The sequence below is a fragment of the Malus domestica genome, chromosome 03 (assembly GCF_042453785.1).
Source record: "Malus domestica chromosome 03, GDT2T_hap1".
In the NCBI taxonomy this organism is placed as follows: Eukaryota; Viridiplantae; Streptophyta; class Magnoliopsida; order Rosales; family Rosaceae; genus Malus; species Malus domestica.
Window position 1 is genome coordinate 11,301,056 of NC_091663.1, and position 50,777 is coordinate 11,351,832.

Here is a 50,777-nt window from a genome sequence, read left to right on the forward strand (position 1 = left end):
TAATCTAATCTTCTAAATATTAAAAAAAAAAAAAACTTGAAAACGCAGAACCCCCCCTCTCTTCTTCCTCTCTGTTTCTTCTTCTCCGCCCACTCTTTCTTTTCTCCCTCTCTGCTCTCTGCTATCCTTTTTCACTTTTTCTTCAGCCTTCCTCCCCTCTCTCTCTCTCTCTTCTCGGTGCGGCATCGTTCCGTGGTTTGAGATTAACCATTCAAAAATCAGAACTTTGACCGCATTCGTAAGCACCCCAAACCCACCAACCAAGCACTGAAAAAATTCAAAATTTGAATACATACCTCGTTGTTAGAGCCGACCGACGAGCCGACGAGAGGAGCACTGGGTCCGGGTTTTTTGGGGGGGGGGGGGGAGAGGGGAGAGGTTTCGGATCTGGGTTTGTTTGGGGGGGGGGGAAGTTTTCTGGGTTTAGTTGCAGATTTTTTGGGGGTGGATGTTTCCAGGTTTGCTTGCGGCGTCGCGGGGGGGGGGGGGGGGGGGGGAAGAAGAGAGGTTGCGGCGCCAGGGGGGGGGGGGGGTATGTGGGTTTGTATGCAGAGAGCAGAAAGGGAGAAAAGAAGAGGTTTCGGATCTGGGTTTGTTTGGGGGGGGGTAAGTTTTCTGGGTTTGGTTGCAGATTTTTTGGGGGTGGATGTTTCCAGGTTTGCTTGCGGCGTCGGGGGGGAAGAAGAGAGGTTGCGGCGCGTGGGGGGGGTATGTGGGTTTGTATGCAGAGAGCAGAGAGCAGAGAAGGAGAAAAGAAAGAGTGGTTGGTGTTTTTCTGTGTTGGGCGGAGAAGAAGAAACAGATAGAGGGAGAAGAGAGGTGGGGGGGTTTCTGCATTTTCAAGTTTTTTTTTTTTTTTTTAATATTTAGAAGATTAGATTAAAAAAAATTAAAAAATTAAAAAAAAAAAAAAATTGCCACGTGGCAGCCTCATCAGCACAAATGTGGCAGCCATGTCAGCATTTAACAGACTAATGGATGGAAAATCTAACGGAGGTGTTATTTTGAAATAAAATGGTACTGGATGTATGAAAGTGAAATGTTTTAAAGTTGTTGTATGGGGTTGTAATTGACCTCAAACCTGAGGGGCTACTATGTAATTTACTCTTAAATTAATGAAAAAAATGTTGATTAATTTCAGGATCTGAGTTCTCTAAAATAAGTGTGATGCCGGTTTTCTGAAATAAGTATGATTGTTGGCTTGGCAGTTCATGAGTTCAATTAGAAGTTTTCATAAGAAAAAAATTAAAAATAAAAATTTAGTCCTAACTAGTCCGATACTGTACCAAATGTTTCACAATTCTAGTATTGCTTAATCCAAGCCAAGCCAATTCAATTTAGAAACTAATTCAGTCCGAGATAGTCTTGGTACAACAATTGCATTTTTATAGTACTTCTTAGTCCATGCCAAGTCAATCCAAATTAATTCCTTAAACTAATTTAGTCTGAGATAATCCGATACAACAAACTCATCCTAAAATCACTGCTCTCAACATCCAATCGGTCCCCCCCCCCCCCTCCCGCTATCATGCGACGTTGTAGTTGGCTCGCACAATAGACATGCGCCAACCACATCTTTACCCATTCGCTTCCGCATCCACGGCGTCGAACAACCGACTCTAATATTAAAAGTCCTTGAAATCTCAGCATAAAAGTATTCCCCCATTCTCGGCCTCCACCCATATGTGCAAATCCAAAATGTCAGTCGACGCCGCCCAGCCAGTCTCCACCCCTCGCCGCACCCTACGCACCCAGCAATCCACTCAATCCACCCACCCAACTTCCGCCGCCGCCGCCTCCTCCTACTTCGAACAGCCTTCCACCTCCAACACCCACAGCGGCGGCCACAACACCTCCACCACAAGTTACAAGCTCTCTTCCTCCACTTCCTCCTCCACCTCCTTCTCCAACCTCAAAGACTCCCTCCCCGTCCCCGAAAACCCCATCGTCTACGACTTCTCCGAACTCTGTGCCGCCACCAACAACTTCCTCTCCAAACGCCTAACCGACACCTCCACCCTCTCCTGGCGCTGCAAACTCCGCGGAAAAGACGCCGTCGTTTTCCAGCGCAAGTTCCGCGTCAAGCTCTCCGCCGCCGAACTCAAAAACCGACTCTCCACCCTCTGCCGCAGCCACCACACCTCCATCATCAAGCTCCTCGGCGCATGCATCTCAACCGACCATACATTCCTTGTCTACGAATTCGTCCACGGCGCCAGCCTGGCCGCCTGCCTGCGGAACCCCAACAACCCGAATTTCACGGTCCTGTCCACGTGGACCTCACGTATGCAGATCGCCACCGATCTCGCTCAGGGCTTGGACTACATCCACAACAACACCGGCCTCAACGTCAATTTGGTCCATAACCACATCACAAGCGGCAGCGTTTTGGTCACCGAACCGCACTACAACGGCCGCATCTGCCATTTCGGGGCCGCCCAATTGTGCGGCGAGACCGATTCCTACACCCGCCAAAACTCTAATCCCAGACCGGGAGACCAAATCGAAGGCCCCACTTCGAGATTGAGCAGGTCCGACAGCCGGAAAAACCAGTTCGAAGGCGTGAGAGGGTACATGTCCCCGGAATTCCAAACCACCGGCGCGGCGACGCAGAAGTCCGACGTGTATGCATTCGGGATCGTAATCTTGGAGCTTTTGTCGGCTCAGGAGCCGTTCAAGTACAAGTTCGATAAAACTCGGGGCGATTTTATCAGAACCTCGGTGGTCGACTCGGGGCAGGCGGCGGTTCTTCGCGGAGGTCTGAGGACTTGGGTGGATAACAGGCTCCAGGACTCGTTTCCCGTGGAGGTGGCTGAGAAATTGACACGTTTGGCATTGGAGTGCGTACACGTGGACCCTGATCAACGGCCCAGCATGGAACGCGTGTCGGGGAAGATCTCCAAGCTGTATTTGGAGTCGAAGTTTTGGTCCGACAATGTGAGAGTTCCGGCGGGGATTTCGGTCTCGCTTGCCCCGAGATAAAACGCTGTCGTTTTGGTCGAAGAACAATATTCTAATTCTGTACTTTTGTAATTAGGGAATAGGGAATTTGAGAGCGACATAAGTGATTATTTTGAACATTTAAACGATGAATTTCAGTGATTTGATAACGATACGAGTGGGTATATGTTTTTTTTAGTTTTGAGTTTGAATATTTGATACACTCACAAATATGTTATCTCAGTCTAAGAAGTCGGCTACGATTAAAAAATAAGAAAATTAATGAAAAATGTTTAAAATTTTTTAGTTTTAACGATAAGGATAAAATAAAAGGTAAAGTGAATAGTACCAAGATTGACTTTGTAGTGTGTTAAAGTGAACAGTACCATGAGATTTTCATTAAAATTATCTTAAAAATTTTAGTTGTGGATTGGATGGATCAAGAATTTTGGTTTTATATTGAATGATGTGGAATACATGCTACGAAATTTTTTTTTTTTTAATTTATATTCTCGTAATCAAATATAAATCGATATATTAACATTAACAACTAAAGAGAAAAAGTCATATTACCTCCTAATCATCCGATTTTATGTACCTTTCTCTTTAAACACATACGCAACCATCTCATTTGCTGCTTTGTTGCACCTCGAAAGAGAAAACTTAGAGACAACAAACTTTATAACTGTGACTTGCCACCAGTTGTCCTTTTTTTAGAGGAAAAACAAAAACAAACAATCGGAGAAGGTTAGTCCATGGACTGCGTTTACAATTTTGTAAAGTCAAAAGCTTAAATGAAATCTACGAAAATTCAAACGTCGAACGTCAAACAACATATGTAGGAAGGGGTGTGATTTTCACACACCCTATTTTACTTCTTACACACCTTTTTAATTTTTAACCGTCGGATCGGATGAATTGAAGAAGATCAACGGACATAAATTATCAAGGGTGTGTGAGAAGTAAAATGGGGTGTGTGGATAGCACACCCCATGTAGGAACTCGGCCAAGTTGACCAACCGGCAATAATAAGAGCCAACCGGCAATAATAAGCGCTGACCAAATGACAGTGACCACAAGAATATGTCAAAACTGAGTTGCATGCAGGGGCGGAATCATTTAAGCCACTAGGGTGGTCTCCGATTCATGCATGACATGGAGGAAATGGACCCCTCTTTCCCTGTCGATTGTCGATCGATGATCAGAAAAACAACATTGTATTATGCTATGTGTGTGTAATTGTGAGCTGTTAATGCATTAAAAATTGAAATTCACATGCATCTATAATTGCAAAACAGATACCAAATTAGAAGAAGTGCAACATAAGAATAGAAAACATAAGCTGTGATACCACGCAGAACCATGGAATTCAATTATTGTATTGATAGCACATAGTCTCTTTATTTTTAGTCCATCTTCCCTGCTCCACACTAAGAAACATTTTCGATTAACTTCGTCGCTTCAAAAGAAGTCCAAGCTACAAATATACAAACGATAATTATTCAAGCAGGGAGTCCTGAATTGAAGCAGCTCATCTTAGATTATTTCTGTCTGCTATCTTTTCGAGTATATTTCTCCTCCATACACACTCAGGAATAAAAGAGAGAAGGAGATATGGGATCAACTACACCCCCCCCCCCTCCCAAACAAAAAAAAAAGGTTCTAACGTAAAAAGTCACGTCTGTATATGTTAGTAAACGTCGAGAGATTCATGAATCGAAATGATTATAATGCCTAGTCCAGGTAAGACAAGTGGAAGTGGTATTCAACTAATGGGTATAATGACCAATATATCCATAATCCAACCCTTGATTTATTCATATACACACTTGGTATACGTGATAGTCAACACCAACTGAAGAAAAATTAACCAGGGACTTGATTACATGGCCAATATGTACTGAAACTCAAAATCATATGGAATTTTCTCAACAGTGGTAGTAATCTTGCCACTGCCAATTTGACCCCTGAAGCAATCCACCATTGATTTTCGCAATGACCCGGATGTTGGTAACTGGTGGCAAACCCACTGAACTAGTGAGTCCACATCCACAGCAAAATCAAGCATGTTTCCTAGCAGTAGTTCTGGGAACACAATTTTCTTTGAGCTGGTCACCACAATTGATGCTTGCAGGTACTCCAACTTTGATCTCTCCAACTCAGCTACAACACCGTCAGCTGTGTATATCCTCACCTGAAAAACGTAACATTAATTTCCGGAAAAGATGGTAGCATTAGTACATTAATCAAATGCAATGTTGGAACATTTATATCAATTGTACAGCGGGAGAAGAACGAGTTCCACAACACAGTGCAAATGTAACATTAGGATCCATGGACTCAAGACCGTAGAGTTCGCGGATGGCTTTATCATCTTTCTCACCATTCCGAAAAGCCTGTGGAAAATGACATGATATGAGAACATACTACTACAGTATAAACCAAGCATTTGATCATAAGATCAGTCATATTTACCTCTTGCATGCTGGAAGGTGCTGGCTTCCTCAAAATGTAATGCTCTATGGATTCAGCATTTAAAATCTTACCCCCTATGTTCAGAGTTGCCTGAATCAAATATTATTTGTTATTCGTAAAGATTAGTAAGGAAATAAACTTTTGAGCCAATATATCTAAAATATTTTTCCGCCAGTCAATGCCTATACTTTCATATATATACCAATTTGATGCTTTATTTCAGCTAAAGCTCGGGGATTACCTTGTTCATCAATGCGAATAATTTTTCCACGGACGAAGGCACTCCGTACTGGAGAAAACCCTGGAAAATTAAAAAAAAAATTCAGTAATCCAGCATGAGAGCTTGAACAGGATTAGGCACACTTCAGACTTGCATCTCTTAATTGAACGTTAATAAGCAGAAGAAAAAAATGGCATTTTTTGTATACATACATTCATTATACAAGCATTGTAAATGTTGACCCAGAATGCTAGCTTCTGTTGGTATGTCAAGGACCCCAAATCCACCACCTGGAGATAGTTCATCAATACCCTGATGCACAAGGACAATAGGGAAATAATATTAAAAATTCATGATATGAAACCACGTGATAGTGTTATGATCACAAAGACGAAAACAACTAGTTACGTACCTTAATTTTTTTAGTAAAGGAATAGAGTTGGATGCTGAAATGGATTTTGGATCCATGGAGATTGAAGTGAAAGTAACCAAGTTTTTGTAAGGGCCAATGTCTCTTGGAATACACTCTTCCACATTGAAGATGCCATAAGGGTCTTGTTGCCTTGACTCCTTTTGTAACAAAAGGTTTGACTTCGCGTTTGCGCCAGTATCGTCCCTGAAGCTTCTTGAGGTTATGGAAGAGTTGACAGACCTGGAAATGGGGCCTGACTTCTCTATTTCCATTGTTCTTGTTGTTCTAAGCAGCCTAATGTATATGAAGTTTAGACACTTCATGATTTCCTCAGAGAGCTTGTTTGGTTGCCAATTCTGGCTGATCTCTTCTAATTGTGTTGGAATTGGTACAGATTTTGGTGGCAGTTCTGAAGTAATCCCTGGATTACGTTCCTTTAACTAAACAGAAAAACAAAGCCATGCATCAATTAATTGGTGATACTTCAGGCATGAAATTTTGAAATGAAATGAATTAGTCTCATCAAATTAACATTAGTAGCTCACGTTTCCAAGCATAATAAACTAAAAGTAGGAATAATAATCTTTGGGTGCAGCACGTTATACATAATCTCCCTCTCAATACGTGCCTGTATACTATCAGTAAGATCTACATGCATATTATAACAGAGAGTTGTCACATATAACTGATGCATACAATCCTTTTGAAATTATAAAGACAGAATAAAAAGGAATGTAACAAGTTAGGGCGCACCTTGGGTGACGGATGTCTAGGAGCTCGCAAGGGCGAGGGTGCCCTCAAGGGTGAGGGTGCCCTCAAAGATCCATTGTTTCTCGGAAGCTTATTTTGAAATTTAACATCCTCATAGAAATAATTTTCTTTTTGATCAGAAAACCCTCTCGAGTATCCGATTTTTTCGTTTGGACTGAGGTCGTTAAGGTGATCATAATCACCTTTGATAGCTTTACTTATGAAATGCAATGCCTTGGTCTCATGATACCCCATTCTCTGGCTCTCATTGTTAACACTTCTGTGTATGGGGCTTGGCATTGCTACATTTGATGCACGAGGAATGGGGTTACTAATTAGGTTTCCGTGTTGCCATTGGTTTGATAGTTTTGATTCCTTTGTAGCTTCTTGTTCATGCTTCAATCCGAGTTGAAGTTGGCTAATTTGGCCTTCAAGTCGACCAATTTCTCCTTCAACCATAGCTAGCTCTGCCAAAAGCTCCTTCATCTGCGTTACTCATAGAGGAGAGTATTATATTTACTCTTTTATGAACAACGTAGTTACATACTAGTAGAACTATGATCCCAATAAAGTAATTATACCAGTAGAAGTTAGAACAATAAAGTAGCTTCATTAACAACTTATTTTTTTGGTAGATGTGTATATGCAATGAGCCTTAGTTGAGTCAGTTGAGGGATTCCTTAATAATTTTGTTTGAGGGACGCTTTTGTAGAGCTCACTCCATTGCATTTCAACAATTTGTACTATTTAATTTTTAGGTTTTTTTTCCAAAGATCATCTTTACAAAAATTGATCACCCAAATCAGACATACGGGTGATTTTATATCTTCTCATAGCCAAATCAGAATCCAAAGATTATCTCTGCAATGCTTAGTTTAAATGGTGGTCATCTTAGTGTTTTTTGAAGCACCGTATTCGTATATATTTTTCTTATTAATTATAATCGAATCTTAATCATTTTGAATTTATCAATTTGTTGCGAAGAAGATATATGATTGATGAGTTAATACATATGCAACATATATATGCTGACAAATTGTAAATCATGACCATTTAGGTGGAATCATATATAAATGTCCAATGTCTAATCTTGACTTAGGATCTAACCATATAAGATGCATGCCATGCGACATACAAAGCTATTCTTTAATTAATGTGTTATAATTCTTAACATCTGTAGTATAACTTTGTATAATTTGTCTAACTGTCAAAAAATCCCATGCATAATAGTCAGCCGCATGAGGTAGCTTAAAAGGAAGAAGATAAATACCTTGGGAGGAAGAAATCTTGGGATAGAAATAGCAGAATCACCATTTTTCCGATTGTGGACTTGGTCCAAAACCTCATGTACTTTCTCTTCCTGATGAAGCATTCTTTTAAGCAAAGAAACCTACAAAATAAATAAGGAACTTGTCAATATGACTCTCTCATCATGATCTAGAAGATGAATGATACGTTATATGACTCCTAAACTTAGAGCATGAGAAAAGTTTAAGACCAAAATTTAGATTATGAAAAAAATTTAAACTCCTAAACTTCTTTTTTATACAATGATATATTTACACTAAAGAGTGACGACTTAATTAAGGGGTATGCTTTTCTTTGCTGTAAAATGCTGGTAGGGGATTCAATTAAGGGTTATGGTTCTCATTTATTGCTTCATGCTTTTGGGTAAGAACTGCTGTCAAAAGTTACACTTCAATAGTATGTGACAGTTACAAAAAATTTTAATTTGGTTTCCTTGACAAAGAACATGTCCTAATTAAATTGGCCTTGGGAATCCAATGGATATTAAATACATATTCTCTTTGAAAAATATGGCTCCCCAGCTGGAAGAACCAAAAGTTTGAAAGATAAACCATGAAACCTTGAAGAAATATAATGGTAAATAGTTATGGATGCCTGAAAATGATGTGTTCAAAACATGATTCACCCCTATCAGTTTTAGCTATTTTTCTTATCCTAGTACGTAGATCAGGAAGGTGACCCCATCACCCTATGATTGCAAATTTTATGGGCTAGTGTCTGGTGAGATATTATTTCGAGTGGTGTTATCTACACACTCACTTTCACTTTTTATATTTTTTTTCAGTTTTCGACCATCAAATCAAATAAACCAAAAAAGATCAATGAACAAAATTAATAAGGGTATGTGAATAGAATTATCCATTATTTATACAACCCAACAAATACCCTGACAGAGGTGGGTTTTATTATTGAATGTGAGATGAGATGGTGCAAGTGTTAGCAAGCATGTTAATTTTGTATGTCTTTGCAACTCTTATTATGTGTAAATATATATAATAAATACTTGCTTTGAGTGCCAATAACTAAGTCGAGAGAATTTTTTATGTAATTGGAATATGAGCTAGTACACCACCATCATAATATAAGTAGAAGGTTGACATATTTTAATGCTCGTTCACTTATATTATGACAGGTAATATCCCACTCGTGTCCCGAGTATACATAAACTAGTAGTGCCGCAAAATTGCTAGATACTCTTTGTTAAAACAACTTTAATCAAATATTAATATTCAGAGAAGGACTAGAATCCCATCCTACGTACCTCTCTTTCAAGCTCCTCTTTCCTTCGTTGCCCAGAAAGTTTCTTTTTTCTCTGCATTTCCAAATTAATAAACTCTTATGCATAAGAAATTGATCATGAAATAGCTAGCTACAAAGAGTACAACTCATGGCTAACCAAAATAAACAGGAAAATATTACAAATGATTTACATTATGCAACATTTTTTTAACAACATCATCAAGCGTCATAGATTCATATGGAACTTACAATCTCCGACGGAGTGCGAACGGACAAGTCGCTGGGGCTCGCCATGAACAAAACCTCAGTGCAGCTCAGTTTGAGCCAACTCCAACGCTTACAAGAGGCAACATAAAGCCAAGAGGGTAAGATGTTGTTGGCAGTATTTTTTGTGAGGTTTTGAATATGTTCAAAGCAGTGTTGGTGTGAGGACTTAATAAGCTTAGTGCCAAAGCAAGGGTGGCAGCTACTGGTTGTTTCTGCTGTTGACGTTTGGTTTGATGAATGGAAAGAACTTTGAGGCGTTGAAGAAGAAGATGAGAGGGAGCTTTCGGGCTGATGATGATGATGATGATGAGGTTGATCATGTTGTGGGTGGGACATCATGCAGGGAAAATAAGAGGGGCTGGTGTGGTGGTGGAGTGAGAGGTACGTGGGAGGGTTTTTGGGTTTGGCGTAGCTTGCAATTCTGGCTTTTGGGGGAGGGTTAGCGGTTATACCTTACAATTACAAAGACCTAAAGCTCTTTATATAATTATAGCAAACAGTAAATACAATTATGTATGAATGATCATTAACAATAACCTTCACTACCATATCTTTTTTATTTTCTTCTACTATATATAGATATAGAGGGATGAACTCGAGACTTCGAATGTAAATGTGAATGTTTTTACTAATTGAATTATACGTTTTTGTTACTTTTAGCCATATTTAAAAGAACGAATTTTGTAAAATCTGAGATATATGAATAGTAAGATGTCTAGATGCTTATGTTGTCAAATTGTTATTGTAATCCTCCTTAAAATAATAGAATTAGAAGGGATGAATTTCTATAGCTAATCCTCTTCTAATCCCTCCAAATGAAAATCCCTTCACTTTTACTTTAAATATGCCTTGAAATTTGAGAGTTCTCCATTGCAATCAAATCTTGTGTACTAAACAAGCTCTAATATACTTGTTTTTTGTTATCCGAAACAGATGAGAGAGACAAATATGACCCTCGTACTATGGGAAATTCAAACTAAGACACCTTATGGATGTACATGTATTAGCATTCTCACGCATGCTAAGCATGGACGGATGACCAAAGGGATGGCGGGATCAGGAGAAATTTGTTAATCCAACTGCTTTATCTTGCTCATTTGTCTGTTAATTGTAGGGCCTATTTTATGGTATGAAATACTAATGATTGTAAAATCAAATCATCACAAATCCATGTAATGAAATTTCTAGAGGGCACTTCCCCTTCCAAGAAATAATTAATGACCCTCTCACTCCCTCTTTAATAATTAATGTGATCGGTGTATAATAATGTAGATCAAAACAATCCCTAGAGGAGGAAGGGTTAAGTTTAATAATGTGGATCAATACAAACCCTAAACCCTGACATGGCCATCACTACTTAATGTGATTGGTGTTTAAAACCACAGTTAAGTGGTGGTGATGGTTTCGCATCCTAGCGTATTTCAAATCTAGTGAGTTATCTAAATCCAGACACCAAACAAAGTCGAGTCCCAACTCATAGTTTGACAACTAACACCAACCATGATCATTACTATGTACAATGTTGTTGACCATAAGATTGTTTAGGCCAATTACATTAAGTTTGAAACAATTACCCAGCATTTGGATAAAGAAAATGAACTTAAAATTCAAAAAAAAAATATTAAATTAAATTAACACGCAATAATTCTTTTATTTAAATTCATAAGTAAAAAGTTCAAAAAATTGCGCACAAGAATAAACCTAAAATTTCACGAGTTTTAAGATGAAAAACAAAAAATCACGTGCGACACCGCCAACATCACAACCACCTTGCTACGGCCATCACCACCACCATATTGGATGTTCCACATTCTCCTCTTTCTATACATGGTGGTGCAGAGGGCTCAGCACCAAAAACAATCCCAACTTCCCCTCCCCCCTCCTTTGAAGTGTAAAGTGGACTCCTCCATCAAACCAAAACCAACCAAAAGATTGTTCTCTTCTTTCCCAAGTGGTTGAGCTCCACCTTCACATGAATCTTGGAGCCGAGGCCCGAAACTCCGAGTTTAGGCCTTGAGTCCTAAAAACCGTGGATGGACCCGAGCCCCACGCTCGGAGCTCATATTCAAATGTTCATCCAAACATGATAAAACTTTTCAACAAACATTTCCTTCCTCAATTTATTCCTTGATTGCATTCCCATTCACATCTCACTCTTTGCAACAAAACACAACAAAACAATTGTATATAAACATTTTTCACGGTACACAGTAAAACGTCACGAAATTTCAAAAACGCAGAACCCTTGGATACAAATCATATAGAAACATCAGATGCGTAACATAAAACATTAGGAGGAAGAGCTACACTGAATAAATAAAATGCCTCTGTTATCTAAGCCTACAGATTGGAAAAGCTACCTAAAGAAAATGCCACATTTACTCTTATCTACAGGTTGCCACTATATTAGTTCTGTACACAACAATCTTGTAAATCTTCGGTCTTCTTCTCAATATGTTTACAGACTCCAAGAGTCAAGTAGTGAGACAAGCGTCTTGGAAAATAATTTTCCATTTATGCACAGAGGGAAGGGGTTGAAAGGATCAAGACTGATTTTACTTCTTTTGCAAGAGTACCATTAAAAAGTACGCAATCCCTCGAAAAACAATACCGGTGATGACGAGGAAGATTATACTACGGTTCCAATGATTGAGATCATAACCATTTTTCATAAGTGAACCGCATCGCGTTATTAGCCACACTCCAGAGTACCTAAAAATAAAAGAAAGCAAGAGGCTATAATATCTTCTCGAAGGATGATGCAGAATAATTTTGTAGAAGTAACAGGTTATTTCAAACCTTTTGGCATTTGATATGACAAAAGCTTCCAAAGCCCACTTAGTGTAGCACAAATCAGCTATTCTTGAAACAAATTTGTTCTCGTTGTAGTTTGCGATCAGAGTCAAAACGACTGGAAGAAGTACTGACCACTGCATGACACAACCAATGGCTCAAAACCAGAAAGGAAAAAAAACGCATGCAGATACATTAACACATTCCATTAATAATTTCCGATGTGAAAAAATTCTTACCAGTTGGGCTGGACCAGGTGCCAGGTAGATGGACAACGCATAAGCTATACCGGTTACACAGTATACCAGACAAATCAAAACAATGTAATTATCTATGATAGATGATCTTGGATTGTTGAAGAAATAGAACATAGAAAGATACACAAGAGGCTTAATGATTGTATTGAAATGGTCAACTGTATCCTTTGAAAGAAAGTACGCCAAGCTACTCATGCCAGAAGAGCTCTCTCTCCAGTAGTGCAACTTATCCAGTCCAAACGTTCTCAAAGCAGCAATCTTGCACAGAAGAGCTGAAATGCAAACAAATTAGGAGGGGTGAGAACTAAAATATGTCTTGGTAAAAAGCTATTATTTGAGGACACGAACATGAGTAGTGATTTGACATGAATGTGGGTATCAAACACGTCAATTTCCAAACATACATAATGGCAAGCAAATAGATATAGGGTAATGTTCTTTTCACAAGCAATCCAGCCTTACTAAGAATGTTGCAGACTGTCAATTGAGATCATATGTCCAAAGGGCAGAGAGAAACTATAAAAATATAATTTACTTACTGTCTTACAAGAGAAACTATAAAAATATAATCTAATGACTTATGTGAGATTTGGGTACAAGTTTAGGGACTATTACTCTATATTAGTCAACAAATTATTTTTGGGAACTTTAACGAAAAGCACCAGGTACTGTTCACTTTAACGAAAAACCACATTTTTACACTAAAAAGTCAATCCTGGTACTATTCACTTTATCCTTTATTTTGTCCTTATCATTAAAACTCAAAGTTTTCAAGCCCTTTTCATTAGTTTTCCTATTATTTTTTACTCAACAAATTATATACATCTAAATAGCATGTCCCAGACTTCCAGTAACTGCTCAAAGAGGCAAGTTGATTATGAAAACATCCTAAACCATAAAGTAAAATCACAGTTTAAGGAAGCGATGCATAATCCAGCACAAAATAGTTTACTTACAAACTGCTATGACTGTGTATGTATAACCGAGTGCACCAAAGGTTTCATCGCTCACTTTGGCAAGTGTTCCTAAGCAGATTCCAGCTAGCAATAAAATAAGAAAATCTACAGCTTGTGTTCTAGATTCTCGTAACCGCTGCTTACCTCCCCTGTAAAATCCAGAAATACAACAAATCAAGTTGAACCATTAGAAGCAATATAATCTTAATAGCAGTTAGAAGTTGCAGGAAATAGACTCTGCTGAGGGTAACAGTTACACTGTGACAGTGGCAAGCCTATGGATACTTCATTGTTAATTGTCTAAGCCTTCACAGATAATTAATTAATATCGTCTAAGCATCTTGATTCTTTTTCAAGTATAGTGGAAAAGTAAAGATGATAAGTGCCATCCTTACTAGCATAATATGTATGTGCAACAGTGCAAAGAATTATCCCCACCCGCTCTTTGGTTATCCTACAGCTAAATGTCCCAAGGTCTTAACTTCTCTTACATAATAAAACTCAACACGTTGATACGACACTCATCATATCCATATGGTTGATATCTATAGAAAAATAAAAAAATTTGTGCAACCAAAATACTAAAAAGGGAATATCCACCTTCCGAGGAAGTATCTATATTGCTGGAACACGCCAGGGGTAGTCCGCTCAGATAAGTCGTTTGACTTTAAAAAATTATGTTGTATAGCGTCCTTATTCACCTCAACATGACACTTAACATCCTGCCAAAAGTCTCCAGAAAAGGACTGTCCCTCAGATCCAGCGTCTGGAGTACTTCCTCCATGAGCTGAACTTTCACCAGCTGATGCAGCCATCCCATCAACACTCTGAAGCATATCCATAGGAACTGGGTACCCATTATGAAGCATCCATCTAACAGGTAGTTGCTTATAGGTCACCCCTGTGGTTGTATTTGGTTTTACTATGCCTTCCAAAATATCAATGAAATAGTCTGGAGGGTTGACACGCTCAGGGACAGTAATCCCAAGACTAGCAAAGTACTCTTCAACTTTCTTCACTGATCCATGATACACCGTAAGTCCCCCTTTAGCCAGAAGGATCAAATCATCAAACATCTTGAACAAGGTATAGCTGAAGCACCCAAAAAAATACAATTAGGAAAACGAACTACTTAAAAATGACTTCCAATGAAATTCAAATATTACTTTTCCTTCAATGGTCCACAAAGTTTGGTACCCCAATTTCCAAGACGTGTTTTATGTATGCTCATTCTTTTTCAAAGATTTGTAGTAAACGTTATGAGTTCTCACTTTCCTTCTCTGAGGAATCAATCTCATCCTAAGCATTTAGGAGTACAAATTGTAGATTAAAAAAATTAATATAAAAGTAAAAGTTAGCATACAAATAAGTGTGTCCTCAAACTATAACCAATTGTCTTGTCTACCCACCAAAGAAATAACTTTGACAAGAAATCAAATTTAAATAAAATGATTTCCGAATCGAAATGTATCTGAGTGTGATCCAAAATGTAGGGACACATTGTGAATTTTTCATGTAAAATAAAGGCTTTGTGGTCTAGGATATATGTGAACCATTCAGAATGCTCTGAAGGATTTAAGAGACCATCAAGGAAAACCATGCAAATGTTAAAATAAACAAATTACCTCAAAATGTGCATTCTAGTACTTACGACAAGTTATATTACCTAGGTTGGTGGACAACCATGCAAATGTTAACTCCTTCAAGAGCCTCACGTCGAAGAGCTTTTAGTAATAAATTAGAAGACGAACTATCCAAACCCGATGTAGGTTCATCTAAAATTAGAAGTGATGGTTCCATGACCATTTCTAGCCCAACATTTACTCGCTTTCTTTGACCTCCAGAGATACCTCGCTTCTCCACCGTTCCAACCAGGGAATCCCGCACTGCCTGCAGGCCCAAGGATTCAATAACTCTTTCAACAACTAAGACCTTTTCTGGTTTAAGCAGATCAGCAGAGAGTCTACAATAACCAGAAAACAGAAGAAAAGGATAGTAGAAGAACTAAGGTCAGTACCAGTAAAAGAATGTCATCAAGGACATAAGAAAGAGATAAAATAAAAATGAGAGATGCTAAGAGACTCTTGAAGTGAGACTCTCCATGGACTCTCTGCCACGTCACAATTTAACGTTAATTCCCATGCCAACGTTATAAAACATTGTGCCAAAAAAATATGAGGTGGCAAGGAGTCCATGGAGAGTCCCACCTTTGAGAGAGTCTCCTTAGCATTTCTCAAGAAAAAAGGAACAGAAAAGAGAAGAACAGTCCAAAACTGATCAGTGTCTTTGATATTGCCTAGTAAGTGGCTCTGTAAGCCTTTTCGACCAAAAAAAAGCGGCTCTGTAAGCCTAAGTTCAATAGAATTTTGATCATATTTTGTGGTTGTTCCCAAAAATAGCAGACATGGTATGCACATGAAATTCAAACAAAAAATGAAAAATATGTATTAAAAAAACGTTTAGAAGCTTAAAAGCTTTACTGTATCATTTAAGAATCCATACTTTGAGTTAGTTGTTGACTCCACATCATTATTTGGTAGGAGGTGGGCAACTATTCGCAAATTCACTTCAGAATTAAGAATCATTACACCAGTGCTACTTCAAGATTATTAGAGTCCTATTATTTCTTAAAAAATGGACCTAAAGAAGGGAATCAAGAATTTTGTTGGATACATAGATTGTTGCTTCCAGAGATTGAAGTTGTGAATCATAGGGCTTAATGAAGTAATTAAAAACCAAACAAAAACCAATAGATGCCCACACATATAAATGCTAGTCCGTAATCTACTTTCACAAGATCATTTTGGAAGCATTGTACTTGAAATGTCAATGTTCGAAAACCACCCTGCATCATCAGATTGACAAATAAGAGGCGAATAGGAATGGGAAATTCCAAACCCAAAGACCTCTTCCAACCAATATCATGTTAGACAACCATTGAACCCAACGTTTTAGCTGATAGAGAATGGACCAACCATACAAACAAAACTAGTGGCAACTATGCAAACAAAATGTGCATACCTGCATCTTGCGCTAAACCAGAGATTCTCTTCAACTGTCAAATTTCCATGCACAATATCATCTTGTGGCACAAAACCAATGATTTTCTTGTAACAATGGATAGATTCCATCTTTCCATTTACAAGTATCATACCACTCATTGTGCACCCCCTCACTTTTCCAACCAAGGCAGAAAGAAATGTTGTTTTTCCAGCCCCAGATGGACCCATGACAGCTGAAACCCGGCCAGGCGATATTTTCCCAGTCACACACCTCATAAGATGTTTATTCTTCCCTTTCAACGTGAGAGTTAGATCTTTAAAAGCAACCTCAATTGGAGGTCTCTTGCTGATTTCAATATCATTGGCCATTTGTATGACCCCAGAGAAGGTTAAGTTTGCATTCTGCTCCTGTAATGCCTTTTCCTTCTCAATTTGGCCATATGCATACTTGAAAATTTGACTCTGAGTATGCAACTGCTTACCTTTCGGTGCTTTCGGTGCTTTTGGTGCTTGCTTTTTAATGTTTTTATCTCCTATTTCTAGATTGAAGCCTTCATGACTATTTGGGTCTCCCTCGATTGCATTTATCATTTGTGTGAGGTTGCTTTTTTCCTTCATCTTTCCTTTGGATGTTCCAGCTGATTGCTCACCTATCCCGGTTGGCATAGGTGGCAAGGCACCATCTGATCCAGGTTTAGCCTGTCCGAATCCTTTCAGCGGGTCTGACTTGGTAGATTTTCTGCGAGAAAATGTACGTGAAAACTGTGTTGACAGTCCAACTGCATGCTTCTTGGCAATGTCTTTCGCAGATTTCCATTTTTCACGTGCTTGTGCATTTTCTCTAACACTTTGAACTGCTTTTTCCCTGGATTCCGCTTGTCTTTTTTCTCGGGTGGCGAGAACTTGGTCAGAACAATTATATATAATGAGAAGGATGAAAATTAATCCAGCCTGCATTCACAAAGAAAGTTCATCAGTACAGTGTTCTAAAAAACATTGTGAAAAACATTTATGAGACAACCTGTTTGCTCCTTGGAAAATATTGTGTTTGACACATATTATAGAAGGGAGCTAAGAATGTAAGTACTCCATGAATAGGTCATTCCACAAATTTAAATAGCCACCAGGGTACAAATTTAAAGAACCACGATTCTGATGTGGTTCTAGAAGCTTACATTTGTCATCTCAACATTAAAGGAGTAAGTAAGACCACTCACAAAAATCATGATACCATATGCAGTAATATTTTGATTTTCTGATTGTGATTTACAAGTCGCCATCCGGAAACATTCTGCAAGTTAAACAACAATGGATATTATCACTAGATTCAAAAGCATAGATAACAATCAGACTCGAAGCTCAAAAGCAATAGACTATTGTAGAAAAGAAAAGCATTATCTGACATCTAACATGACCAATGTTTTAAAAAGCGAAGGTGAAGCCAAGGCATTTCATGGATAGCCTCGCCTAGGCGATCGCCTTGAGGTGTGAGGCGAAAGCCTCACGGTACCTAAAATTATTATAATACTTAATATACATAATATATATATATATATATAATACTTTGTAAACAGTCAAGCAAGCATGTCAAACAATCAAATATTGGACTATTATTATTATTGCTCTAATTCACATCATAAAGTCAAAATAAAATAGTAGAAACTAAGTTAGAAACATAAAATTAGCATGAGTTTTATATAAACTCTGCCCAAAACAACGTCATTCTGGGTTTGGGCTTATAAATAAAAAATATAAAAATATAAAAAATATAAATAAAAAAAAATCAAACGCCCGGTCGCCTGGGCGCCTGAGGCAATAGCCTAAGCATTTAGGCTAGTCTGTAGCCCACACCCTTTGTCAAGAGACGTTTTCTTCATAGCCCTGCCCCAAAAACTGCCTAGATGAGTCTTAAAACTAGTTTTTTATAACACTGAACATGACGTTAACCGAAGCAAAGGAAATCATAATATTAACCTACAAAAACGTCTCCAGTTACATGTAATTTCTTTTGCAGGTTCAGAATAGTACTCCAAACTGACATTATGTTTACTCTAACAAAATCATGCAAACCAAGCAGCTGTATCCAAGTCATAAGTATATACAGAGAAAGATGAAAACAAACTTATGCGGTTTGCCAACTTGCCTATCTGAGAGTAGTTTGAAAATCCACTATTGCTCAAACAATAACAAGGATTTTTATAGCTCTCAACCTCACAACCCATCTCCCTATGTACCCAATCTCATCTTTCTTGGACTCCATTCCCCATACAATTTTTCACTCGAATTCCTCAGATGTTCCCTTTTTGTGTCATCTCGTACCCTTGCAACCCTTGGTTCTTTTACTTCTTGGAGCTACCACCCTCCCATAGTGTTGACCCTCTTTTCGACACAGAAACCAATGGTATCTCTGACAACAACTCAGAAGAATCAAGTTTTGAGGATTAGGTCCAAGATAATCACCTTGTCATAATTAACACCATTAACCAGCGCCCCCACTGAAAACTCCTTTTTAAAATTTCTCACACAAATTGTGAGATTGTGGATACTAGTTTTCATAAAGATCTTTATTCGTGAGAGTAGAAGGAAATATTTGCTCCGACAGGAGTATCAGAAATTATGTCTTCCTTCACAGATGAACAAGTCGCACACCTACTATGGAATTGTTCCCTTCTTCCATACTGTGTAACAAGCCGTTTTTCTTTTTCTTCTGAAAAAGTGTAACTGGCAGTTATTCTTTCAAGGATCATGTTTCCTATAATTATTATCAGATTTAGGACCAAAATTCAGATCGCTGTTGCTGAATTTCGCCTTGCTAATTTAGTTTTTTTTTCAATTTTAGGTTACTAATGAAACGAAATGAGATTTGGTATCTTTGATTCTATTACATGCATGAAAAGAGAAACTGACCTTCCTGAGTTGTGGAACCTTTCCTGCAAAAGTGTCTGCAATGGGCAGAAATTGTCGCGTAAGTATAAATAAAGTGAACAACTGATGGATTTTCTGTTTAATGAAAAAAGAATTATCTGTTCAAAACCAGACGATGATGGTAATCATGAAGCCCATGTTTTCAGTCGAAATGTACAAACATGCAGCAATAAAGGAATAAAGTAACAACTGGTAAATGTAAGGGCAAAGGACCATTTGGTCTAGCAGCATCGCTCCACTTTGTTAGAGGAGGTCCTAAGTTCAAATCTCATAAAGGATTGCTTACTGAACAAAACAAAAAAAACTTTCAAATGTAAGGACAAGTGCTACAAGTTCCGGGATAATTATCAATACCCACTACTGCAAGGGATTTTTTGGATGGTAGACGGACAATATGATCCACCTGTACAGAATACCTCTTTACTACTAAGGACATCAGCCCACTTATCTGCTCCTCCACAAGTATGGTTTCGCTTCCCAGGAGGTATCTGATAGCTGTATCTGTAGAATATTTCTGCTGATAAATATTAATGTATGCTAAGCATAAGGAAACTTGAAAAGTAGATGGAATTCAGAAGAAAAAACAAAAGTTACAAAAAGAATAAGAACTTACGGTTCACATATACCAGATCCGTTGTTGAGTTTCGCAAGTGGGCAGTAAGCACCCATTGGGCAAGCTTCATTGATACAGATGAGAAAAGTTAATAACAAAAACCAACAATGCTAAAGACTTTTATAGGATGTTGTATTATATATTACAGAAGTATAGCTTTTCAAAAGGAAAGGATCAAACAAAATTTAGTGGAAGACCATCCTCTGAAGGAGTGGGTTCTCGCATATGTTCAAGTTTTAACCAGCCCTTTTAAGATTGGCTCCTCATCTCAGATGCAATCTTAGATGTCTATAGAGGTATCTCCACTTTGAAGCGTGGGAAGTTTGATAGCAGTGGAGTGTATATTAATATTGAAAATCAAAAGTTTTTATAAATGACTAAGATGACACAAATGTTACAAACAAACATAGTTATGGCTTCAAATCACAATAGTCTCTATGGTTTCGCCTAGATGTCCAGGTATGGCTTATGGTTTTAATTTTGTTGAACACCTTGTGGTCTATGTTCATTACCAATATCAATCAAATCTCCAATTTTTGTCAATTTGCACAAGGAGCATTCAGAAGCACGTCACTTGCAGGGTATAGGGTCATATCGCATACATTTATTATTGGGTCTTCATGATTTAGGAAAATAGTCACGAAATGATTGTGATACCCCTGCACATATTAATTGAGATGGGAGATTTGACTAAAGACTGGTAGCAAATGAAGACCACAAGAGTGTTCTTAACAAAATTAGGAGCACAGGACTTAGCTTGACATATAAGATAAATCATATATATGGATCATTTGTGGTTTCAGGCCTAACATGGATATAGATAAAATTCAATGGAAGAAGGATAGATATCACATAAGAACGAACTAAGATGTCCAGAACTGCACTAACAACTAACAAGTATTAAACACTAGTTATTCTGAAAACGTAATCATTTAGCAGGTTTGAAATACTCACGGAGCATGCAAGTAAGACCATGCGGGCAGAAGAAACCCTCACAACAAGGTTGACACTCGTTAGTTCTGACAGGCACGTACGTTCGATTTTCCAGGTCAACTTGCTCAGCAGAAGCACAAGCCCACCCAGGCTCACATCCAGAAATCCATACAGTCAGATTACAGTTCTTGTTGGGTTTCAAGTAGGTGGTCTTCTGGGTTTGAAATAAACCTTCAGCGTACATCCTCATTTCTGCAGCTGTGCACAATCGACCCATAACCTCTCCAATTGTTCCACCTACAAACATGATCAGAAATGACAAATGAAACTGACTGAAATTGTTATATAATTATCAAGAGAGAGGAGATTACGCAACAGTGTCAGCATGCTTTACACAGCATACTTTATGTTTAATGCCAAGTTATTGTTTCCCACAAAAGTACAAATTAATTAATCTTCTTGTCAACTAAAAAGAAAAAACGTCTAGTATTTTTTGTTAATATATATGCTATTTCCAATGATTTTCTCACCGAACCTGTCAAGAAAGTTTTGCAAGAAAACGAAAAAACCATGTCCCCATTGCCTCCTAAACTCTATATCTAAGTTCACTCCGGCGACCTCACACTTTGTTCTGCAACATTACAACATGGAATTTCATTCAAGTTTCGTGCTTTCTCCATCCCACTTTGCTTCGAAAATTTCATTCAAGTCTTCTCCCCCTACCATTCGTAACATATTTTACAACCGGTGTGACCCAAAATTAAAAATTGACGAGAATGGTAATAACTAAGGTTGTATGTACCTGCCATTTTTTTAGCGCAGTTGGTTACGAACCTTGAATCTTTTGAGAAATTGAAAGCCCCATTCAAATCCTCGTCTCTGTAGGCAAAAGAAAGTAAATTTTCACTATACCAAATCAAAGTTAAGAGAGAGAGAGAGAGAGAGAGAGAGAGAGAGAGAGAGAGAGAGAGAGAGGCAAACTCACACGTCGATAATGCAGAAGCCAAATTTTTTCAAGAGTTCATCACGGAAGACAGGGGTGAGATTGGAGTAGCGGCTCAAGATGAGCTGGGTGGCGAGATCATATCCTCCACCGCCGCCTTCGGAATCCTGCCCCGCCGCACGGGGCAAAGGCGAGCTGGAGAAGAAGCTGGAAAACACGAGCACAGAGAGAACCCTAACAGAGAGAATTTGGAGATGCCCTCTGCTCATATCGACCGCCTTTACCCTCCAAACGGAGAAACCGACTGGCTGGTTGCAATGTAGCGGCCCGATTGGCGGCTGTGACGGATTGAGGGAGGCGATTCGGCGAATGCAGAGAGAGGGATGGGGAATGCGGTGAGAGGAGGGAGAGTGGGAGAAGAAGCGAGAGGGTTGGTGGGGGATGGTGGCAGGCCATGGTGGAAACAGAGAGGCTGAGGAGCTTTGGGGTTTTTGCTTGTTTTTCGGAGCAAAGAAATGGCGGGGAGAAAGAGTCGGCGACGGAAAAGGAGGGAGAGAGGAGGGATTGTTTGGACTGTTGGGTGTCCTGTGGTCAATTCAAATGTCGTCGTTGTTCGGGCCACGGCCCATGGGTCTATTGGGCCTCTTCACACATTGTTCTGACATTACAAAGTGAGGCCTTTCAATTTTTTTTCATTTATATTTTGTCAAACGATAGATTTTGTTAAACTAGGTGTTAGATTAGCCATCAACAGAGTTTGAACCCACACCGTCATTGACTAGGGATTTTCACTTGCATTGGAGAGAATCTCTCCATTTTTTAGGGGTACAAGCCCAAAAGTCGAGAACTAATACCTAAAATTTAAGTGATTTTAACATGTGTTAGATCGAAAGAGGAAAACTACGTACACTTTTGGTTGACCTAAATAAAGGACTTATCAACTAGCGGTAATCATCCAGATAAAACTCATACAATTACGTTCGATTAGATATCAATATATAGCACTATTAATTAAAAAGCCTCCAAATCACTCTCAATTAAGAATCTTATTTATTATGGAATTAACAAGCTAAATATTATGATCATGTAAGTGAGAGGTCTTATGTTCGATTCTCGCCAAAGGCGAATTTGAACCCCATTATTGTTAGCCCATTTTGAGGCTAAGCTCATCCCCTCCCCTTTATTGATCATCACCCTATTATGCATTCTTTTACAACGATCCGACCTCTCTATTTTTTAATCTTTTCATTGATCATTCTTACGAAAAATTAATTCAATTTGAAATCATTTACATGTTTAAGTATCATCAAGAAATTTCATATTTTTTAAACACCACGTTTTTCTATTTCGTTGTCAAAATTAGATGTCTCAATTATTTCTAATTTGACTAATATTTTGCAAAAATAAGATAATCTAGAAAGTAAATTTTTTAAAGAAAAAATAGACTATCAGGATCATGAAAACCAATATGAAGTGTGCCACATAAGAATCCCCATTTTTACAAATAATAATAATAATAATAATAATTAATTAAAAAAAAACATGCGAATACTTTGATGGTGGCTTTGCGTTCGGTGGCGGCGTCAGTATTCATAATTTAAGCTTTGGGGTTATTTTATAATTTTAGTAGCTCTTGGGGTCGATGAGCTTGACTTAAAGAAAAATTTTAATCTTAGTGGTGTGCGTTATTTAGTTGTATGTGAAGCTTTTGTTCATAGTTAGTGTAAATATTGTTTTCCTGTTGATTTAAAGTTCTCTATTTTGATTAAAAAATGAAAAAAATAATGAAAATAGCTTGAAAACTTTGAGTTCTAACGAAAATGACAAAATAAAGGATAAAGTGAATAGAACCAGGATTGACTTTTTAATGTAAAAATATGGTTTTTTGTTAAAATGAACAGTATTGAGAGCTTTTCATTAAAGTTTCCTTAAAATATAAATAAAGGCAAAAGACTGTTTACTACCCTCAAGTTTCATGGTTTTCAACATTTAGTACATCAATTTTTTTTCATCCCAGAGTCATACCTAAAGTGTAAATTTTGGAACAGTCTCATACATCCGTTAGTCAAACTGTTAACTTTGATGTTAAATGATGATGTGGCACCCACGTGGACAATGACTGGGTGCCACGTGTCATTAAAAAATTTAAAAATAATTAATAAAATGAAAGTAAAAAAAAAAAAAAAAAAAAAAAACCCCAGATCCCCATTGTCTTCCCCACCCCGACCCCCCATCCCTCTACACATCCATCCTTCCCCTCCCCCTTCTCCCCAGATTCCCTTTCGTTTTTTCTCCCGTTCCCTCTGCATAGGCTTAGTCCCGTCCACTCCTTCTGCACATCCAAAAACTCAGTCGTCCACTCCGTCAAGGTCCAGGAACCCGACAAGTCCCTTGTCCTCAGATGGAAGCACGGCGACCCTCTCTTCCACAGAAATCTCGCCTAGCTGCAGAGATTCAAGAACAACAACCAACTAACCAAATCTCAATCAAACAACCAATCAGTCAATCAATCAATCCAAATCCAAAAATTCAAATTGTAGAGAGAGAAAAAGAGAGGGGGCGTACAGAGATGGCTCTGGGGGTGGCGTAGGGAGGGCGGAGCTCCGGTGAGGAAATCAGAGAGAGAGGACAGGAAGGAGGGAGGGTGGTTGGTGTGGGTTGTAGAGGAGAGAAGAGAGGGAGGGAGAGTGGGTGGTTGCAGAGGAGAGAAGAGAGGGTAGGGGTTGCAGCAAGTGCCAGAGGGAGGAGTGGATGGAGAAAGGGTGGCTCGGGTAGGCAAGGGGTGGGTGATGGGGGTGCTCGGATGGAGAAGATGAAAGGGGCGGATGGGATGAAGGGGGCGGAGGGGATGGGGGAAGGATGGATGTGCAGATGGAGAAGGGAGGGGGGTCGGGGTGGGGAAGACAAAGGGATCTAGGGATTTTTTTTTTTAACTTTTAATTAATTAATTATTTTAATAGTTTATTATATTTTTAAATTTTTTAATGACACATGGCACCCAGTCATTGTCCACGTGGGTGCCACATCATCATTTAACAGCAAAGTTAACAGTTTGACTAACGGATGTATGAGACTGTCCCAAAATTTACACTTTAGGTATGACTCTGGGATGAAAAAAAATTGATGTACTAAATGTTGAAAACCATGAAACTTGAGGGTAGTAAACAGTCTTTTGCCCTATAAATAAATACAACCGCAAAATGACATTACCAACATCTAGTCTGTTGTGTCACCACCTTCAACATATCAATCTCTTCATGTGAGAATTTCATATCCATTAGTTCATACTCAAATGGATAATAAAATGATGGCACACCTGTCAATTTAACACACTCTCCTTCAAAAACTACTTCGTTTCCCTCTTGAAAACTTACAGCATGATTGTGTGGTGGACGAAGGGGTACTACCTGAAATGATACCATTTTGTGTCACTTCAGGTAGTACTCCTTATAGCACCAATTTATAATGACAAAGAGGTATTATCTGAAGCTGAACGATGTATTAATGCTATAAGGGGTACTACCTGAAGTGACATCATTTTGTATGATAGTCATAATACATCGTTCAGCTTTCTGTAACAGCCACTCTACTGTTTCCCTTCAGTCTTGCAGCCAAGCTCGCGTGTGAGTTGAAAGAGACGTTCGGCGCATCTCGGTGTTAGGCGAATACGAGGTTCACGACCATTTACCTTTGTACGAAGGCGTTTGGTAGATTTTTCATGGCAGAGGTTTGTGGTTGATACATTATTTGGTGACATGGTTTTCCTTCGGTTCTCTTGAGGAGTGATAGAGAGGTAAATGATCTCCAAGTTATTTTCTCTGAAATTTTTGGTGGTTGGTTGAGATTTATATATGTGTCCCGTATGTATAAATTTGGTAATTTTTATAGATATGAGTTCAAAATATCTTAGTTGTAATATGCGTGTAACTTTCTTATTCTTCTTCTAATTTATATTGAAATTTAAATGCTTCATTCTATTTTTAGTGGGTTCATTCATAAAAATTAAATCTCTTCTGAACTTAACATGTATTGTACATGCATGAATGACTATGTATGAAAATCGAAGAAAAGGAAAATTTCAACATATGGCTTGCGGATTTTCCTTTTCATCTGTTTTTAATAAATTATTAGTTTTATTATATTTATCATAATCCTTAATGTGAAGGTTCTAATGCTAAGGCATTGACCCCCTCAATCATGATAGTTTTTTAAGTTGAAAATCGATCAATGTAGTCCTTAATATTAGCCCGCAAATCAGTGTTGTTATTTTGTCGTTGTTCTGTCTAAATCAATGTTGAAAATGGTCACGTGCCCCCACATGCCACTTTTCCATGGCCAATCTTGTAAAATAACCATGCTCCTTATAATTTGACCAACTACCTCCCTTTCCTCTATCCACGACCACTTTTTCCTCCATTTTTTCATAACGCCATTTGTTAAGCAACTTCAAATTAGCCCTTAGATAGACCAATTACTAAGCTTTGTTCCATTACTCGCCACTGGAAGGGGACTTCACTGAGCTCCTTGACTCTTTTTTCTTGGGGCTTCCTGTTTGCTTCTTGTACACTGTAGGATCAATTAAAGTAAGTCTGATCATATGATTAGGTCATTGATCTAGGGGAGGCATTAGGGTTTTGACGGGGGAGAAACTTTGAAGCAAATCCCATCTCATTAATTGCATAAATCCCATCTACAGTTAATATATGTCCAGGATATTGGCCTTTAAGCATTCATCTAAGGGTTGGTTTGATGTCGTTTAATTTTTTATAGAAGCAACTTCTTAAAAAGTTGGGGCCTTAATTGTGTTTGGCAAATGAAATAATTTTTTTTTCAAAAAATTGGTACAAAATAGTATAAAGCAGAAGCAACTCTACACATGCTTATAAAAAGTGTTTTTCCCATCGGAGGTAGGTGAACAATACTAATTAATGAAACTTTCACATTGACAATCTTACCCCTATCTCTTTTTTTTTTTTTGTTGCTAAAAGCACTTTTAGCACTATAGTTTACTAAAAACACTTACCTTCATTTTTACATAGCTGTTGTAGGAACCAAATTTGCGCACCGTAGCGGATGGTGGAGACACAAATTTGAGCAACTTGCAAATCAGGAACAACCGTGAGCAAGCCTACGACTGGGGTGGGCACTTTAAGAAAGGAAGCCAAGCCTCACAAACATACATGCACCTTCCTTGAAACAGGTTGTGCCTCATCCTAATGCCGGCCAAGGGCTCTTCAACGGTCAAGTTAGTAAGCTGTTTTAGACTCAAGCAGTGGCCAAAAGAATTAAAGTACTTAGATTGCGTTACTAGAGATGAATCCTAGATGAGTGTATTTATATTGTGTAGAGAGTGACCTTTTAAGGATAGAATTCGTCTTCTAAGCTGAGAGAATCTGAGATGATATCTAGAAGTAGATATTGCACCCTCTTAGGAGTTGTGACTACTTGCGGTACATGTCAATTCCTAGATTATAGCAACTCCAAGACTTACGAAGGATTTGATTGAATCCATATTTGGATCAGATTGCGTGTCTTGCGGAACAAGTCTAGTCATACCAGCGAAGTCGTTCGGACTTCGCCTATTGCCTTGGAACAGGGCGATGGTGGCACCGCTGCTCCGTCTGGTCCAACTCTACTTGGAGCTGGTGAGTCCATGACCAGACTTCTGAGGTAATGGTATTTAGATCAACCTTACTCCGAATGTAGAAAATCATAGTCCCACAACTGTTTATTTTCCCTTATATTTATTTATAATTTTTTTAAGTAATTAACTACTAGGGTAAAATTGTCATTAAGTGATTTTTTATGCTGATATCAACAATTTTTTTTATAGTTTTGTTGGTTAAATGTGTTATGTGAAAGTGAATGGAAATTCAATGAGTGTTAAGAGTAACTTTTCAAACTCAAGAGATTTTGTAAAAACACAATAAATTTCAAGGAGTGTGAGTAAAATCAAGAGAGGAATGACAATAAATAAATATTTTTAATGGGATGGTGCTAGCAGCCCTCGATCTGCCTTCCTCCAATTGCCTGAAAAATTGAGTGTAATATCAATAGTATAAGAATCAAACTCTTATAATAGACTGCAAAATTTAAGTGCGATGAGAGTAATTTATTTATTTATTTTAATATGAATGAAGGCTCACTGTAACTGATTATTGGATACAGACATCGAACTCAACTAAATCACTCCAGCAAAACCACGAAGATGGGCCCAATCCATAAGCCCAGTTAAAAATATAAAGTAAAAAACGCAAAACTCATGGCGCACGTTAGCACCGGGCCTCAGATCAAAGGGTGTTGTTTCTGGAAGCAGGAGAAGGTTCTGGAACGTCTTCGCTCTGTCCCCAACAATAATAAAACCCAATATGGCAAAACCCTAGTAAAGCAAAAGCTGCGAGACCCTCTTATCTTATCCACGCACTCACACTTCCTACTCCCTCACTAAAGCTGCGACCCTTGAAGCTCTGACAATGGCGTCCGCCAATGCTCTTACTTCCGCTTCCGTTTTCTGCTCTCCCAAACAGGTAACTGGGTTATTCAACTGCCTGCTATTGGGAAACCGTTTGAATTTCTGGGTTTTGGTTTATCATTTCCTGTAAACCAAACATGGTTTAAGGTCTGTGGGTTGGTTTGATTGTGTTTTTGGGTTGCATATTCTAATGATTTGAGGTTTATTTCCTTTAATCTTTCTGGGTTATGTTTGGTTGGTTAAATTCTCACAATTTCGTCTTTTGGGTGAATTACTGGTAGCTATGTAGCTTGAATTACTGGATAGTTTTGTGATTGCTAGTTGGTTCTTGTTGGAAAGGATGGAAAATGCAGCGTTTATTAATCTGGGGTTCATCGTTTTTGTGGTTTTTGGGTGCTTGTTAATAGCATTGGAGGATTACTATGTTTAATCGGTTTCGGTTTTTCGCTGTGATATGTTAGCAGAGTTTGAGAAGGGGAGTGAGTCACCAGCAAAACAATAGGGTGAATTACAGGCAATCAAGGGGTCGCTTCGTTGTGAAGTCCTCTGCAAAAGAAATTTCTTTTGACCAGCATTCACGGCGTGCGCTACAGGCCGGAATTGATAAGCTTGCGGATGCTGTTGGCCTTACTCTTGGTCCTAGGGGTATCTTTCTGTCTTTATCTTAAGTACTTCTCTCGTGTGCATTTGTGAAGAAAAGAAACCCATTTCGCATGTTCAACAGTTTTTAGTACTCAGCGGTTTGTTTTCATGGTATGCTATTTGAACTTGAGTAGTTCCGAATATTGATGTTCGTTTTATGTTTTGAAGGGAGGAATGTTGTGCTGGATGAATATGGTAGTCCTAAAGTTGTGAATGACGGAGTCACAATTGCCAGAGCTATTGAGTTGCCTGACGCCATGGAGAATGCTGGTGCAGCTCTCATTAGAGAGGTTTGACCTTTGTGTTTATAGTAATTTCCCCAGAGTAGTACCATACTATAGCATGTTACGCAATTTACATTATCGTGGTAGGGTTATTTTTGTTTACCTTGTTTCCTTGTTTCATCTGATTTAGGTTGCCAGCAAGACCAATGACTCTGCTGGTGACGGAACAACAACTGCATCAATTCTTGCACGGGAAATAATCAAGCTAGGGCTCTTGAGTGTGACCTCTGGTGCAAATCCCGTTTCAATAAAGAAGGGTATTGAGAAAACGGTGCAAGGGCTGGTGGATGAACTAGAGAATAAGTCTAGGCCTGTTAAGGGTCGTGATGATGTTAAAGGTACTGTGCTTTGATGAATGTCTGGTTATTTCATCACGTTTAATAATTTACTGAAAGCCCCACATTCTTATGTTGATCATTATTTTTCTTACAGCTGTCGCATCTATTTCTGCCGGGAACGATGAGCAAATTGGGACAATGATTGCTGATGCTATTGACAAGGTTGGACCTGATGGTGTATTGTCCATTGAGTCATCATCTTCATTTGAGACCAGCGTCGAGGTAGAAGAAGGAATGGAGGTGTGTTTCCTTTCTTTGGTTTTAGTTGCAGTTCAACTTTTCCTTACTGTATTTTATGATTATCACCTCTTGACGTTTGTTGTCTTTGGTTACAGATTGACAGAGGATATATCTCTCCTCAATTCGTTACAAACCCTGAGAAGTTGGTTGTTGAATTTGAGAATGCAAGAGTTCTGGTTACTGACCAGAAGATTTCAGCCATCAAGGACATAATTCCTCTATTGGAGAAGACCACTCAGTTGAGAGCCCCTCTGCTCATAATTGCTGAGGATGTCTCTGGGGAAGCTTTGGCGACTCTTGTTGTGAACAAGTTGAGGGGTATACTGAATGTTGCCGCTATCAAAGCTCCCGGTTTTGGCGAACGGAGAAAGGCTCTCCTCCAAGATATTGCCATTTTGACAGGTAAAGATTTGGCTTCGTTTATCAGATTATAATTCTACAGCACAAGTTAAAGTTTGATATCTGGTATCCAATTAGATGTTGCTTGGTTAGTTTGTTACTCATTCGGCTAGTTCTCCATATATTCAGGAGCTGAGTTTCAAGCCAACGATCTGAGTCTACTGGTTGAGAACACCTCAGTTGAGCAGCTTGGTTTGGCCCGGAAGGTGACAATCTCAAAGGACTCCACTACCATTATCGCTGATGCAGCATCAAAGGACGAGTTGCAAGCCAGAATTGCACAGCTGAAGAAAGAGCTGTCCGAGACGGATTCTGTTTATGACACAGAAAAATTGGCTGAGAGGATTGCCAAATTGTCAGGTGGAGTTGCTGTTATAAAGGTCGGCGCTGCTACAGAGACCGAACTTGAGGACCGTAAACTCCGTATTGAGGATGCCAAGAATGCTACTTTCGCTGCCATAGAGGAAGGGATTGTGCCTGGTGGTGGTGCTGCTTTGGTACATCTCTCAGCATATGTTCCTGCTATCAAGGAAAAACTTGTTGATGCAGATGAGCGGCTTGGAGCTGACATTGTCCAGAAGGTAACAACCATTCTATGATAATTCTCTTTTTAAGACTTACTATGCACGTAATTTGGTATCATCCGGCTAATTTGCACGAATACGTATCTTTAAATCTGACAACTCAATCTATGTTGTGCGTGCAGGCACTGGTAGCACCAGCAGCATTGATAGCTCAAAACGCTGGAATTGAAGGCGAAGTGGTGGTAGATAAAATAAGGGATAGTGAATGGGAGGTTGGTTACAATGCAATGACAGACAAGTACGAGAACTTGGTCGATGCCGGTGTTATCGACCCAGCGAAGGTAACAAGATGTGCTTTGCAGAACGCAGCTTCCGTGGCCGGAATGGTCCTGACAACTCAGGCCATTGTGGTGGAAAAGGCTAAGCCCAGGTTGGCCGCGGCCGCCGCCCCACAAGGCATGACTGTGTAATGTGGAGCATCTTTAGAGTCAGAATTTTTTGTGGAGTGGATTCCGCGGTGCTTTCGGGTCATAGACGTTTGTTAAAACATCTGTTATCACTATGAATGAACTTCTATAAAAGATGTGATAAAATTGAGAGCTCTGTCTTGTTGCGTTCAGTAATTTTCTTCTGACTACAGCTTTATGCAGAAACAAGTTTTTTTTTAACCGGGTTAACAAACATGCCGAGTTGTGCATGGACTTCGTTGTGTTTAAAGCCTTTTTAAGGCAAGGTTGGAGAGTGGAAAAACAAAGATTTACAATGTTTAAACTATGGACTGTCCAAGTCACTTTGTATTATGGTTTAGTAGTATTCTTTTTCACTTATAAATGAGAGGTTTTAGGTTTGATTCTCGTCAAAAATGAATTTGAATTACATTATTGCTAACTCATTATGAGATTAAGTTTACCCTCTCTTCATTAGTGTAAATGTCCTTTGTTAAGAAGACTATGGACCGTCCAACGATTTCAGGGAAATGTTTTCTTGTTCCTCTTTTTTGTTCCTTATTCTTCGCTGTTAGAAAAAGAGTAGAAAAAAAAAGAGAGCAAAGAGTGCGGGTTAGAAATAAAATATAAGAAAAAGAAAATCATAAAGAAACGAGAGAGAGATCGAGAGAAAAATTAGACGATCATTTCCTTCAATTATTATTAACAAGTTGCTTTCTTGTAGAAGGAAATGATACTCTAATTTCTCTTTCTTTATATTTAACTAGCCTTTTTGCACGCGCCTTGTGAGTGCGAAAGGCTTTTTTTTACATCACAGCGCGCTACGCGCATCAATCAAAATTTTTTTCACTTCCACATTTGGTTCAAGTGGAAAAGTGTTTTAATTTTGTTTTTGTGAAGGCAAATGAACCATACTAATATAAACAAAATATAAATTGAACCAATAATTGAAACACACTAAAATTTTAATCAATACAAAAAAGGAATAGCGCAGATAAGGTGACGATCTCTGATATGTTGCTCCTATCATTTCCCTACATACTTGATCTGTTGAAGTCCACTTTAAATTCTTTTGGATTCCTACATTTAAAAAAAAAAAAAAACTAATGAAAAGGGCTTGAAAACTTTGAGTTTTAATGATAAGGACAAAATAAAGGGTAAAGTGAATAGTACCAGGATTGACTTTTTAGTGTAAAAATGTGGTTTTTCGTTAAAGTGAACAGTACCGGGAGCTTTTCGTTAAAGTTCCCTTAAAAAAAAGGACACAATATAATTTATTTGACAAAAGAAAAGACAACAAGAGAGGAAAATTACTATAATAGTTAAGTAACATATGAAAGTGATCAATAATAAAAATTCACGTCACATATTTCCTACATTACCATTTATGTTAATGTTGTGAGGTTAGATGATAAGGATACATTTAATAGCACCGCTACTTTTCACTCTAATATTCATGTAGTGTGAGGACACTTGTCCATAATATAACATCAATTCATAATTCAACCAGTAAATCAAAGTCTATATTGGTTTTGAATTTGTGTAGCATGTGGATCAACAGAGCAAGTTGTTGGTGTGCAAAATGAGATTGTCTAATTTATTGTAATTGCTCCTTTTTTTTCATCAAAAGGTTTTTTGATGCAATTGTTGTTGCTAAAATTTTGAATGCCCCTTCGGTTATTCCACACATTGAAGTTAATCCCGCGTGGCAAGTGGCAAGATTCGAGGTATAAAGTGAGTATGTTAACCTGGAATTGTTCCTAGATGCTATTATTTTTGTCCAAGGGGAGCCATTGATGGGAAACTTCTTTTGCAACCCGTTTGATCTTTCAACTATTCCACATAGGGCTATCTGCAAGCCGAAACCTAAGAGCAAAAAGCAAAAAGTCAGCGGCAGCTTCGTTTTATATTGAACTCTTCTAGTTGGACAAAGGGAGAGAAAGAAGAGAGTGAGTGAGTAAAAAAATTAACCAAAGAAAACACAGAACAGTGTAGATAACCTCGAGGCTACAACACCCTGAAAAACTAAGGTACATCTTTGTTGCTAATTAAGGGGAACTCATGCACTCATACACATTAATAAGAGCTAACCACACGTTGTAAAACAAAGTGAAGCATCACAAATACAAAGAATTAACACTTCAAAATATTCATCATATACATCAATCTGTCTCTTGTGCTTGAATTAGGCATAAGTGTGTAAATTCCAATTCACATGTCTAAAAACTGATTCCCTTCTTTTAGCAAATTCCATATCGAATTGTACATGTACCAATAACAATTTGAGGCAACTGAACCTACACATTTAGGACTTTCGACTATTTGAAAATAGATTTGTAAGTCAAACAATCTAATAATCCAAGCACAAAAATGCAAATTGCAAAAGCTAAAGCACATACCTTAGTGTGCAATAGTTTTGATTACTTGACATAATTCCTTTGATATCACTGCAAATTCCACCGCATTCAGAATTGCATACCTCCATCAACAAATGGCAAAGCAAAAAATCGAAACAATTGAAAAAAGAAGAATCGATGAATCGGGAAGACGTACTTGGAGAGGTCGAGATCGAGGTGATCAGACGTTGGTTCTACTCGTTTTATTCCACGTTGGAGTCTTAAAACCGCACGACAACATGTTGATAGCAGTTGCAAAACTGAACTGAACATGGTGATCCTAAACCCATGTTAATATATATATATATTTTTTGAGTTTTTTTTAAATAATTTTAAATTTCTAAGTGTGTTTTTAAATATTTTATATTTTGACAAAATTGCCCTTGTGTTTTTTATGTATCAAATTTGGTCAGTTTTAGTTTTTTTTTTTTTAGGAGCTTTTTAGTCTAATTATTTTTGGTGAAGCCTTGAGACACCAAAATGTGCTTCTGGTTTTCTAATATTAGAGATTTTTAAAACGTCCAACACCTTATCAATGTTTTTTAAATTGTGCTCGATTTTTCTCCTTGGCTTTGGTTTTGTCCCACTAGGTTATCAAGGCAACTATCATTGATTGGTGAACATCCAAGGAGGAGTGTTATAAATAGGATTTATTATGTGGTTGTTCACTTATAGGTCAATGTGTAATATCTTAATAGTTTAACACCCATCTATGTAAATCCTAATTCTGTTTAATGAGAAGGAAATGATACTCCTATTTCTTCTCCCAATCTCTCTCTTGTTTCTCTCTCTCTATATTTTATTTCTAAATAGTGCTGGAAATTGTTTTCACAATTTTAGAGGCCAAGTAATATGTCAATACTCTATTTAGTTTTAGTTGCTGGGAGAAGATAGAACCATCTAACTTGCAAAACTTATCTAGGCATTTGGGACTTTTATGCTCTGTTTGGGCGAGAGGTTTTCCGAATTCCAAGGGATTGAAGGTAGGTTAGTAAAGACTAAAGAGTGGATGACAAAATGTTAAAGGATTAGATGTTCTTCATTAACATTACAAATACATGTGAGAGAAATTTATAATGCTCATGTCGAACGTTTCTAATACACTCTATATAACATTTTGTAATACATTCCTTACTGACTTACTGTGGAATTTTTCAGGTTGACGGGCCAAGGGCCCACTCTAACAACACCGATACTGTTCCCACTTAACCACCTACACAACCCTCAGGTATGGGGTTTTATCACAAAATGCCTCGATGTTAATTAGAGTGGGGTAATTCTATTTAAAGTGCTTTCTCTCTTCCCTCTTGGCCGATGTGGGACAATAGGTGTTCCAACACTCCCTCGTACGTGAGACCCTATTTGCGGGTCACACGTGGAGATCCACACATTGGGCAACCACGTGGAGCCAAGTCAAGGCTCACCTATCACGCGGGGCCAAACGGGGGACCTACCCAATGACGTGGCATCTTTGGCCTACGTGGAGCCATGTCGGGACTCATCCATCACACGGGGCCAATAGGGGCCCACCCAATCAGTGGCAGTACGGGCCCGTCCCTTGGCTCTAATACCATGTGGAATTTTTCAGATCATCTATTTGGTAGGCCGTCTAACTTCAAGTTTGCTGGGAAAGACTTTGAAACATTCTTTATTTCTTTAGAAGATTTGTTTGACTGTTCTTTTTAGGCTTCCATTGGTGAAGTAGTTGAAGAAGTTGGTGCCCAGGTTGGGGAAGCATTGGATGATGCCACTGCTGAGGGTGTCGCGGCTGCTAAAGATGTGGCGACCGAGCAGTCGTGGAACGTCCAAGCTGCTGAGGAGTAGCCTTCTATGTAGTCTTTAAGATTTTCTTTGTTTTCCTTGTTGCTTTTGCTTGAACTCCTTCGGTCTTTGCTAGTCGTTTATCAATTTTGCTAGAAAATTTAATAAACGTTATTCCTTCGTTTTTCTTCATCTTCACTTCTTTTGTTCATGCATTAACCTTTAGACTTTCTAGACCAGTGGCAGGCGTGCTACTTTTCTATAAGCAGACAGGTCGCGTAGCCTATGCAGCCGTATGTGTTGATGTAGAACTTTGCAAAGTTGTTAGCCATAGGGTTGGCAGCCGGACGCCTTACTTACAGAAGCAGACAAGTCTACGTGACCACTAGGCTGTTAACCTTGGCTTTCTCCAATTCCGTAGGTTGCGTAGCAAGTATCACAACACTTTAGGATTTGGTGTAGGTCGTTCCGCGCTTGGCAGAGGTGAAACTTCTCAACTACCTAGCATGTCGGCAGTGGATAAAGCTTCGTATATGCACGCTAGCTTGTTTAACCTTTCAGAAGAATGTGCGGTTGTACAAGTCTAGCATGGCTTTACTGCTCGAAGGGCAAGTCGTAAGCAGTCTTTCAGAAATCGTAGGCTACCTTAATGCACTCGGTAGCAACTTTAAGGTTCTAGGGCAGCCGTCCATGGGGTGTACTGCGTAATGTGCATCCTCTGTCTCTGAGGCCCAGTTCCCCGCGGATTAGGCCAAGAGACCCAAAATCATTTCGTTAGCTAAGCCTTGAAAAAGACTATTATGGCTACTTCTAGGAATCCTGGCGTAAGCCATCGTGCACCTAGTTATACCAGGGCAGCCCGACTCATCCACGTCTAGATATTTGAAGTGTAAGTTTATCCTCCCGTCTTAGAAAGCAGACCCATATGGGTGTTAGGGAATTGGTTTACCTTCTTGCACTGGAAAGTGGAAAGCATGGTTGGTCCCTCAGGGGGCGTAATTCCTGCGATGAGTATCTAAGAAGGGCGCAGTCTTCTTTTGAAGTGCATGAGTGATCAATTGTTATAAGCATACAGTCGAGCCAAGTTGTAGATTACTTATGAATTCCTCATTGAAAAACGAGTGAAACGAACGAGAACTTAGCTGTAAGGTAGGAACTGCTTAACAACTGGATATTCATCGGTTGGTGAGGTGGTGCATGTCGAGCTGCTTGAGTCTTTGGCTTTGGTGTTGCGGGAGGTCACACATGGCACTTCCTCAGATTGTAGGCATTCCACTACTTTTCAATCTCTTTGTCGTTCATGGTAGCGATGATGTAACTACCCTTGCTGCCTACTTTGTTGATCTTGTATGGACCTTCCCAGATGGGATCCATCTTTTTGGAGCCTTCTTTGCAGGTAGTGATGAAGGCTTTTCTTAGGACTAGATCTCCAGGTTGGAACTGTCGGATCTTGGCCCTTTTGTTGTAGTTAAAGAGGAACTGATGCTGGTAGGCTGCGATGCGAGTGATGGTCTGCTTGTGCTTCTCCTCTCTTTTCCTCTGCCAGATCTAAGCTTATGGTCATCTCCTTACTGTTCTGTTTAATGCTTGGCAGTAGAGTGCTGATACTTGGCACGATGATATTTGGGATGAATGATTGCTTCTGAATCAAATACCAAAGAGAAAGAAGTTTCACCAGTTGCTTGACTTTTAGTGGTGTGATATACCCATACACATTCAGGGTGTTCGTCTGACCATTTTCCCTTCTTGTCGGTGAGGGATTTCTTGAGCCAATCAAGGATCGTCTTGTTGGATGCTTTAAAGCCTAGAGTGATTGCCTGCTCGGGCATCGAACCGTCTGGGGTGATATGGACCACTCCTGCTTCTGAACTTTTGTAGTAGGATGCATCATTAACATGAAAATGCCAGAAATCTTCATCGAGTGGAGCAGGTACGACAAGGGCATGCTCAGCTACCTCTGTGGTGTCCTTAGGCCGCTTTGTTGCGTCGCCTAGGTTAGGCATGAAGGCATAGTAGGGAGCCGTCTTTGGGTCGCCTTGTTACACGTAGTAGGAGATGCTCAACTGCTGGTATTGGGCCATTCTAGAGCTGAATTATAGAGCAAGGGTCGGCTGGGGCCATGTGAAATGTAGCAAGAGGTGGTGTTTAACTGCCAGTACATGTTGCTCATATGTAGAATCTTTTGGGGCGACGAGGACAAAACTTGTTTTCGAGTGTGTCATTCTAGTGTTCGTCTGCCCTTGGCGCACCTTTTGGGCTGAGTTGTTGTGTTCATTAGAAAACTTTGCATCCATTAGTGTCTACGCTTTTATCGTCGTGTGTCTGGATTGGGGAAATAATGCGTCATTAGGATGACTGCGTGCGTTTAAGGGTAAAGCTTAAGCTTTCGAGTTGTAACAATTATTGCTAAAGTTAGCTTTTGAATTTTTGGCAGCATCGAGAAGAGCTTCTGAACTGTGGAATACAAGTAGTCGAGCCCCCAGCTCTTTTCGTATGATGGTAAAGCTTATTGCTGCTTCAAATACAGTCATACATGCAAATAAGTCTTCCACTGCTTTCGGTTTGGATAGTAGGGAGGTGATGTCGGGTACATCTTCAAGTCCTTGAATGTGCATTGGTGAGCCTTGTCCTAAAGTGCATGCTTCTCTGCCAAAGCGAAAGAGTCTGCTAGAGTTAGATCTTATTTCATGATCAATTTTTCGAATAGCGGGTGGTCTGCTGGAAGTCCTTTTTGGAAGGCTGGTCTAGCTATTGAGTCATTGCATCCAACTATCCTTACCTTTTTTGCTTTGAACCTTTTCACATAGTCGCGAAATGATTCATTTAGGTTCTTCTTGAAGTTGAACAAGTGGTCGGACTTCTTCTTGATCGAGTGATAAGATGAATATTCTTTGGTGAAAACCAAAGAAAGTTCGTCGAAACTCCGGATGGATTGTGGTGGTAGGGTGTAGAACCAATCCTGCGCCTTGCCTTGTAGAGTGGTGGTGAATATCTTGCACATGAGATCGTCGTTGTTTCAATAGAGGATCATCGTGCTTCGATAGTGCTTTAAGTGTCTCTCCTGGTCTTCATCTCCTTTGAAAGATGTGAAATGTGGCATGCTGAACTTGCGTGGAGGCTCTGCCTACTCGATGTAGGTCATGACCCGTTGTAGTGTCTCGTCAATGACCTAGTTGCATTGGAAATCGCACAATCGCACAATCGCTTGGTCATGATCCTCTACACTTTTTCCTGAATTTGCCTTTCTTGGGGTAGCGAAGCTCTTGGCTGTCCCCAGTCGTTACTTGCTGGTCTAGGTTGCTCTTTCATGTGTTTGGCTTGTCTATGTCGTGGATGCAGTGCTTGTGGTGTGTTCCTAGCAGGCGAGCGAGTTCTTTACAGGCTGCCAGTTGAACTTGATCCAGATTGAGTGACTGCTTCTCTTCGTCTGTCATGCTGCCTACTCTGATGTGAGGTGTATGATGCTCCTTGCGGGCCTAGCCACGAATGAACACTTCGCTTAGAAGGTTCCTCATGTTGATTATCAGAGTGTGACCCTAACCATGAGTGTATGCTCGTCTGTGGGCTTGACCAAGAGTGCACGCTCCTTTGTGCGTTAAGACGGGAGTATACGTTATCTCAGGGGCCCAGTCAGGAATGTGCACTGCTCGAATGCTCGGTTTGTGTCTGGTCAAATGGCTGCTTGCCGGGACGCTGCTGGAGGAGTTCATTGCCTGTCCTTGTCCTACTTTGGGACACCTTGTCTGGGGCACGTTGGATCCCGATGCGCTGCAAGAATTGATTCACCAAGGCGTCCACTGTTCAAGGGCACTTGTCAACTCTATGACTTGTCGAGACAAGTTTGTCCATTTAGGTTAGAAAATGAATGCATCTCATTGAATAGTGGAAGTGTGGTAGACTCCAAGTGCGAGATTTGAGTTGGGAAATTTCAAATATGTGGATAAATGTGGTGAAAATGCCCCCGGTTCGATCGTAGACCCAGAAATTTAAAGCCGGCACGGTTAAACAAATCTTGGATCGATTTGGGCTGCTTGGAATACCACGGGAGTAGGCCAAGCTATCGAAGTAGGTTGTTCAGCATGTGGCACATATGGGTGCGAGGCTAGGGCTCGACTTGAGTGGCTCGGGCCGTCTGGCCTTGGGCTTGGCTCCGTGTGGGCTTAAATGACACGACTTGGGCTATGGTTGTGGCGTCATGGGTTTTACCGAAGGTGGCTGTCATGGTGGTTGCCAGGTCGTGCCCTGTGGGGGTGGTGCCGCTTCACTCCCTGTTATGTTGAGCCTTATAGATCGTCACGGTCCTAATCCTTAAACATTGGAATTTCCGTTCATTGAGGTTTCCGAATCTCTTGCCATTGTACTTTTCTTTTACGTTTTATCAAAGAATTTTTAGAAATAAAAATTCCTAGAATAAGAATGTACGAAAAATCTACAAATAAGCAAGGAACAAAAACCTTAGATGCGAGAGTCTTCTACGAGCGTTTGATCAAAACTCTCAGTGAAAGCATCAATTTATGGATGCAAATTTCTTCCTCCTTACTCTTGGACAAAATTGCACCTACAAAACAAATAACACCTTAGGTCAAGGCCAAGAGCCTCACGCACCCATGATGAATTGGGGGGAGGCTTTGGCCAAAGAACCTCCGATGCCAAAGTTAGAATTTTGAGGGAAAAATGTTTGGAGAATTTAGAGAGTTTAGCAAGAGAATTGGAATTGAGTTTTGGAGAGAATGTGGGGGTTTATATAGGGGCAAGGCCGGCCTCTTTGGGAGAGAAAAGATCGGCCACTTGGATGGTTTTGTGGGTTAGGTTCTTGATTTGTGGTTAGTTAGCTAATTAATGGAATAATTAATTAATTAATTACATAATTAATATAATAAAAGAGGAATGATTTAGGAGTTGCTTTGTGGAGAAAACATGATGAAGATGGATGAAATAGGTTATAAATAAATACCTATTTTGGGCACTTTTGACTTGATTGAGGGATGATTATCCACTGCTCGCGTGCAGGAATTCCGATGTGCCTCGAGGGTAATTTTGTCATTTTCACCCAAAAATCCACGTGTTACCTCCATATTCTTCTTGATTATTTTTGGCTCCACAAGCATCATCACATCACTGTGTTAAACCTCCTTCTCAACCGTCCGATCTTAATCAAACGCCTCCCACCTCTTTCGCTCCCACGAGATTTTTTTCTAGGTTCTGGGAACACTAGCTCAGCTAGTGTTCCCCACAAATAAAAACTTGACATGTGTTCACCACTAATTAACATTTCACATATGGCTAAAAACTCTCATGAGTTAAGATGCATTTCGGTTTTGGGAAAATAAAATCAATGCATTTATGATGAACTTCCTTTCTTATACCTTACATTCATTATTTTATTTCTCAAAAAAAAAAATTATTTGATTAAAGAAAAATAAATAAAACCCCAGATTTCTCCCCCATAAGCCACCACCTCTGCCACCTCACCTCTCGCCCTAACCCAGCCCTCCCTTCCTTCTTCCTCACCACTCTTTCTCTCACCTTCTCTTTCTTTCTCTCTCTTCCGCTTTTTCTTTCTCCTCATCTCTTAAGCCAGGAAAGGACAAAAATGAACGTTGGCATGTCGGTGTAAGCTCTTGAGTTGCCGCCGACCATCGCTCGGGCCGATGTCAAAGTAAGAGTGGGATAAAGTCGTTGATGAAATCGTCGACCGATGATGAAGGTGGATGATTGCTCTGTGCTGGGAGCTCAATGTCAATGGCGAGGCGTGGGGGGCTAGCATTTTCTGAATTTTCTCTTGCATTAGGTTAGCGGTAAATTAGGAATTTTAGTCCAAAAAAATCTAGATGGCATATTTTTACTTAAGAAAAATAAACAAACATGTGTCAAGCCTTCATTTGTAGGGAACACCAGCTTAGCTAGTGTTCTCGGTATCTAGAAAAGTTTCTCCGCTCCATCGAGGAACATCTTTATCACGCAGCCCCACGTACGACGCTGCCTTTTGTCTTACCAACATGGATTCTCTCTCTACATTGCTTCTCCTCATGGACCAAAATACCGATAATATCGGCGAGATGAAACCCAAAAATACTTGAAAATTTCCGAATAGTCTCAATCTTGCGCATAGAGGGATTCGAACCCCTCCCTTTTGACTCCTTCAACGCCTTGACCACCATATCACTTATGTTTATGTGAAAATATGCTAAAATATTTATATATATGGTTTTGTTTTGAATTCTTTTTGCAAGAAACAAATTTGCTCATATTCCAATTTTTTTGTGGTATTATATTTTAAACTGTGTCAATTAATTACTTAGTCAATGGCATGTGGTTTTTAATTTTTCTATTTTTTATCTGGTCACTTACATGTAGGGTTGGAAAAAAATTCCCGAAAATCCCAAACCAAACCAAAAAAGTCCCAAACCAAAACCATCCCGAAAAATACCGAAATTTTCGATATGGGATTGGTTTCCAAATCCCATTTGTTTGGTAATCCCGAAATCCCGAAAACTACCGAAGTACTTTGTTTCCTATTGACTTTTGGGTTTTGGTTCTTGAAAGCCTTTGCCATGGCTACTGACTACTCTTCACAATACACTTACTCTACACATAGAGATGATGAAGATAGTGAAATTTTTGAACCTCATAGAAACTCTATGTAGTACTAAGTCACTCATGTATCTCACCATACAATGTATAAAGTGTAAAATATTGTACTAATTCATTATATATAAATAATTATGGTGTGTTTAAACTTCTTTCATTAATTACTACATATTTTCTACACTCACAATGTTTGCCAGCTCGCTATATAATCAACTTAAATCAGTTAAATCCATCATGCAATGCATTTCCTTTCAATTTTTCATTAATTACTACATATTTTCTACACTCACAATGTTTGCCATCTCGCTATATAATCAACTTAAATCAGTTAAATCCATCATGCAATGCATTTCCTTTCAAATTTTTGTGATAAACTAATAGATAATTGACTAAATAAATATCCTGCAAAGTTTCAATAAAAATTTCCAAGTTTTTCTTACAATTTCCGTGGTTTTTATTCAATTTTTATCGATATCGATAATATCCCGATATTTCCATCGAAATTTCCGTGTTTTTAGACTACTGATATTTCCGATATAATCGATATTTTAAACCATGCTTCTCCTTCTGCATTGGAAACAATTTGGTATGCAACGGTGCATAAATGAGGTGCAATTATATGCTACTTTTAGAAAGTAATTTAAGTTTTTTTAGTATTTACTTGCATATCTATAAATAATTGGTTTTAAAAATAAATCTATTAAAAACGTTTCACTATTTTAAAAAGCACTTTTAAACAAATTCAACATAAAAATGAGACGAATTGCTGTGAATGTAAATAAAGTGCAAGTTAACTGATATTTAAGAGGGAGAGGGTGGAGAGAAGAACAGGCTTTTCCGTATGAAAAGCTAAAGTGAGCGAGTCAAATCTTTCTTATCGGTAATCAGCAACAAAGCATTGTCGCCAAGCAAAAGATATATGACGGTCGAAAATCCATTTAAGCTTGCCTATCGTGGTCATCAGATCAGCCTATTTAGGGTCATTTTGGGGTTTTTCTTTTTCTTTTTGCAAACAATATTATCTATATTAAGGTGGCAGGGAAGGGGTTAGTAATAATATGATTCAAATTCGTCTTTAGTGAGAATCAAACTACTTCTCACTTACAAATAAAGAAAAATACTAATAAACCATAGTATTAGGTGGCAAAATTTGAACTTTTGGATGCGATGATTACCTCTATATGGTAATTGATAGATCAAGGACTTGAGCATCCTTTTTCTTTCCTTTTTTCTTGATGGGATTTTTCTTTCCTTGTTTTCCTATCGACATTGGAAGCTGAAACATGATATGAACAGTACTGCCCTTGATTCATCCTCTTTAAATTCAACGTTTGAATAAGATATTTTGTTCCAACCAAATGAAAAGAAAGAAAAAAAAGCGAAAGAATAAAGATGTTTTGTTCTAGATGGTTGAACTAGTTTCACATGAGTGCACGTATAAACATTTCGAACACCGCCACATGCGATTGTTAATAATTGTTTGACCACATCTACAAGAAAAAGTTATGAGTTTAAATCTTATGAACGGTAGTTGTTAATTGCTATTTATATTACTTAGAAATAAGATAGGGAGAAATTCAACTATTTTTATGACCCAAATTTAGGAGTATATTCAATTGGGATTTTGAAAGATTTTAATTGTTTTCATAAGTTCAATAGTATTCAATCATGATTTTAAGTAATTCTCTAAAAACCTAGGTGTATTCAATTAGAATTTTAAAAGAGTTTATAACATTCCAGGTGTATTCAATTAAAATTTGATTTTAAAGGATTTTAAAAAGCTAGGGAATTCGAGAGAATTGAAGAAATTTCAAAGTATATTTTAAATTTTCTCAAATTTCATATCTTTCCCTGAGAATTTGAGGAAATTCACATAAAATTTTACCTAAAATCTCTACAAATTAATTAACTATATCTAAATTCATGAATTTAAAAATTCATTGAAATTCCTCCAAATTGCAATTGAATACACCCTCAAATCGTAAGTTTTTTAATGGTGCACTTGGAATAAAGTTTATGTTTCCTAAGAATCTAGTATGCACATGAACAACCAGTCTAGAGCAATTCCTGCCGTTGTTGCAATTTGACTTTGATTTGTTCCAAAGTCCATGACTCCTTTGGTCCATCACACAAATTAGGCAGCATCAAAAAACCAAAATTCACGATGCCTTGTAACACGCAACTTAATACTACGGTTTATAAGTATTTTTCTTAACTTGTAAGTGAAAAAATCTAAGTTTGATTTTTGCTAAAGGCAAATTTGAACCACATTATTGCTAGTCCATTGTGAGGCCTAACCCACTTCTCCACCTCTTTAGTGTAAATAATGAAGTTTTCGTATATATACATGTATGGTGACCTATGTTTATATTCGTCAAGTCTTTATTCAATTAGATGTTAATGTAAATGAACCATAACTATGCAACCATGTTCCTAAATTCCTAATAATTAACCCCAAAATAGCATATCCAAATTATAAGAAAGCCCATTGAGGCCATTATCACTTTCCCCATCGTCCTTACTCAATAATAAAAAGAAATTTTTAGTTATATTTTTATTTTTTATTATAAAGAACAGGTCGTTGAAACTAATTGATTAAGTTTAAAATGTTTTTATAATTTTTAAACCATTATTTGGGGTTTTAGAAATTATTATCATTATCAGTGGTATTCAATTAGAATTTTAATTGTCCTTTTTAAGAGGAAAAAATTCACACCTTTTTGGATTTTTTTATTAGTATTCCACAAATTGTTATAAAAATTATTATTAAATGAATGTTGTACTCTTTTATGAAATAACTATTTAAACCCCTTTAAGATTTAAAAAAAAAGAAGAAAAAATCCAAATGTTAAAAAAACTTATATTTATCATGAGGCAATACATCAACATCAATCTAAGATAACAACAATTGTTTAAAGGGAACTTTAACGAAAAGCACCCGGTACTGTTCACTTTAACGAAAAACCACATTTTTACACTAAAAATTCAATCTTGGTACTATTCACTTTACCATTTATTTTGTCCTTATCATTAAAACTCAAAGTTTTCAAGCTCTTTTTATTAGTTTTCCTTTGTTTAAAAGCAACCAAATTAGGTGAAGTAAAGCAACCAAATTAGTTGAGGAATAAATTCAATATGAAGAAACCCTAAAATTCCTAATTGACAAAGAGCGTGGGGTGTGACAGTAGTATTGAAATATGTAAGATGTATTAAAATAAATTTTAATCTAAAAAATATATGTGTAATGTCTTAAGTATGTGAGTATAGTTAGAAAATGTGGCGGTGTACATAATATAGCACTTTTTTGTTTTAATAAATTTGAGGAATCGTAATGTCTTGCCAAAGATGCGGTGGTGCTGCTGTCGTCATGCACTCATACTTGTAATCATTTGATTGTGTTATTGTTTCATCATCATCATTAAAAAAAGGGTAATTTCAGGAAGACTAAATGTGTAAACTAAATTTTGTAAACTAAACAATATAGAAGTTGATGATTAAATTATTACTTAAGTATTGATTAACGTGCTTATCTCTTATTGGTGACACATCATTTAATTTGTAAATTTACCCTACAAATTTAATCTTCCTAGCATTACCCTTATAAAAAAAAAGTTGTGACAAGTGGCCAATAGAATGTCTTGCAATGATCATGGTTTATCAATTCCTCTTAAATTTGGAACCATTATTCTAGGCAAAGCAAAATTTTAAGAAGAGAAATGCTATCGAGATTTTTTCAAAATGAGATTTTTCATGAATTCTCTGTGACTTTACAATTTAAATTAATTCTCATGCCAATGTTATAAACATTGCTTTCAAATTTTCAAAAGATCTCTTTGTTGCTTCTCACTTTTTTTATGAAATTATGAGAGCATATACAAAATCACCTTATAATCTCAAAGCATCTTTTAACAGTAAATCTAACAAACTCAATCATCTCATGTGATATGATGAACCACAATAAGAATTCCAATTTGATACTTGGTGTAACATGCGATAAGAAATTTGGTATAAGGATCGATGTTGTATTTACTAATTCATAGTAGAGTCAAACTAAAGAGTTGGATCACAATTTCCAATCTCGAAAGTATAAAGACTTATGTACTACCAATAACCATGAATGATCCAACTACTTATATTGGTGGAGTTGGATTCTTTGCAAAAAGTGGTATTTCAAATTCGATAGAAAAGAAGAAATGAGAAATACACAATTGTTTTTCACTACGCGCTCGCCGCTCGCATAACTTTTAAAATTCCCAATTATTGTTGATTAACATATAAAATGATTTGTTAAAACAAGGATATCATAACAATCATATTATTTTTCATTGAGTTTAAGTAAAAGGAGACTTTGGATGCGGTTCTTAACTATGAATATTCTTTGATTGAAACATTGTTGGTTTTTAATTTTTGATCGAGGTCCTTGAAATTAATGTGATAATTTGTTTCTATTTACATTACTATATTTTTTAAATTAAAAATTAGAAATTTTAGTTGTTTATATAAATGAGATTTTAAATAAAAAAAACCATAATTTGTAGGATTAAAAATATTAAAATATAAATATATTATAGTGTGTGTGTGTGTGTGTGTGTGTGTAAACATGAGTACATTCATCCAAATTAACCCAAAAAATTATTGTATCAAAACATGGGTACATTCTTCAAAATCACAAAAAAAAAAAAATATATTAGACTTAATAACATTAGTAAATTTCTTCAATTAAACTTGATATGGATATATTCCTAGTCAATTAAAATATCGTGTGAATATAATTGAAACCTCAAACAATAGATGATAGTTAGGAAGAAAGAAAAACACATGGATGAATAAAACTCCTAATTTTTTTTGCCAAAACTAAAAAATAAAACTTATAATTTTCAAGCACACCTAATTTGCAATTAAGCTAAGCAATGAAAACAAAATAAACTAAAGAAGAAAATTGGGGGAGCTAATTTAAACATACACCAACCCACATTTTTTTATAACTATTCGATTGATGAGTAAGTTCGAGCTCAGAATTTTTCCAGCTTTATTAGCTATTATCAGGGTTTAGGATTAGGGTTTGAATTGGGAGAAGGCGGTGGTGCTGAGCGTTAGGGTTTGAATTGGGTGAACGGAATATTGGATGGTGGCCGCCAATCCACAGCCTCTGCAAGCTCGACCATTCGAGGAGCACGGGAGGGGGAGCAAGAGGGAAGAGAGAAGGAAGAAAAAAATAAAAGAGTAAACTGTCATTTAACCCCCTAAACTATCATGTGAGTTTCAATTTCCCCCATGAACTATTTTTTCAGCCAATTGACCCCCTAAACTATATTAAAGTGGCCAATTAACCCCCTACCGTTAAATATCTTTAACTCCATCCAATTTTCTGTTAGAAAGAGTCATGTGCTTGGCACATGACCACCTTTTTACATTTTATGTCTAAATCTTTACAAAGAAAACATATAAAATAAATATTAAAAAAAAAAAAACATACAAACCCTAAACTTAATCATTCAAAATAATAGAAAAGGTAATGCTTTTTATATTAACACCCCACAAAATGTTGAATGCACCCCATATTAAAATTTAATATTAAATGACTTATTTACTCCACTATGCAATGACAATTTCGACCTTATTAGGTTTTAAAAAAAAAAAATTATAAATACATCCCAAATCACTTTTAGCATATTATTTATCTTCTCAACTATCAAAACCCTCTCATCCTCCATTGTTGAACAAAATCCTAACCAATGAAACTACAAACATGTTGATTGAGAAAAATTGTTTTTGATGAATGAAACATGAAATCGATGTTTCTGAAGCTTCACATGAGGTAAGACTTCACATTTTTCATTGTTTTAGTGATTTCGATGACATCGATAATTATTTAATCTTGCATTTGCTGCATTATTTTTCAATATGAACCCTAAAAGATGAATATGAATATGAATATGAATATATAAGTTTAAATAATGTAGCAAACGCAAGATTAAATAATTATCGATGTCATCGAAATCACTAAAACAATGAAAAATGTGAAGTCTTACCTCATGTGAAGCTTCAGAAACATCGATTTCATGTTTCATTCGTCAAAAACAATTTTTCTCAATCAACATGTTTGTAGTTTCATTGATTAGGGTTTTGTTCAACAATGGAGGATGAGAGGGTTTTGATAGTTGAGAAGATAAATAATACGCTAAAAGTGATTTGGGGTGTATTTATAATTTTTTTTTAAAACCTAATAAGGTCAAAATTGTCATTGCATAGTAGAATAAATAAGTCATTTAATATTAAATTTTAATATGGGTGCATTCAACATTTTATGGGGTGTTAATATAAAAAGCCTTACTTTTTCTATTATTTTGAATGATTAAGTTTAGGGTTTGTATGTTTTTTTTTTAAATATTTGTTTTATATGTTTTCTTTGTAAAGATTTAGACATAAAATGTAAAAAGGTGGTCATGTGCCAAGCACATGACACTTTCTAACAGAAAATTGGATGGAGTTAAAGATACTTAACGGTAGGGGTTAATTGGCCACTTTAACATAGTTTAGGGGGTCAATTGGCTGAAAAAATAGTTCAGGGGGGAAATTGAAACTCACGTGATAGTTTAAGGGGTTAAATGACAGTTTACTCAAAAATAAAATAAAATAAAGCATACATACATACATATATATATATATATATATATATATATATATATATATTCTGAGACAATGGCAGGAGAAGTAATAACACCGAATTAACAAGGACAAAATAAGAAGCACCGTGCTTATGAACAGTGAAACAGTCTATTTCGAGTTTTAGTATATATGAATTTTTTTATGATTTTTATTTAAATAATCATAAAAATTTATTTAAAAAAATGAAGCAAAGCCATGAAACCGCCAATTGCGTGGGTTGATTTTATTTTAAATTTAAAATGTTATGAATTTACTATTTTTTCCTTCATTTTTCTTTTCTATAGTTCTTTCTAAGATTTCAAATGTTATTGAAGCTCAAAGTTGGTATTTACTAGATTATTTAATGAGAAATTTTCCTTTTCTTCTGGCTATCATATTATTCGCTGAAAAAATACGGATTGCGCTTGGTGCTAAAGTTATTTGGCGACATCGACTATCTATTTTTGCTTGGCGGCTTTTTCAGGGGTTAGGTTTATGTCCTCCCTGACTAGGTGTAACTTCTTTTTGGGAATTGTTATTAGCACTCCAAAAATCTCATTCTACACTCCTCACAAGTGTATTTTTCTTTCTAATTATAGAAAGTTTGGAGTGTCAAATGAGATTTTTGGAGTGTTAATAACAATTCCCTTCTTTTTTCATTATCAATAAAATTTCCCTCATACCGTCAAGGTTTGCCCAAAAAAAAAATTGTCCTTCATTAGTTAGATGTTAATGATTTGAATTTTTAATTGGTGGAGGGTGTTTTTTGGTATTTCAAATGCTTCACTATTTTGATGCTTCCACTTTATATATACTAGCCTTCACGCATGCGCTGACGTGAGTGTAGAAGGTATTTTTTGAATCACGGTGTGCTACATGCAACTTACACGTTTTAAATGTATTTATATGCGTAAATTGACATAAGGAAAGTTAAATATTTGAAGTAAATGAATAATTTTAGATAATGCTAGAAGAAACCCCTCATAAACCAATTAAAGCAACTTAATTCACATAATAAAATCGGTTTCTATAGAATTTACATTAAGAGTAGAGAAAATAATATTTAATAAAGAATTGATTGAATCACATTATTGCTAGCCCATTGTGAGGCTAAGTCCACTCTCTCCCCCTTAGTGTAAATAATATCGTTTGTTAAAAAAAATCATTTGACAATTAATTTAATTACATTATTATTTGCGTGTGAAAGACCTTTTTTTATAAAGAAAATAATATTTAATAAACAACTGATTGAATCACATTATTACTAACCTATTGGAAATTATTAATTAAAAAACCAAAAAAAAAAAGCTTTACTAATTTATCATTGGCACTACGCACTTCTTAAAATGTTTTGAACACAATATTCATCATTTTCCTTATTTTTTAATTATATTTTTCTTTTCCCTTCACGTGGGCACCATGAATTTTCACTTATCCTCTCATTTTTTTTAATTTTTTTTCTCTATTCCCACTTATATTTATATTATATTTTATAATGATCAAATTACCAAATTACCCCTGCATTATTTGATATATTATATTGGGCTGCGTTTGAATTTTTTTTTAATTGAGGGGCAATTTTGTCCTAATATTTTTGTCAAATGCGTGATCCCATAGTTTTTGTCAACATGTGTGACCCCAAATTGGGGTTCTCGCTTTCTAGTATATAGATATAGATTACTCTTGTTAAGATAGTGGTTTAAGATTTCCTCGTTTATTGGGTTAAACTTAAAATTCTTAGACAATGACTGACAAATGGAATCATAAAGCACTATCATTACTTTACTATATTATACTTTTCGTAGACGCGCTTTTTTGCTTCTTTTCCCCTTTTAAATTTTTAGTACGATAAAAATTAAAGAAAATTAACGAAAAATTCAAAAAAAAAAAATCCTTTTAATAATATTTTTTTAATAGTATAGTGAATAATACCAGGAAAATGTATAAATATGATTTTTCATTAAAAGTGAATAGTACCAAAAATATTTTATTAAAATTCCCTA

The 50,777-nt window shown here is 37.4% G+C and overlaps 4 protein-coding genes and 1 long non-coding RNA gene across 8 annotated transcripts; 2 read left to right on the forward strand and 3 right to left on the reverse strand.

The window, feature by feature from the left end:
- The first annotated feature begins 1,387 nt into the window (after positions 1-1,387).
- On the forward strand, positions 1,388-3,113 carry LOC103427220 (lysM domain receptor-like kinase 3). The gene has a single exon (XM_008365289.4). It carries the CDS (start codon positions 1,684-1,686, stop codon positions 2,980-2,982), a length of 1,299 nt encoding a protein of 432 aa, XP_008363511.3. The 5' UTR covers positions 1,388-1,683; the 3' UTR covers positions 2,983-3,113.
- A 1,535-nt stretch (positions 3,114-4,648) lies between these two features.
- LOC103423534 (uncharacterized) lies at positions 4,649-10,025 on the reverse strand. The gene is made up of 10 exons (XM_008361623.4): positions 9,594-10,025; positions 9,367-9,417; positions 8,068-8,187; positions 6,801-7,283; positions 6,048-6,487; positions 5,848-5,947; positions 5,657-5,716; positions 5,416-5,505; positions 5,223-5,336; positions 4,649-5,134 (listed from the first exon to the last, which is right to left on the reverse strand). Exons 1-10 carry the CDS (start codon positions 9,948-9,950, stop codon positions 4,823-4,825), a joined length of 2,127 nt encoding a protein of 708 aa, XP_008359845.3. The 5' UTR covers positions 9,951-10,025; the 3' UTR covers positions 4,649-4,822.
- A 1,742-nt stretch (positions 10,026-11,767) lies between these two features.
- Positions 11,768-22,434, reverse strand: LOC103423213 (ABC transporter G family member 28-like). Of its 4 annotated transcripts, none has more exons than XM_008361286.4 (14): positions 22,076-22,434; positions 21,893-21,969; positions 21,112-21,387; positions 20,158-20,221; positions 19,899-20,045; positions 19,527-19,561; positions 17,837-17,910; positions 16,639-17,570; positions 15,284-15,580; positions 14,218-14,709; positions 13,618-13,766; positions 12,644-12,933; positions 12,411-12,541; positions 11,768-12,323 (listed from the first exon to the last, which is right to left on the reverse strand). In XM_008361286.4, exons 1-14 carry the CDS (start codon positions 22,300-22,302, stop codon positions 12,167-12,169), a joined length of 3,348 nt encoding a protein of 1,115 aa, XP_008359508.3. In that variant the 5' UTR covers positions 22,303-22,434; the 3' UTR covers positions 11,768-12,166. The 4 variants fall into 4 exon arrangements, with proteins under 4 accessions (XP_008359508.3, XP_028955659.1, XP_070675080.1 ...); XM_029099826.2 differs by having other exon boundaries at positions 21,925-21,969; positions 22,076-22,218; XM_070818979.1 differs by lacking the exons at positions 21,893-21,969; positions 22,076-22,434 and having other exon boundaries at positions 19,961-20,045; positions 21,112-21,276.
- A 5,866-nt stretch (positions 22,435-28,300) lies between these two features.
- LOC103423221 (ruBisCO large subunit-binding protein subunit alpha-like) lies at positions 28,301-31,535 on the forward strand. The gene is made up of 8 exons (XM_008361295.4): positions 28,301-28,560; positions 28,970-29,150; positions 29,316-29,437; positions 29,562-29,769; positions 29,864-30,009; positions 30,105-30,411; positions 30,538-30,989; positions 31,115-31,535. Exons 1-8 carry the CDS (start codon positions 28,507-28,509, stop codon positions 31,400-31,402), a joined length of 1,758 nt encoding a protein of 585 aa, XP_008359517.3. The 5' UTR covers positions 28,301-28,506; the 3' UTR covers positions 31,403-31,535.
- A 755-nt stretch (positions 31,536-32,290) lies between these two features.
- On the reverse strand, positions 32,291-33,261 carry LOC139194065 (uncharacterized). Its single transcript, XR_011578781.1, has 2 exons — positions 33,127-33,261; positions 32,291-32,458 (listed from the first exon to the last, which is right to left on the reverse strand). It is a non-coding gene; the product is annotated as an uncharacterized lncRNA (long non-coding RNA).
- Between the last annotated feature and the right edge of the window lie 17,516 nt (positions 33,262-50,777).

Coding starts and splice junctions, on each gene's coding strand:
- LOC103427220 (XM_008365289.4), top strand. CDS start 1,684: ATGTGCAAATCCAAAATGTCAGTCGACGCCGCCCAGCCAGTCTCCACC.
- LOC103423534 (XM_008361623.4), bottom strand. CDS start 9,950: ATGATGTCCCACCCACAACATGATCAACCTCATCATCATCATCATCAT. Junction 6,488..6,800: donor CTAGACATCCGTCACCCAAG/GTGCGCCCTAAC, acceptor TTTTCTGTTTAG/TTAAAGGAACGTAATCCAGG. Junction 5,948..6,047: donor CCTTTACTAAAAAAATTAAG/GTACGTAACTAG, acceptor CTTGTGCATCAG/GGTATTGATGAACTATCTCC.
- LOC103423213 (XM_008361286.4), bottom strand. CDS start 22,302: ATGAGCAGAGGGCATCTCCAAATTCTCTCTGTTAGGGTTCTCTCTGTG. Junction 20,046..20,157: donor GGATCTGGTATATGTGAACC/GTAAGTTCTTAT, acceptor AATATTCTACAG/ATACAGCTATCAGATACCTC. Junction 12,542..12,643: donor CACCTGGTCCAGCCCAACTG/GTAAGAATTTTT, acceptor TGTGTCATGCAG/TGGTCAGTACTTCTTCCAGT.
- LOC103423221 (XM_008361295.4), top strand. CDS start 28,507: ATGGCGTCCGCCAATGCTCTTACTTCCGCTTCCGTTTTCTGCTCTCCC. Junction 28,561..28,969: donor TTTTCTGCTCTCCCAAACAG/GTAACTGGGTTA, acceptor ATATGTTAGCAG/AGTTTGAGAAGGGGAGTGAG. Junction 30,412..30,537: donor AGATATTGCCATTTTGACAG/GTAAAGATTTGG, acceptor CCATATATTCAG/GAGCTGAGTTTCAAGCCAAC.